This window comes from Spinacia oleracea, chromosome 3 (assembly GCF_020520425.1).
Source record: "Spinacia oleracea cultivar Varoflay chromosome 3, BTI_SOV_V1, whole genome shotgun sequence".
Lineage (NCBI taxonomy): Eukaryota > Viridiplantae > Streptophyta > Magnoliopsida > Caryophyllales > Amaranthaceae > Spinacia > Spinacia oleracea.
The window spans coordinates 116356390-116428478 of NC_079489.1; the positions used below are offsets into that span (position 1 = coordinate 116356390).

A 72089-nucleotide genomic window follows, 5' to 3' on the forward strand; every position below is an offset into this window, starting at 1 on the left:
AAGAGCTAAGTAATTAATGAGCGTAATTAGTCAAAGCGAAGCATGTTTATGACTTGATTAACAATAATTATCATTAAGCACCTCAATCACACACCTTACCATCACCCATCAGGAGCTCCTTGCTTCACCTACTTAGCTTCATTTCCTTCGTTGCTTAATACGAGCACACTAGTACTAATCTTTAGGCCATGGATCTCTCCTTTATTGTGATTAAGATTAGTACTTAGCAACACTTGTTGATTGGCATCTGAATTTACATCGACATTTTGAGCGAATTTTATAAAATTAAAACTTTTAATTTAAAATTAATGACAAAATAATAAATTATATTATCTTCATAATTTTAGGGCGAAAAATCGAAAATTTATTAATCAATTAATTTCCGATTAACATGGATTCAAATTTAGGTCATAAAAATTTAAAATTTATCATAAATTAACAATTTTTATGGTGGTTTTTAATCATGGGTACCTAATTAAATCATTAATTAATTATGAAAATCAAATCAATTCTAAATTATTCGAATTTCAACAAATTAATCACAAATACAAATTAGGTTGTATAATTAACAAGTCTAGGCATTCAAATTTGTTAAACATATACAGTAGGTCAATCAAAAATTCAAGTATCAACAAAAATCGCAAATATTCAATTTAACATCTTAAATCTACAAACTTTTGCGTTCGAAAAACTAAAACCTCCGAAAAGTCATAGTTACGCTTCGAATTTGGGAATTCTGCATTCGGCCGAAAAATGGTAGTTTTGTCAAAATTTTAGAATGCCTTTTACATGCGGAATTAACCCAAAAATCACTCGATTTCGTTGAGTAACGAAGAAACTGCCGAAAAACTGCGTACATATTAATTAAAAAAACGCAATTTCCAATTAATTAACAATTACGAAAATTAATCACCCCTTTTTAATTCTTTGCAAAGTTGTAAAATTTAACCATGTTAAGCAATTTATAGATTATGCAAATAATAATAGGCTCGTGATACCACTGTTAGGTTATGATACATATGAAAAACATAAATCATGCGGAAAACCTAGATGCCATGATACATATTAATTGCACATAATCATATAGCATAATTTAGATGCATACCCTTTGTAGCGTGCCCTCCCTAGCTGCGCCCGAACCGAACAAGAACAAGTCTTTAGGACTCCAAGTGTCGTCCCTCCGTAGATAGTCTACAGCACGTCCGGATCCGCCTTAAGATTGACCAACTAGAATCGCCCTTAAGGTTCTATAAATTTTCGGCTAATAGGGCAAGTAATATGGCTGATTTTTCTGCTTAAAAATCCTAGTTTTGAATACTTGAAAACTTGTATATAAATTTGTGACCCTAGGCACATATTTATAAGATTATGGAAAAGGACTTAGAATCCTATTAGAATACCAATTTAGTTTAATTAGAATCCTGTTAGGACTCTATTAAATAAATTCTATCTACTAGGATTAGGATTTAATCATAGAACGAATTCTAATAGCTTTAGGATTCGTATTGCACACAACCGCACACGAGCACGAGCACGAGCACAGCCCGCGCAAGCCTCGCGGCCCACGCGAGCTGCTCTTGCTCGCAGCCCATGTCCGTCGCAGCCCACTTGTTCCACACGCGCCATGCCTTGCTGGGCCTGGCCTTGAGCTGGGCCTGGCGAGGCTTTGGCGTGTGTGTTGAAGCGTGTGGCTTGCTGGGCGAGGGCCTGGCTTCGTGCTGGGTCTTCGTCTAGCAAGTCTCGTCCGATGCTAATTCGTACGATATGCTTCCGATTAAATTCCCGATTTCGGAATTCATTTCCGATACGAACAATATTTAATATTTCAGATTCCGGAATTAATTTCCGTTTCGAACAAATATTTAATATTTCCGTTTCCGGAATTATTTTCCGATTCCGATAATATTTCCGATTCTGACAATATTTCCGTATCCGGCAATATTTCCGATTCCGGCAATATTTCCATTTCCGATAATATTTTTCGATACGTACCATGCTTCCGTTTCCGGCAACATCTACGACTTGGATAATATTTATATTTCCGATACGATCCATATTTCCGTTTCCGGCAGTATCATCGTTTCCAGAGTATTCATTTCTTGCCTTTGACGATCTCAGCTCCCACTGAAACCAAGATCCGTCGATTCCGAATATCCATAGATGGAGTATTTAATGCCATTAAATACTTGATCCGTTTACGTACTATTTGTGTGACCCTACGGGTTCAGTCAAGAGTAAGCTGTGGATTAATATCATTAATTCCACTTGAACTGAAACGACCTCTAGCTAGGCATTCAGCTCACTTGATCTCACTGAATTATTAACTTGTTAATTAATACCGAACCGCATTTATTAGACTTTAACATTAAATGCATACTTGGACCAAGGGCATTATTTCCTTCACAAACGCACTTGATTAAACGGACCATCGAACGACTCACTCGATCCAAGTCACCATGCACACAAAATGACCCATCGAACCTAAATCAGCTTTGGTTCCAATTGTTAGCATAAGACCGTCACCTTGACCATCACCTTCATCCATGACGGTATCATCCCCTCCCCCTTTAAAAGGAATTGACCTCAATTCAGCAAGGCCATCATCACCAAGATAGGGTGAGAGGTCACCTACATTGAAAGTAGCATGTACACCATAATCTCTCGGAAGCTCGATCTTGTAAGCATTATCATTCACACGTGCAACCACCTTGTAAGGACCTTCAGCCCTAGGCATAAGCTTGTTCTTGCGTTTGCTTGGAAAACGCTCTTTCCTCAAATGAACCCAAACCAAATCACCTTCGAAAAACACCCGAGGCTTGCGATTGTTATTTGATTTCTGTTTATAAGAGGCATTGATAGCTTCAATACGGTCGTGAACTTGTTGGTGCAATTTCATCATAGATTTCAACTTGGCATCGGCATCTTTGTAAACCAACTCATCTTTCGGAAATGGAATCAGATCCAATGGAAAATATGGATTAATCCCATATACCACTTCAAATGGAGAATGACCAGTAGCATAAGTAGGAGAACGATCATAAGCAAATTCAGCGTGAGCAAGCTTGACATCCCAATCCTTTTCCGTCTTACTTACCAACCCTCGTAATAACGCTCCTAAGGTTCGATTTGTAACCTCCGTTTGCCCATCAGTTTGAGGGTGATGTTGATGTAAAATGAGATGCCAATCCACAAGTGTTGCTAAGTACTGATCTTAATCACAATAATGGAGGGATCCATGGCCTAAAGATTAGTACTAGTGTGCTCGTATTAAGCAACGAAGGAAATGAAGCTAAGTAGGTGAAGCAAGGAGCTCCTGATGGGTGTTGGTAAGTACGGAAGCATTTTGGGACGTGTAAAGCAAGGTATAATAAGCTCACAGCTTATTCATAAAGGTTCTTAAGCTAGTTGCAGAATTTGGGCCAATTCTAAGCTTTCCTTCCTAGCTAGGAAAGCTTCCCATTTGCTTAACACAAAAGAAGCCTTCCTTTAATTCTGATTTGGGCAGGAGGCTTTTTGCAGCAAATCAATGATTTCTTTTCTTGGTTGGAGATGTCTTCATGTATAGGAAAGGTTCCTATAGGTTCCCTACTTTACAAATTCGTCCAATGAAGAGAAGGAAGCAAGCAAGTGGAAGGTGGGCTGATTTCAGTCAGTTTTAGGAGATATTTTGTAATTTCTTTGCTTTATTTATTTCCTTAGTGTGTAAGGCTTAGTTTCTGATGAATTAAGTCTTTTAGCTCATGTAATATATATATGTAAGCTTGGGTATCAAAGAAGCGAGATTTTTAAAAGTTGAAAAACATTGTTATAAACCGTTGTGTTTAAAGATTAAAAACTCGGTGTTTTTATTCTAACTTGCACGAATCTCTTGGGAGGTAAAACTACAAGAATTCAATCCAATTAACAAGATTTGAGAGTGATTCACTTATTTTGTTAATTAAACTCTTTTTAGTTTAGGTTGAGAGTGATTCACTTCCTTAACTAAAAACAGAATACTTTGCTTTAAGAGTGATTCTTTAAGCTTGTATTCAAACCTATCTTAAACACTATTCTTCATTGAGTTGTGTTTGTTTCAAGTGGTATCAGAGCTCAGTTCTGAAATGGGAGACGAAGTAAATGATAATGCTAGGAGAGATGCCATGCTAGAAGCATTAGCTAGGCAGAATGAAGCATTGCAAGCTATGATGACTCAAATAACCTTAGAAGTGTTTAAAAAGAAACCTAATGAGGAAGAGAAAAGTTCTAAGGCAGATGATAGAGGATTAAAAATTGAAGTTCCTGAATTTGATGGAGCTAGTGATCTGGAAGTGTACCTTGAATGGGAACGTTCTTTAGAACGTTTCCTTGAATACAAAGATACTCCAGATGAGAAGAAGTACAAGGTAGCCGTTCTGAAGTTAACCAAATATGCATCTATTTGGTTAGAAGGCGTGAAGAGACTAAGGGTGACAAATCCAAGATTGCTACATGGGAGAAATTGAAGAAGCAATTGAGGAAACGTTTTGTTCCAACTAACTACAAGCAAAATCAGTATGTTAGATGGTCCACACTCAAACAAGGTGCCATGTCTATGGAGGAGTACAACAAGGAGTTTGAGAAGCTTTCCATTTTTTGTGACATAGAAGAAATGGAGGAGCAAAAACTAGGCCGATTCTTAGGAGGCAAATGAAGATGTACGTGAGAAAGTAGAGGTGTATCCATACCTTACTTTCGATGAAGCATGCAAGGTGGCTATAAAAATTGATAGCCAAAAGAAGAAATCAGTTGCAAGTAACTCTTATTCAAAGCCATTTAGTACTTCTAAAGCTAATATTAGTACTAGTAACTTTGATAAGAACAAAAAAAACGATTTCATTAAGAAAGATAAGGAGAAAGTTGTAGATGATAAAACCTTAAAAGTGAAGTGTTTTAAGTGTCAAGGTTATGGTCATTACCAATCTGCTTGTCCTACCAAAAGAGTCATGACTATGAGAGATGTAGGGGAAATAGAAGAGTTGGAAAAATAATCTCTTTTAGAGATGGAACATGATAAAAGTGAAAGTGAGGAAGAGGACTTGTGTAATCCAGAAATGGAGGGTGAAACTTTGGTTATGAGGAGATCATTATACTCTAATGTTGTGGCAGAAAATGAGGAACAAAGAGAAACCATTTTTCATTCTAAATGCTTAGTAAATAAGAAGCTATGCACGTTAATCATAGATGGTGGTAGTTGTACTAATGTAGCTTCAACTGAACTTGTAGAGAAGTTAGCATTACCTACTACTAAACATCCACATCCTTATAAACTGAAATGGTTAGATGATGATAGTGAAGTAAGGGTGAAATATAGAGTTTTAATCACTTTTTGAATTGGAAACTATGAAGATGAAATTCTATGTGATGTGATTCCTATGACTGCTTGTCACATTCTACTTGGTAGACCTTGGCAGTTTGATAGAAAAGTTATTCATGATGGTTCTACTAATGTATATAAGGTGAATAAGAATGGAAAAATCAAAACCTTATTACCATTACCTCCTTCAAAAATCCGAGACACAAAACCTAAACCAAAAGAAAACCTAGTGTGTGGGAGTGTGTTTTTGGGGAGAAAAAGATTTGAGAGGGAGTTGGAGACCAACCAGATTGTATATATTTTGGTTGTTAAGGAGGTGAAAGAGGGAGTGGAGATTAAAGATCCAAATTTGAGGGAGTTACTAGAGGAATTTAGGGATGTGTTTCCTAATGACCTACCACCTGGCCTACCCCCTAAACGTGGAATTGAGCATCAAATTGATCTCATTCCAGGAGCACCAATTCCAAATAAGCCTTCCTATAGATGTAACCCAAAAGAAAGTGAGGAGTTACAAAGCCAAATCAGTGAGTTAGTGAAGAAAGGCTGCGTGAGGGAGAGTAAAAGCCCTTGTGCTGTTCCGGCTTTACTTGTGCCAAAAAAAGATGGAACGTGGAGGATGTGTATTGATAGCCGTGCTGTGAATAACATAACCATAAAATACAGATTTCCTATCCCTAGATTGGATGACATGTTAGATGAGTTGAGTGGTTCCAAGGTATTTTCGAAGGTTGATTTGAGGAGTGGGTATCACCAAATATGCATGAGAGAGGGAGATGAGTGGAAGACAGCTTTCAAAACGAAGTATGGGTTGTATGAGTGGCTGGTTATGCCATTTGGTCTCACAAATGCTCCTAGCACGTTCATGAGATTGATGAATGAAGTGCTTAGGCCATTTTTGGGAAAATTCGTGGTTGTCTATTTGGATGATATTCTTGTTTACAGTTCTAACAAGGATGATCACTTAAATCATTTGCAACAACTGTTCGAAGTTTTAAGAGAGCAAAATCTCTATGGCAAGCTTGAAAAGTGCACGTTCATGCAAAGGGAGATTGGCTTTCTTGGCTTCATCATTTCAGATGAAGGTGTGAAGGTGGATCCATCCAAAGTGGAGGCGATTTCCTCTTGGCCGGTTCCAAAAACTATCACTGAGGTGAGATCTTTTCATGGTTTAGCTTCATTTTATAGGAGGTTTATAAATAATTTCAGTACTTTATTAGCTCCTATAACTGAATGCACTAAGCATGAAAATTTTCAATGGAATGAAGCAGCTCAAAAGGCATTTGAACTAGTAAAAGAAAAGATGTATAACACACCTATTCTAGCTTTAGTTGATTTTACTAAACCTTTTGAAGTGGAGTGTGATGCTAGTGGAACAGGTATTGGAGCTGTTTTAATTCAAAGTGGCAAGCCTATTGCTTATAAAGTGAGAAGCTTAACAACGCCAAATTAAACTATTCTACCTATGATAAAAAGTTTTATGCTATGGTTAGAGCTCTTAATCATTGGAGTCACTATTTGAGGCCACAAGCTTTTGTTCTTCATTCTGATCATGAATCGTTAAAATACATTCATGGGCAACACAAGCTTAGTGCTCGTCATGCTAAATGGGTAGAATTCTTACAGTCTTTCAATTTTGTTGCTAAATACAAAGCTGGAAAGGCTAATATTGTAGCAGATGCATTATCTCGGAGGCACTTATTCCTTAATATGGTGGATTCCAAGGTACTTGGGTTTGAATTGATCAAAGAGTTCTATGCTCTTGATGAGGAGATGCGTGACCTGTTCGTGGCTACCAAAGATGGTCCAAAAGACCATTATCATCAAATGGAGGGGTTCTTGTTCAAAGGGAACAAACTTTGTGTTCCTAAGTGTCCAGTTCGTGATTGTTGATTAGAGAAGCTCATGGAGGTGGTTTGGCTGGCCATTTTGGTATTAGCAAAACTATGGTGCTATTACAAGAGCACTTCTCATGGCCTCACATGATCAAAGAAGTTCATGCTGTTCTAGCTCGTTGTGGAGTTTGTCAAAGAGCCAAGAGCACATTTCATAAGGGGTTGTACACTCCTTTACCAGTTCCAGAGAGACCATGGGAGGATGTTAGCATGGATTTCATTGTAGCACTTCCTAGAACACAAAGAGGGAAAGATTCAATCATGGTGGCGGTGGACCGTTTCTCTAAAATGGCACACTTTGTGCCTTGTCATAAAACAGAAGATGCTATTAATGTTTCTTGTTTATATTTCAGGGAAATTGTTCGTTTACATGGAGTACCAAGAACTATTGTCTCGGATAGAGATAGTAAGTTTTTGAGCCACTTTTGGAGATCCCTATGGAGAATGATGGGTACCAAGTTGCTATTTAGTACTTCACATCACCCTCAAACAGATGGTCAAACTGAAGTGACAAATCGAACTCTAGGCACCTTACTAAGGGGCTTAGTGAGCAAAACAGGAAAAGATTGGGATGTCAAGCTATGCCATGCGGAGTTTGCATACAATAGAACTCCAACTTTTGCAACAAAATATTCACCATTCGAAGTAGTATATGGGGTAAATCCTTATGTACCCATTGATCTTATTTCTTTGCCTAAAGATTCTTATATTCATGGAGATGCTAGGCAACAAGCTGAAGATATGGTGAAAGTGCACAAAGAGATACGCACCAACATAGAGAAGGCAAATGAGATGTATAAGAAGAAAGAAAACAAGAACCGAAAACCAAGGGTGTTTTCTCCTGGAGATTTGGTGTGGATTCACTTAAGAAAGGAGAGATTTCCAAGCAAAAGGAAGCACAAACTCATGCCTAGATCTGAAGGGCCTTTCAAAGTCCTTGAGAGGTATTGAGATAATGCTTATAAGATAGATCTTCCTGGAGAATATAGGTGACTTATCCCCTTACTTAGAAGATGAAGATGTGCAAGAATTGAGGACAATTCCTTTTGAAGAAGGGGAGGATGATGTAAAATCAGATGCCAATCCACAAGTGTTGCTAAGTACTGATCTTAATCACAATAAAGGAGAGATCCATGGCCTAAAGATTAGTACTAGTGTGCTCGTATTAAGCAACGAAGGAAATGAAGCTAAGTAGGTGAAGCAAGGAGCTCCTGATGGGTGTTGGTAAGTACGGAAGCATTTTGGGACGTGTAAAGCAAGGTATAATAAGCTCACAACATATTCATAAAGGTGCTTAAGCTAGTTGCAGAATTTGGGCCAATTCTAAGCTTTCCTTCCTAGCTAGGAAAGCTTCCCATTTGCTTAACACAAAAGAAGCCTTCCTTTTATTCTGATTTGGGCAGGAGGCTTTTTGCAGCAAATCAATGATTTCTTTTCTTGGTTGGAGATGTCTTCATGTATAGGAAAGGTCCCTATAGGTTCCCTACTTTACAAATTCGTCCAATGAAGAGAAGGAAGCAAGCAAGTGGAAGGTGGGCTGATTTCAGTCAGTTTTAGGAGATATTTTGTAATTTCTTTGCTTTATTTATTTCCTTAGTGTGTAAGGCTTAGTTTCTGATGAATTAAGTCTTTTAGCTCATGTAATATATATATGTAAGCTTGGGTATCAAAGAAGCGAGATTTTTAAAAGTTGAAAAACATTGTTATAAACCGTTGTGTTTAAAGATTAAAAACTCGGTGTTTTTATTCTAACTTGCACGAATCTCTTGGGAGGTAAAACTACAAGAATTCAATCCAATTAACAAGATTTGAGAGTGATTCACTTATTTTGTTAATTAAACTTTTTTTAGTTTAGGTTGAGAGTTATTCACTTCCTTAACTAAAAACAGAATACTTTGCTTTAAGGGTGAGAGGTCACCTACATTTATTGTAGTTATCATGTCTGGTGCAAACAACTCTACTTTTAACTTGCGCCCTCTAATTGAAAAAGACAAATTGAATGCTACCAACTTCCTACAATGGCAAATGGCTGTGAGAATTGTTCTCAGAGCGGAAGGAAAAGAAAGTGTTCTTGACAATCCTCTCCCTGAACCCCTGCCAGAAAATGCTACTGCAGCTCAAAGGCGAGCTAGACAAACTCTAGAGGATAACTCCCTGCAAGTAACATGCTTGATGCTTGCTTGCATGGAACCAGAGTATCAAAAACGTTTTGATGGTCTGGATGCCTATAGCATAATCCAGCAACTGAAAACTTTGTTTCAGAAAAATGCTAGATTGGAGAGATTTGAAGCAAACTGCAAACTTCTGGATTCCAAGTTGGAAGAAGGGAAGCCCGTTGGTCCGCATGTGTTCGATTTGATTGGACATTTTTCGACCATGGAGAAATTGGGCTTCCCTTATCCTTAGGACCTGGCAACTGACATAGTCCTCAGATCCTTGCCTGAAGATTTTCATAACTTTAAGTTGAACTTCTACATGCAAGGAGGGGAGGCTACCCTGCAAGAGTTGCATGGTTCACTAATTCAGGTTGAGAGAAACTTACCAAGTAAAACTAAACATAAGGATGTTCTAATGGTTAGTAAAGGTAAGTAGTTCAAGAAGAAAGGGGCTCCCATGAAGAAGAACAAGGGCAAGGTAGTTGCCAATGAGAACTCTTCAACCAAGCCAAAGGCCACTCCCAAGGCTAAGGTAGCTGCTCAACATGAGTGCTACCACTGCCACAAGATTGGTCATTGGAAGAGGAACTGCCCCAAGTATCTGGAGGATAAGAAGACTGGTGCTTCAACTTCAGGTATCTATGTCATAGAAGTTAATTTAGCTACAACTGCTTCTTGGGTATTTGATACCGCTTGTGGATCTCACATTATTGGTAATGTGCAGGGACTAAAAAGAAGTAGGATCTTGAGCAAAGGCGAAGTGGATCTCCGAGTAGGCAATGGAGCAAGAGTTTCTGCTTTAGCTGTAGGAGATTATAGTTTACGCTTGCCTTCTGGTTTAATATTAGAACTTTATAATTGTTATTACGTTCAAGTTATTACCAAGAACATAATTTCTATTCCGATTTTGGATTCGGAAGGTTTTCATTTCAAATTATGAATAATTGTTGTTCAGCATATTTGAATGGTATGTTCTATGTCTCTGCTAAATTATCAAATGGTTTATATGTACTAGACTTACAAAACCATATCTATCACATAGAAAACAAGAAACACAAACCAAATGATTTGAACCCTACTTACCTATGGCATTGTCGATTAGGCCATATAAGCTCAAAGCGCATAGAGAAACTTCATAAGGATGGAATTCTCAAATCATTTGATTTTGAATCATTTGAAGTATGTGAGTTTTGCTTAATGGGGAAAATGACAAAGTCTCCTTTCACAGGCTCAAGTGAAAGGGCCAATGATCTTTTAGCCCTCATACATACTGATGTGTTCGGACCTATGAGTACTTTGGCTAGGGGAGGGTACGGGTATTTCATTACTTTTACTGATGATGTGAGCAGATTTGGATATGTTTACCTCATGCGACATAAGTCGGAATCCTTTGAAAAGTTCAAGGAATTCCAAAATGAAGTACAAAACCAACTTGGAAAGAAAATTAAAGCATTGCGATCCGATCGTGGTGGTGAATATTTATCTCAAGAGTTTGGTGATCATTTGAAAGATTGTGGAATACTTTCGCAATTGACTCCACCAGGGACACCACAGTTGAATGGGGTTTCCGAAAGAAGGAATCGAACTCTATTAGAAATGGTTCGGTCCATGATGAGCCTTTCTAACCTTCCTGCCTCATTTTGGGGATTTGCGCTTGAAACAACGACATTCACACTCAACAGAGCTCCGTCCAAAGCAGTAGAAAAGACGCCATATGAGACGTGGACTGGAAAAGTTCCAAAATTGTCTTTTCTAAGGACATGGGGTTGTGAAGTTTATGTAAAACGTTTACTATCTGATAAGCTTTCACCCAAGTCTGATAAATGTCTTTTTGTGGGTTACCCAAAACAGACTAAGGGATACTACTTTTACAACCAAAGCGAAAACAAAGTGTTTGTTGCTCGCGATGGTGTCTTTCTGGAAAAGGGGTTTATTTCCAGAAAAACAAGTGGGAGTAATGTATATCTCGAAGAAATTCGAGATGAGCAACAAATGGATGAGGTTCACACCTCGTCAGAGACGACGCAGCATGAAAATTCTCAGGAGGCGGTGCATTCCATTCACGCGCCTTCTACCGTCCCACTTGGAGATAATCCATGCGAAGTCACTCAACCTAATGAGGTGGAAACTTCTCCTGTTGTTCCCCAACGTAGGTCTAGTAGGACCGTCATTCCGTCAAAGAGATATATTGATTTCCTTTTGACTGAAAGTTCTGAAATAGAGATTTTAGAACATGAGGAACCTACTAGCTACACAAATGCTTTGACGAGTCAAGACTCCGAGAAACAGCTTGAAGCCATGAGATCTGAAATGGATTCAATGTTTGAAAATCAAGTATGGTACTTGGTTGCTTTGCCTGATGGGGTTAAACCCATAGGTTGCAAATGGATTTTTAAACTGAAAAAGGACAAAGAGGGAAACATTGATGTTTTTAAGGCAAGACTAGTGGCAAAAGGTTTTAGACAAATTCATGGTATAGACTATGATGAAACCTTCTCACCAGTAGCCATGCTGAAATCCATTAGGATAATCCTTGCGATTGCCGCCTTTCATGACTATGAGATTTGGCAGATGGACGTCAAAACCGCTTTCTTGAATGGGTTCTTGAAAGAGGATGTGTACATGACACAACCACAAGGTTTTGAAGATCCAAACCGTCCAAGGAAAGTTTGCAAGCTTAAGAAGTCCATCTATGGACTAAAGCAAGCATCCCGGAGTTGGAACCTCAGATTTGATGAGGCAGTCAAACCTTCTGGCTTCCTCAAAAATGAAGAGGAATCTTGTATATACAAGAAATTGAGTGGGAGTAGTATTGCTTTCCTGGTCTTGTATGTGGATGACATACTTCTCATAGGAAACGACAAGACCATGCTTGAGTCAGTCAAGGAATGGCTTAAAAGTTGTTTTTCCATGAAAGACCTAGGAGAAGCTGAGTACATCTTGGGAATAAGGATCCATAGAGATAGATCCAAAAGGCTGATTGGACTTAGCCAAGAGACTTATATTGATAAGGTTCTTGCAAGGTTCAAGCTGGAAAACTCCAAAAGAGGTTTCATTCCCATGCAACATGGCATTTCACTTGGCAAGACTCAGTGTCCTTCGACACCTGATGAGGTCAAGCGCATGAGTAATGTTCCTTATGCCTCTGCAGTAGGGTCCATTATGTATGCCATGGTATGCACTCGACCGGATGTTGCATATGCTTTGAGTATGTGCAGCAGATACCAGTCAAACCTAGGAGAGGCGCACTGGATGGCAGCAAAGAATATCCTTAAGTACTTAAGAAGGACTAAGGATAATTTCTTGGTCTACGGTGGAGATAATGAGTTGGTTGCCACTAGATACACCGATGCATGCTTCCAGAGTGACAAAGATAATTTCCGATCACAATCTGGTTTCATATTTTATCTAAATGGAGGGGCTGTGAGCTGGAAAAGTTCTAAGCAGAGTACCATCGCAGATTCTACAACAGAGGCTGAGTATATTGCAGCAAGTGATGCAGCAAAAGAAGCTGTTTGGATCAAAAAGTTCATTAGTGAACTTGGTGTAGTTCCTAGCATTGAAAATGGCATTGAGTTGTATTGTGACAACAATGGTGCCGTTTCTCAGTCCAAGGAACCCAGATCGCACCAAAAATCCAAACATGTGCTCAGGAGATTCCATCTTATTCGAGAGATCGTTGAAAGAGGGGATGTGAAAGTAAGCAAGGTTCATACTGAGGATAACGTGGCTGATCCTCTGACTAAACCGCTTGCTCAACCTAAGCATGAGAGTCATACTATGACTATGGGGCTTAGGCATATGGGAGAATGTCTTTAGGTTGTTTACTCCATGTTTACAATTGTAAAGACATTTATTATGCTTTGGATGTTTATCAATAAAAGTTCATTCTTATTTGATTGCTTGTTTTAGTATTAAATAAAATGTCCAAAAAACTTGTGTTTTCAAATAGGATTATCGAAAACGTTTTGATAATGGAACCCTATAAAGTGAACTGAAATCACAACTTATTAAGTCCCTAGTCTAAATCACTAAATTGGACATAAGTGATTTATGTGAAGACTAGCATGTAATTAATTGATAGCGCAGTTCCATGGGCTATGGAGACATAGAGATGTCTAATTAATTATATGGATGCATATTTGATGCATTGAGACTTGACCTAACTAGATTATAAAAGTAGAATCAAACTTCTATATTTAGTGGATTCCTTAGACATGAGTATGTCTTAATAACCATGAGACAATTAGTTTAACCTTGACGCTGTTAAACGCCGCGCCGTAAAAGGAGGTTATAAAGGCAGTGATCAGGTGGGCTAAGAATTGAGTGGGAGTTATGGTCATACAAGAGTGGATAAGTCCTCTTATTAGATAGGAATGGTGTCTGGGCCTCTTGATGAGCGAGAACTGAAAAATTGCATGGCCATGCGGAATGGGATTAAAATGTTAATCTTTATTTGAACAGTTCAAACTCGGCGATCAAGAAACTAGAATTTGAGAATAACAGTGTGTTATCAAATTTTGGCATTAAGAGACTTAAGGAATTTAGCATTGCGTTCTTGTCTTCGGACAAGTGGGAGATTGAAGGAATTATGTCCTTAGACATTTCCGGCAATTACAAAATATAAATAGGAATTAATTATGAAGATAATAAGTTAATTATTTTAGTAATCATATTTGCTTGCTAGAGAATAAATGTGATTAGTAGGACAATATTGATTGGACCTACAACTAAAATATATTAATCCTATAAGGTCACACATATATGCACTAATTGGAATGGGCCCAAAAGGCCCGATGGAAACCGGTCTATTAAGGGAAAGAATGTTGGGCTTTGGTTTTGTGTTAACCTAAAACTCTCACATTATAATAGTTATAATGTCAGGGATTTAGAGATCACGTGGATTCAAGATCTGACAAAAAAAACACAAAACCCTAACTCTCATTCTCTGAAACGCCGTTATTCCCAAACAAAGCAAGAGATTGATCGTGATCGTTCTCTTCCGTACTAGCATACGTGGGATTCAATTCGTGCTTGTGGACTGAGTAGAGGAGCAACAAGTGGGGCTCTAAGATCTTCGAAGCTTGCATACGAACGAGAATACGCTACAAAGGTGATTATTCTTTCATCATAATATGATCTATATTATTGTTGTGCATGAGAACCTGTGATAGATGTTAGGAAATTGTTTCCTGAAATTCCGCTTTATGCATCTATATGTTCCTACAGTAGGTTCCCAAGCGAGTATCACTTTTAACACCCAACGTCTTTTGAGAAGTCTAATGAATACGGAGGGCCTGTTGGGGCTAAAAGAATCACACAAGACTTATCAAAGTTTATCATTTCCCCTTACATGTCACAGAACTCGTCAATGCACGCTCTCATGGTTCAGCAAGAAGATGGATTTGCCTTAAAGGAAAATAGAGCATCATCTTTAAAAAATAGATGGGATAACAGTTGTGGGATCTTTTACAGTGATGACATGTCACGCGTTCCTCGGAGGTATCAAGTATGAGCCGGCACGAACTTCTGGCAACCTGCAAAACAAGAATATTCTCGTAGGAATATTCCCTCCGATGCTTAAGTAAGTATAAGCTAGAGAGAGAAGTAATTTGTAGAGAGAAGACAGAGTAAAAATAGTTTGAAGTTGGTGGGAATGAATTCATTGCCCCTTACCTTGGGATCTGAGCCTTTTATAGGGCTAGGGTTTCTCGGGAAGTGATCCCTCAACCCTATCTGTGGGATGCGTGCCCCCCTGGGGATTTGGGACACGTGTCTTTTGGCCGTCAATCTTGGGCCTTTTATAAACTGGGCCAGAGATCATGGGCTTTCCCAATTAGGGTCATGCCTTTATGTTGCTTGAACACCAAGGTCCAAGCCTACTTCCCGGGCTTGAGCCATGGGTCAGTTAAGCTGGCTTGATTGGATATTAGGACCTCTTAGGGCCTTGTGGTGGAAGGAATTAGGCCCACGTCATTTGCCCCTCATGAGGGGTGAAAACGTACGTTAGTTTTCAATGCTCTTGGGTTGTCCAGTAAAGCAACGACGCGTGGCAGGGGTAATCATTTCTTACCCCTCTATAAATAAGTGACAAGTTTGAGTGAATTTCCCCCTCATTTTTAGTGATCATTTGAGAGCTGTAGGAGAAGGCGATTTCCGGCGTCCAGCATCCACCAGGAGACACTGTAGCACCAACGTAATCTTCAAGGTCCTGTTCTTGCAGTTCTTCATTGAATTTCTTTGGAAATCTTCTCTTCGATCTATCAGGTAACATCTATTTTGGATAAACTTGTTTGTTGGTTTCGGTTATTCCTTGTTCCCTTTCCTTGTCAATGTTGTGAGGGCCTCGTCAAAACTGAGGGCGGCGACCTGCTATTTTGACGTCTTTACTCTTCAAGTTATGCCCCTCGTCTTGAGCCAATTCTTCAGCCTGCGCAGGATATCATGGTGCGAATAGAGGACAAGCAACATTTTGAAGGGGAATCTTCTTCCCCCATGGAGGAGGACGCCCCCACAAACGAGCGCCCCGACGGGGCGCCAGCGGGCCCTTCAGGTGGAGAAGAAGGCCGCCTTCACCCTAGTGAGATTTTCCCACTTCAGACGTGGTTGACTTTCCTCACTGCCCAGGGAACAGTGATGGGCAAGGCGTCCAAATGGCATCATTAGAGGAAGAAGTGGGTGGTTATCAGAACCACTAATTTAGAGATGTGTGACAGGATGAGGCGTTGGACGCTTCAGCCCAATTTTGTGGGAAAGAGCAGCTCCTTTCCCCCAATTTCCCCCGCCCTCTGGAAACGGATCTCGTCCTTGTTTAAGGCCAAGCCGCTCATAGTTGGGACCAAGACGGCCTATATACCCGAGGGGTGGTTACCTCATTTGGATCAGCTGGGCGATCCTGTTTTCCTCTCGGCTGTGGGCTTGTGTCCGTATATGCCGAGAGGTATTATATTGTACTTTAGATTTTTCGTTCTTTTATTATTGCCTTGCTTCATACTAACATCTTCCTTGATTTTCAGACGAGGCTATGGAGAAGCTGGATGACGCAGCCAAAGGCCGAGTAGACATGCCGTCTTGGCTGGCAAAGGTGCTTGACGCCAGCACTTTTGAGGCATTACAGCGTCAGAAGGCGGCTAAGCAGGCTGCCCCTAAGCAGGCGGTTCATCATCCCACCCCTCCCGTAGAGGAGAAGAAGGTATTGTGAGCCCTCCAAAACATGTGATTTCCTTCGATGTTTGCAACTGACATGGCCTTGTTTCTTCAGAGTTCGAGGAAGGTTGCCTCGGACGCTGCACCTTCTTCCAAGCGTAGGGCTGGTGGCACAGGGAAACCTGTTTTCAAGTCAACAGCCTCGAAGACGTCCAAGGTGTCCAGTGCGCATCAGACGGCATCCGCTTCTCCTTGTTCTCAAAAAGCTGAGGCGGCGATCGATCCTCTTGCAGGGATTCCTGAAGCCGTCCGCCGGAACATTCCTCTGAGGACGGCGGAGAGGGCTAGGAGTTCTGGGGGTAAGTTTTACTCCAACATCGTAACCACTTGCCGTTCCTCGTCTAGAAGTTCTATAGTCTCTCCCAAAGATTCTAAGGCCGTTGTTTTTCCAATAGAAATACCCGACCCTCAAAAAGCCATTGATGCTGAATTGGATCAGATCGCTTCTTCAGGCGGGTTTACTTCTCAGGATCGGAGGCGGATAATGGGTCTGATGCGCAATGCTATTCCTCCAAAGTACGCTGAGACCCTCCCCGAGGCGGCCGAGAATCAACTTGCCTCCATGCAGTCCTCTGCACTGGATGTAAGTCTTGTTTTTTTTTTATTATTCTTCTTTTTACGTTCTATCTTTGATAATTACTCTTGCTGTTTTGCGCAGATGTTTATTCTGCTGGATTCGCTAAAGAAGTGGCTTACTGCTCTAGTGCATGAAGAGGCTAGACACCGTCTTCTTGGTAGTCAGTGCGGCGATCAGCATTTTGCCGAGCTGGAAGAGCTTCGTCTCAACAGGCAGGGGGAAATCGATGCTGTGACCAAGTCCTTGTCCTCCCAACTTGCTGAGAATAAGCACCGTCTTGAACAGATTGATCAGAACTTCTCTCAGATTGAAGATCTTTCTGGGAAGATTAAGGAGAAAGAGACTGAGTTTTCTCGTCTTGAGACTCGGTTTGAGGAGTTGGAAGCACAGTTGGAGGCGGCTCGCAAGGAGGTGGCCACGTCAAAGGGTGTGCTTAACCAGTCAGCCGTGCTGGGTGAGAAGTCGATCCGAGGGGGCATGGAGCTTGCCTGGAATGCCGAGTTCGGCAGTCAACGCCCCTTCAGCTGGTTTGAGAAGTTCCTCAATTATCAGGTGGAGGTGGAGAAGGCCCAGAAAGAAGGACGCGCTCCTCCTGAGTTTGTTCCCAGCGATGATGACGAATGAGGCATTCTAGGTGCCTTGTATTTATTTTGGGTTAATTTTTGTGACGCCCTGCTTAGTGGCACTATGTGCATAATTTGTAATTATGACTAACTTATTGGAATGACTAGGCGTCTTTTGAACGTTTTTGTTCCTAGATTTTGTCGTTTCTGTTTATTTTCGATTAATTCATCGTTTATGGCTGACGCCCCTAAATAGAGACGGCAAATATTTGCCTTGGTCTTTTTTGCCAAGGTCTTTAGCTACTTTATTTAGCTGCTGAAAAATGTGTCCCCTGTGTTCTAGGTGATCAGCCTAGTGAGGGTGCTAATCTGGGCCACTTCTTAGGCCTTTAAACGATTAGTCTTTAATTCTTAAGAGAATGTCAGTTCGCACTTCTCCATGAGATTTGATAACATATTTGTCATAAAGGTTTCCCAGGAAGGCCGGCTTGCAGGAAAGTTTTTCATTTAAAAGTTCATTGAGCCATGCTACATGATGCGTCTATAGTTTGGACGTCTTTACAAAACATTTAATCAAGATAACATAGATGTTAATTTAGAAAAAGTACTTCTTCAGGTTGTCTGCATTCCAAGTACACAAAATTGGACGTCCCTGCATGTCTTGGATCCGGTAGGTTCCGTCTCGGACTTCCTCGTAAATCTCGTATGGACCTTCCCAAGTCGGAGTGAGTTTCCCATGTTCATTGGCGCGTCCGACGGCTTCCATCTTTCTAAGAACAAAATCTCCAACCTTTAAGATTCTTCTAGAGACCCTTTTGTTGTACTCCCTAGTCATCCGGAGTTTGTATAGTTGCTGGCGCAAAGCCGCGTTCCCTCTAGTTTCTGGCAAGAAATCCAAGGCCGCTTTCATCATTTCCCAATTGGCGTCTTCGTCAAATAACATGACGCGCAGGGTTGGTTCACACATTTCAATGGGTAGGACGGCCTCAGCTCCATAGGCTTATAAGAATGGTGTTTCTCCTGTGGAGTTCTTTGCCGTGGTCCGTATAGACCATAAGACATTGGGTAACTCGTCGGCCCATAAACCTTTTGCTTCATCAAGTTTCTTTTTCATCCCCTCAGAGATGATTTTGTTGAATGCTTCTACCTGTCCGTTAGCTTGGGGACGACCTACTGATGCAAAACATGTTGTGATGCCATGGTCAGCCAACCAACCCTCCAATTTGGGTGTCTTGAATTGGGGTCCATTGTCTTTGACAATGGACTGAGGCACGCCGAATCTTGTGATGATGTTTTTCCAGATGAATGCTCTCACATCTTGGGCCTTAGTGTTTTTCAGAGCTTCAGCTTCTACCCATTTGGTGAAATAGTCGACGGCAACTATCACATATCGCAGTCCTCCTGGTGCCGTCGTATAAGGGCCTAATAGGTCCATCCCCCATTTGGCAAATGGTATTGGGATGGTGATTGGAGTCAGTCTCTATGTTGGGCGTCGAATTAGATGAGCAAACCGTTGACACTTATCACACCGCTTAACCAAGTCTAGAGCGTCCTCCTTGAGAGTGGGCCAATACTATCCAGTTCTTAGAGCCTTTTCTGCCAGGGCCCTCCCCCCTATGTGCGAGCTGCATAATCCCTGATGGAGATCTTCCAATACTTCATGCCCCTTCTCTGGGGTTACGCAGCGAAGAAGAGTCTGTGAGAAAGCCTTTTTGTATAGAGTCCCGTTCCATATTTCGAACCAGGTGCATTTCTTTTGTAACCTTTCTGCCTGCTTGGGATCATCAGGGAGTACTCCATTCATTTTGAAATTGACGATATCATCCATCCAGGTGGCCGTTCGGTCCAAGACGTCTGTTCTTAAGACGTCAATCCTCTTGGACTGTTTTACCTCCCAAAATACATGACGTGGTGTGTCGCAGGATGCTGAGCTTGCCAGCTTGGATAAAGCGTCTGCTTTGTTGTTTTCAGACCGAGGTATGTGTTGTATTTCAAAGTTAGTCAGCTGCTGGACTTCTTGGTGGACGTTTTCCAAATATTTTATCATGGCGTCATCCTTGGCTTCATATTCTCCTTTTACCTGACTGACAATTAGCTGTGAGTCGGATAAAATCAGGACCTCTGCCGCCCCTGCTGCTTTGCTCATTTGGATTCCACATATCAAGGCTTCATATTCAGCTTCATTGTTGGACGCCTGAAAGTTAAAGCGCATTGCATATTCATAGATATCCCCTTCTGGGGATTCGCAGATTATGCCGGCTCCACAACCGTTTTGGGTGGCAGAGCCATCCACGTGAACCACCCACTAAGCTTTTTCATTTTTCAAATAGGGTGGCCTAGTCATTTCTGCAATAAAGTCGGCAAAAGCCTGTCCCTTTATAGCCTTCTGTGGCTCATACGAAATATCAAATGCATTAAGCTCGATTGCCCAGTTGAGCATTCTCCCGGACGCTTCCAGATTAGTAAATGGTCGTTTCAGAGGTTGATTCGTGTATACTATTAGCCGATGGGCCAGGAAGTATGGACGAAGCTTTTTGCTAGCCAAGAACAGAGCGAAGCCGAATTTTTCACTAGTTGGGTATTGAGTTCTGCATTCTGCAACATGTGGCTGGCGAAGTAGACAGGTAGTTGCATCCCATCCCTTTCTGTAAGTCGGACGGCGCTTAGAGCGTAGTCTGAGATGGCAAGGTAGAGACACAGAACCTCTCCTGAGAGGGGGATGACGAGCCGTGGCAGAGTGTGCAGATGTTCTTTCAAACGAAGGAAGGCGGCCTCTTCCTGCGCGTTCAAACTGGGTGCCTTTTTTATGGTACTGAAAAAGTAATGACACTTATCTCCAGCTCTAGACAAAAATCGTCCCAAGGCGGCAAGACAACCAGTTAAGCGTTGCACATCTTTGACCGTCTTTGGCGATGTCATTGTAATGACGGCCTGTACCTTGTCTGGATTGACCTCAATGCCCCTCTCATCGATAAAAAAACCAAGGAACACCTGCTGGAAGTCACTCCGAAAATGCATTTCTTTGGATTGAGTCTCATTTGGTAAGTCCTAAGGGTCTCAAAGGTCTCTCGCAAGTCGTCGAGCTGATCCATTTTCTGCTTGCTTTTTACAATCATATCGTCAATATAGGCTTCTATATTCCTCCCTAGTTGCTTTGCAAAAACCGTGTTCACCAATCGTTGGAAAGTGGCTGGGGCATTTTTTAGGCCGAACGACATTACTTTATAGCAGTACAATCCTTGTTCTGTGATAAATGAGGTCTTCTCCTGGTCTTCAGGCCACAAAGGGGTCTGATGAAATCCGGAGTATGCGTCCATGAAGCTCATCATGGCATGCCCTACCGTTGAGTCGACGAGTCGATCTATCTTTGGCAGCGGGAAACTGTCCTTGGGGCAGGCTTTATTTAGATCAGTGTAATCGACACACATCCTCCACGTCCCATTGAGCTTAGGTACTAGTACTACATTGGCTACCCAGTCTGGGTACTGACATGGACGTATGAACTTTGCGTCCATTAGTTTCTGAACTTCAGTCGCGGCGGCTAAATTTCTTGCTTCCCCATGATTCCTTTTCTTCTGACGTACTGGTTTCATGGCGCTATCTACATTCAGCTTGTGCACGGCTACTGCTGGATCAATGCCTGGCATCTCCTCTACCGTGAAAGCAAATATTTCTTTGTATTCTCGAAGCAGTTGCACCAATGCCGCTGCCATTGGGTCGTCAGGAGGGACTCCAATGGGGGCTGTTCGAGATGGATCCGCTAGGTCAAGAATTATAGCATAATGTGCTCCCACTGGCTCAGGGCGTCTATCTGCATTATGTGCTGTTGGTATCTCTCGTAGTTTACGCTGGTTTGTCAGTGATTTAGCTTGTTGTTTTTCTTTGGAGAGGCTCCCCATGCCGGCGGTTCCAGCGTTGATAGGTAACAATCTCTGGCCAGCTGTTGGTTTCCATACAGGGACCCGATGCGTCCATTGCTTCCTACGAACTTAACCAGTAGTAAATGGGGAACAATCACTACTTTTAGATCATTGAGTGCTGGACGGCCAAGTATGATATTGAATGCGGTGAGGCTTGCTACAATTGTAAATCGGATGACACCTTCCTTGGTCACCGGAGGGTCACCAATGGAGACTGGGAGCAAGATGGAGCCAATTGAGCGGACGATGCCTCCTCCAAATCCTACTAAGGGCCTAAATACTTTCTCGATGGCTCCGCCATCATGCTTCAATTTTTGCAGGAAGTGGAGACTGATTATGTCGGACGAACTCCCCGTGTCCACCAGTACTCTCTTCATCCTGAGGTTAGCCACCTTAATTTCTAAGACCAAAGGGTCATCATCATATGGTGCTGCCGTCTTTCTGTAATCGTCTTTGGAAATTTCTACGGAAGGTAAATTCATTTGTGCGTGCCAGCGATAAGATGGACCTGTTTGCCGTCCTTCCTTACATGGTTCTCCCGCAGCTATCCCCCCTGATATCACCGTAACGACTCCCTTGTCTGAATAGTTTTTGCTATTGGTGGGGTGACTGACAGGCTCAATCGCACTCCTATCAAAGATAAACCTAACGTTCACCAACTTAAAATGTAGCAAGGGAAGCAAGGATCGTATCCACAGGGAAACAATGTTCTTTCCACTATTAATTAACTAATCTAGACTACTGGTAACAAAGAATTGGATTGGTTTGTATATTAAGCTAAGGCAAATAATCAAACTGGAATATAACAATATTAAGGGAATCTAGGGCAGCGGTTCACCATAAATGCAGACCGGGATTGGACAACGGACAATAACAATTAATTAACAATCATAACTAGGAAAACATGCATCTCTCGAATCTTATGAATTCCTTAGGATATAACAACTAGCGGGCTCTCGCTACGTACTAGAAATAATTCCTATCTAATAGCCACAGACCAAAAACATCAGATTTATACCTCTCGGCGCATAATCTAAGGTTAATCAAACTCAAATCAAAATAGTCCGGCCGAACAGAATTGACGAGCAATAATAATAAGCTATAGAAATTATAATCAATCAATCAAATAATCAAGTCCACATATAATCCCAATCATGCATTCATGGATCTCCTAAACCCTAGAAATTAAACTACTCACTAATGATAACTAATAACAAAGCGATTAACATAATGGAAAACATGATCAAAGCAATAGAATAAATTAAAGTAAGAAACAATACCGACTTGAAGAACAATGGAAATTGAAAGCTTGCGTTTTTATATAAATCGAACTAAGTGTTTGAATTGATGTAGAGAGAAAAATAAAACTTAGAGAAATAAACTAAGGGTTTTGTGCTGGAAAATAAGATGTCCCTAAAAAATAAAACAAGTTTGCTTATATAGTTTTGCCAAAATAAGGCCTAAAAACGGAATTAAAAACGCGAAAAACTGCTGGAGGTTGGCGTCGCCCGATCGGGCGACGCTTCGCCCGATCGGGCGAATCACTCGATAGTCGGCCCGATCGGGCCAAAATCCGCCCGATCGGGCGGATTGCGAAATCTCCACAAAGCCTCCAGATTGACCGCCCGATCCGGATCGGGCGAGCTGCGCCCGATCGGGCGCGCGTTGATGAACTTGGCTTGCTTATACTTCCGCCCGATGGTTGCATTTTGCCCTCAGCTTCCAGGGCGATTTGCAATCTTCAATGTATCTCGCCCGTATCACCAAGTCTAACTCCCGGGGCTCAACCATAAGCATCTCAGGCTCCCGAAAGTCGACGATGGAGGTCCCGAACTTCTCGGACTCATATAGTGGCCTTGATCAACAATGAAACGGGTCTAAAACGACCAATTTCTCATAATCAAACCTGAAACTCAAGGCACACTCAATAACACACATTAGTACTAGAAACGGCTCCTAAGAGCACGTTTGATACATAAAAGTACTAAGGGACGGGGGTAAAAATTCTATATAAAACGCATATATCAAACTCCCCAAAGCTAGATCTTTGCTTGCCCCTAAGCAAAGAAATCATCGATGAATACATAAACCAACTTCACCCCAAACACATCTTAAAACAATGGATACGATTCAAGGCAAAATCCAACAAGCATGCATCAATGTCAACCAATCAAATCCATCCAACCGCTAATCCGCCTTAACAATCGTCACGCAAAGCGAACCAAAAATGCACATTGGAATTCAAGACTAGTGCTCACATACTCGTCACTCATTTATGTGGCGGATAAAAGATGTACCCGTTCGCTCTCCTCCCAACATATGAGTGAACAATGCCCTCCAAAACTCACAACACACGTGTGTCTATAAAAACATACACTCAACCTAATAGTCGACTCAAAATATGTCATGTCATAACTTGCATTGATAAACAACTACTTTCACATTAATACAACTCTATGCACAAAGGTCGGAAGGTCTTTCAAGCTTGTAATGTTAGGCTTAGGTAAGGGTGCGGTAAATTTGGGTAAAATGTGAGCTTAAAGCCTTGGCTTTGGGGAGCATAAATCCTAGCAAAACCATGGTCAACCACAAATGAAGACCACAACCACAACTTCCCACTCAACACATGATGAAACAACAAACAAACCACACTATACTTTCTTGCCTTTCTTTCACAATTAAAATCAATCACTCATAAAGATAAGAAATTACAATACTTGAGTGTAACAATGCTTTGAATTTTTCTGAGAGTAATGAATTTTTTTCTTTTTATTTTTTTTTTTCAATTTCCTTTTTTTTTTTTTTTTTTTCTTTGGAAACCTTCATATTTTCTATTCTTCTCATCTCTTTCACTCTTCATTATTTTTTTTCTCTTTTTCAAACAACAAGATAAGAAGAACTCCCTTATTTCCTTTTCAACACTCACTTTGTGCTCAAAACTAAGCACACTACAACTCCCTCACCTCACTTACTATTAGCTCCCCCAAGCTAGGCTTGGGACTAGTAACCAATGGGGCTTTCATGGGCTTGTAATATGGCTAGTCACCGAATAAAGGGGCACAAGCAACAACATGGGTAGAAAAGGAGGGAACAAATGTATCTAGATTCATCTGAAGGCTACCTAAACAGAAAAATGCCTTCGTCCTCCACAATGTGCATGTATATGAGTCATAAAACACTACTAACAGTTGCAAACCAATACTCAAAATCAATGGCACACCAGGAAGCTATCACACATCCTAACCAAGTCAACTAGTCAAGCACCAAGTCCACAAGTAGTTAGTCGGAGTTGACTCATGTTTAGGCATCAAAACAATCGAACATCAAATCATGGCTAACACATCTACATTGCCCATCATCAAACACCAAGAATCAAAACAATTTTCAATCCAAGGGGCACAGGGAAGCATGATTTTTCATTCATCGGAACGTATTTTTGTATATATATTTTTTTTTTTTTTTTTGTTTTTTAAAGCAATAAACTAATCTAGAAAGCATTAAACACACCAAAATAAAGAAATGCGAAAAGAAAAGAAAAATATACCTACAATGTACAAGTAATGTGAAACCCTGCCCGATCCGGATCGGGCGAGCTGCGCCCGATTGGGCGCGCACGGATGATTTTCATAAAGCTTATTTCTGCTCGATCGGGCGCAGCGTGCCCGATCGAGCGGACTGGCGAGTGGAATGCTCGATCGGGCGATTTTATATTGCCCGATAGGGCGGTCTAGCGAGTGGAATGCCCGATCGGGCGAAATTATTTTGCCCGATCGGGCGGTTGAGGAAAATTCGTGGAAAAGTCAAGGAGGAATTCTGGGCAGAAAAAGTCAAGAAAATAGGCAATCGCAAATCGCCCGATCCGGATCGGGCGAGCTGCGCCCGATCGGGCGCGTACGGATCAGAAGAAAAGGATCGCAAATCGCCCGATCGGGCGGAATGTCGCCCGATCAGGCGAGATGCGATTTCAGCGACAAGTACACGGTTTCTTCTTTCTTTCTTCACTTCTTCTTCATCTTCAACCTAACTCTCTCTCTCTTCCTCCATTAAACCCCAACCTCTAAAAAACTTCCAACCACCATATCTCCCTCAATTCTCCACCAAATTCAACAAAATTTTCATCAAAATCATCCCCTCATCATCCTCTACAACCTACACCTAATCGATTTAAGTTTTCACTCATCCCCAAAAAAATCCCCAAATTCACCCAAAAAAAAAAAAAACCAAAAACTCAAAAAAAAAAAAATTCAGATTTTTCAACCATGGCAAATAGACCACAAAGAAAATGCAGGAGGGTACCAAGAAATCAACATGAGGCTTCCACAAGCCGAGCTCGGGAACCGACACCACCACCTCCACCACCGCAATTCGAGCCCGACACGGATTTTCCGGATGTCATCTTTATTACGGAGGAGCAACGAGCACGATTCATGCACCTCAAATTGAGGGAGGTAATCCCTACTCGCTTTATATGTCAAAAATCATTGCATGAAATGGGAATTGAGCGTGATGTAAAACGTGTTTTTGTTGGTGTTGGTATGAGTAGCATGTATGGTATGCTCCGTCTCACATTTAGGCGGTTGACTCTAGAATTTTTGAGTAGTTTTAATATTCGTAGGGATGGTTATCGAACCGTGTCATCGGTTCAATTTCGTGTCATGAACCGAACCTACACCATGAGCTTATCTGATTTTGGTAGGATTTTTGGATTGTCTACCACATATAGTAGGAAACCCAAGGAGACTCACAATAACTGTACCATGTGGGGAAAGCTTACGGGCAATGATAATCCCGGGAGTATGCAACATTTGCATGCTTCCAAGATACAACACCCGGTACCCATTGTCTTTTACAGGTTCCTAGGATTTACTATCTTTGGTAGGGATGAGACCCAGAACATTAGAAGTACGGAGCTAGAGATCCTAGGTGGCTACGTTTCCGAAGGAGAGGAGAGCTACAAAATGAACCTTGCACATCACATGGCCTCTCAATTTTACTCCATAGCCACCTCCACACATACTACCAAGATTACCATTGGTGGGTTGATCACCCACATAGCCATGGCCACGGCCAATTTTACTGAGGCTAACCAGATTCCAGTTCTGGGTAGCAACTTGCTTGATTTGGCTTATTTTGCTGGACTCCGTAGGCTGCAGGGGGAGCATGGGTTATTTAGGCCGGAAGCCATGTACTGGATGTTCGAGGGAAACAGGCTTTTCACCTTGCCTGACCCTCAGGGCCGCACTAGTTTCAGACCCGGTCAGGCTCATTATCTATTTGTTGGATTTGAGCGAGAGCCTCAGCCTGACCCTCGGCCAGAGCCCCATCAGTACCAGCCAGAGCCTCGCACCTACTTCAGGAGGGGGCGTCGAGACACGGGGAGGCCCCAGAGTGGCCCGGTAGTTCATGAGGATCAGGGGTCCATTGACGAGAGGTTGAGCAGACTTGAGCTCGGGTTCCGGGAGTTCGCAGCTGATCACCAGAGGACCATGTTCCCATTTTATGATCAGTATGCCAGGCAGGGCTATATTGCCCCAGATTACGAGCACCCTACCTGGTTTACCTATCCCGCGGAGGGATATGGAGCTCCGGGTTCTATGGGCACCTTCACACCCACCCAGTACGGAGGGTGGGGAGCGGGTCCTAGTGGGCATGGTGGCAGAGATGATGGTGATGATGATGATGATGATGGCGGCAATGGCCGTCAATGATGGAGATGAGATCGAGTTGGTTCGATACCCTTGAGCCAATGAGGACACTGTCTGATTTGGTTTGGGGGGGGTTTCACATTACTTGTACATTGTAGGTATATTTTTCTTTTCTTTTCGCATTTCTTTATTTTGGTGTGTTTAATGCTTTCTAGATTAGTTTATTGCTTTAAAAAACAAAAAAAAAAAAATACAAAAAAAAAAAATACAAAAATAATTTCCGATGAATGAAAAATCATGCTTCCCTGTGCCCCTTGGATTGAAAATTGTTTTGATTCTTGGTGTTTGATGATGGGCAATGTAGATGTGTTAGCCATGATTTGATGTTCGATTGTTTTGATGCCTAAACATGAGTCAACTCCGACTAACTACTTGTGGACTTGGTGCTTGACTAGTTGACTTGGTTAGGATGTGTGATAGCTTCCTGGTGTGCCATTGATTTTGAGTATTGGTTTGCAACTGTTAGTAGTGTTTTATGACTCATATACATGCACATTGTGGAGGACGAAGGCATTTTTCTGTTTAGGTAGCCTTCAGATGAATCTAGATACATTTGTTCCCTCCTTTTCTACCCATGTTGTTGCTTGTGCCCCTTTATTCGGTGACTAGCCATATTACAAGCCCATGAAAGCCCCATTGGTTACTAGTCCCAAGCCTAGCTTGGGGGAGCTAATAGTAAGTGAGGTGAGGGAGTTGTAGTGTGCTTAGTTTTGAGCACAAAGTGAGTGTTGAAAAGGAAATAAGGGAGTTCTTCTTATCTTGTTGTTTGAAAAAGAGAAAAAAAATAATGAAGAGTGAAAGAGATGAGAAGAATAGAAAATATGAAGGTTTCCAAAGAAAAAAAAAAAAAAAAAAGGAAATTGAAAAAAAAAGAAAAAAAGAAAAAAATTCATTACTCTCAGAAAAATTCAAAGCATTGTTACACTCAATTATTGTAATTTCTTATCTTTATGAGTGATTGATTTTAATTGTGAAAGAAAGGCAAGAAAGTATAGTGTGGTTTGTTTGTTGTTTCATCATGTGTTGAGTGGGAAGTTGTGGTTGTGGTCTTCATTTGTGGTTGACCATGGTTTTGCTAGGATTTATGCTCCCCAAAGCCAAGGCTTTAAGCTCACATTTTACCCAAATTTACCGCACCCTTACCTAAGCCTAACATTACAAGCTTGAAAGACCTTCCGACCTTTGTGCATAGAGTTGTATTAATGTGAAAGTAGTTGTTTATCAATGCAAGTTATGACATGACATATTTCGAGTCGACTATTAGGTTGAGTGTATGTTTTTCTAAACACACGAGTGTTGTGAGTTTGGGAGGGCATTGTTCACTCATATGTTGGGAGGAGAGCGAACGGGTACATCTTTTATCCGCCACATAAATGAGTGACGAGTATGTGAGCACTAGTCTTGAATTCCAATGTGCATTTTTGGTTCGCTTTGCGTGACGATTGTTAAGGCGGATTAGCGGTTGGATGGATTTGATTGGTTGACATTGATGCATGCTTGTTGGATTTTGCCTTGAATCGTATCCATTGTTTTAAGATGTGTTTGGGGTGAAGTTGGTTTATGTATTCATCGATGATTTCTTTGCTTAGGGGCAAGCAAAGATCTAGCTTGGGGGAGTTTGATATATGCGTTTTATATAGAATTTTTACCCCCGTCCCTTAGTACTTTTATGTATCAAACGTGCTCTTAGGAGCCGTTTCTAGTACTAATGTGTGTTATTGAGTGTGCCTTGAGTTTCAGGTTTGATTATGAGAAATTGGTCGTTTTAGACCCGTTTCATTGTTGATCAAGGCCACTATATGAGTCCGAGAAGTTCGGGACCTCCATCGTCGACTTTCGGGAGCCTGAGATGCTTATGGTTGAGCCCCGGGAGTTAGACTTGGTTATACGGGCGAGATACATTAAAGATTGCAAATCGCCCTGGAAGCTGAGGGCAAAATGCAACCATCGGGCGGAAGTATAAGCAAGCCAAGTTCATCAACGCGCGCCCGATCGGGCGCAGCTCGCCCGATCCGGATCGGGCGGTCAATCTGGAGGCTTTGTGGAGATTTCGCAATCCGCCCGATCGGGCGGATTTTGGCCCGATCGGGCCGACTATCGAGTGATTCGCCCGATCGGGCGAAGCGTCGCCCGATCGGGCGACGCCAACCTCCAGCAGTTTTTCGCGTTTTTAATTCCGTTTTTAGGCCTTATTTTGGCAAAACTATATAAGCAAACTTGTTTTATTTTTTAGGGACATCTTATTTTCCAGCACAAAACCCTTAGTTTATTTCTCTAAGTTTTATTTTTCTCTCTACATCAATTCAAACACTTAGTTCGATTTATATAAAAACGCAAGCTTTCAATTTCCATTGTTCTTCAAGTCGGTATTGTTTCTTACTTTAATTTATTCTATTGCTTTGATCATGTTTTCCATTATGTTAATCGCTTTGTTATTAGTTATCATGAGTGAGTAGTTTAATTTCTAGGGTTTAGGAGATCCATGAATGCATGATTGGGATTATATGTGGACTTGATTATTTGATTGATTGATTATAATTTCTATAGCTTATTATTATTGCTCGTCAATTCTGTTCGGCCGGACTATTTTGATTTGAGTTTGATTAACCTTAGATTATGCGCCGAGAGGTATAAATCTGATGTTTTTGGTCTGTGGCTATTAGATAGGAATTATTTCTAGTACGTAGCGAGAGCCCGCTAGTTGTTATATCCTAAGGAATTCATAAGATTCGAGAGATGCATGTTTTCCTAGTTATGATTGTTAATTAATTGTTATTGTCCGTTGTCCAATCCCGGTCTGCATTTATGGTGAACCGCTGCCCTAGATTCCCTTAATATTGTTATATTCCAGTTTGATTATTTGCCTTAGCTTAATATACAAACCAATCCAATTCTTTGTTACCAGTAGTCTAGATTAGTTAATTAATAGTGGAAAGAACATTGTTTCCCTGTGGATACGATCCCTGCTTCCCTTGCTACATTTTTAGTTGGTGAACGTTATGTTTATCTTTGATAGGAGTGCGATTGAGCCTGTCAAATTTTGGCGCCGTTGCCGGGGAAACGGTTTTATTTTCCGTTATTAATTGTTTTTCTAGATTATTGTTTGTCACTTCTCAAGGGACTCTCGTTCCTTGAGACCGGATCTCACGACTGTTTTCTAGTTCTTGCTTGTTTATGCCCAGGACTGTCCCTACCAGCGATCTGACTTCGTTCGATCCTGAACCTGAACGGACCTTTCGTAGACGGCGTAGATTCGTTGAACAGTTGAGAGACTATTCTGACTCTGAATCCGACCATCTGATTAGCAATCTATTCCATACAGATTCAGAGATGGGTGACCAAGCACCACCACCCCCACTTGTGCCAAGGCTTACAGACTATTCTAAACCAAGTCTGTCTATGCTTCCCAAGGCAATCATGCCTTCCATTGCGGTCGAGAATTTCAAGATTGAACCCCAGCTGATAAACATGATCGAGAGACACGAATTCGGTGGGGAAAAGGGTGAAGATCCCAATCTCCACATTCAGTCTTTCATTCAGTATTGTGCCACCATTAAGCAGAAGAATTTAACACCGGAGCAGACTATGGAGATACTCTTTCCATTTTCATTGAGTGGGAAGGCCAAGCTATGGATTAACAGTCTCAACCGCGCAGCTATGAAAATCATCGATTGGAATTCTTTGGCCCTTGCATTCTATGTTAAATATTTCCCACCTGAGAAGACAGCTCGTCTGAGGGGTCAGATATTAGGTATCTCTCAACAAGTAGATGAGAGTTTGTTCGAAGTTTGGGAGAGATTCAAGGACTTGCAAAGAGAGTGCCCACACCATGGTTTAGATGACTGGTTCCTGGTTCAGCAGTTCTACAATGGTCTGGGTAATGAATCTAGGTGTCTTTTGGATTCAGGTGCCAGTGGGAGATTTATGCAACTGGAGGTTCCTAGAGCTTTGGAGGTGATTGAGGAGATGGCCATCCATAGTGCCCAATATGGGAATCCTAGAGGTTTTGCCGACCGAGGTGTTAAGCATGAGATGAATTCTATTGAACAGCTTACTGCTCAGCTAACTGCCCTACATCACAAGCTCGACAATATACAGATCGCATCTTCCCAATCCACCCAACATGCTAGTGTCGCTGCAATGAGTGCCCAATCTGCTAATTTCTGTAATAGTTGTGGGATGCAAGGCCATTATGCACAAGTATGCCGGAGCTCCATCGAACAATGCAATGCATTCCAGTCCTACAAGTAGAACAATCCGTATTCCAACTCATACAATGAGGGGTATAAAAACAACCCCCTATTATCATATAGGAGTACTAATGTTCAGAACCCCCACCAGATTCAACACCCTCCACCACCACAACAACCCTACCAACCGCGGAGTAACTACAACTCGCAACCTAGTGGATCACCTGGCTTACCACCACAACCCCAACCCACACAACCTGATCCCATGCTTGTAGAGATGAGGAATATGATGTTGGAATTGCAGAGATCTCTGAGCGAAAAGGATGCCAAAATCGATGCCCTCACTGCTCATAACAAGATCATGGATAAACAGTTGGCACAAATGGCTACCGCTCTTGCAGAGAGACCCAAAGGTCAACTCCCTTCACAGCCTGTGACCAGAGAGTCTGTAAATGCTGTCACTTTGCGAAGTGGATATGAGTATGATGGGCCACCTATGACTATGGAGGAAGGGGTTGAAGTATCTGTTAGTGGTGTTGTGCCAAGAGAAAGTGAGAAGGTGGTCAAGGATAAGGAAGCTGACACAGGGGTTGAGAAGAAAGTTGAGATACAAGTTCCACCTATCAAACTTCCCTTCCCTCATCGTCGGCTAAAGAACAAGCTAGACAAGTAGTTTGGTAAGTTCTTAGAAGTGGTAAAGAATCTGCAGGTAACAGTCCCTTTCACTGAATTAATTACTCAAGTACCTGCATATGCTAAATACATGAAAGACATCTTGACTAGGAAGAGAGCATTTAGTGAGGTGGAGACTGTTGCATTTACTGAGGAGTGCAGTGCCTTACTACAAAATAAGTCTCCACCCAAGTTGAAGGACCCCGGGAGTTTCTCTATCCCGTGTAATATTGGCAACCTTTTTATTGACAAAGCCTTATGTGATTTAGGTGCCAGTGTTAGTGTCATGCCCCTGTCTGTATGTACTAAGTTGAACATGGGTGATTTAAAAGTTACCAACATAACTCTGCAAATGGCCGATAGATCTGTAAAATACCCCCTAGGTGTCTTAGAAGTTGTGCCTGTTAGAGTAGGTAAATTCTTTATTCCTGTTGATTTTGTTGTTTTAGACATGGAAGAGGATAGGAAAATTCCTATTATTTTAGGTCGGCCTTTCCTACACACTGCGGGGGCAATCATAGATGTCAAGAATGGCAAGTTGACGCTAAATGTGGGAGATGATAAGGTTACTTTCAATTTAACCCATGTTGCTAAGAACCCTATGGTAGAGGAGTCATGTTTTGGAGTCAATATTTCTAATGATTATTTTAATACCGAATTGACTCATACTAAATCTAATAACTCCTCGGAAAAAGCACATGTTTCAAATTGTCTTGCAGGTGGAGGTGATCGGAGTATACACTCTTCGGCATGGGTTCGAAAGAAGGGACGGATTGATGATGCCACGACCCAAGGGGCCGAAAGTTCTGTAAACGGTGGACATCGTATTCACGATCGGGGTCGTGATCTGTCACTTCCCGCACCACACAGCTCATCCAAGGTAATCGATGTGACACCAGGTGGCACCATCTTTGGTGCCCCCATTCGATGAGCTGTCGTGGCTCTCATCCCTTTCATGTCTATTGTCTGCGCATAAACGGAGATTGTGTAATGGGGACATTACATCAATCTGATAGGGGATGAGTATTTCATTATCCATTTATTGCCTTAGTAGTATAAGCTTGATTGTTGATTCTAATTTTTGTGTGTTTAGTTAGTATTTTCCATTACCTACGTGTGTTTAAGTATTTCTATTACCTACGTGTGTTTAAGTGTTGTTTTTGGTGTTAGTGAGGCGAGAAGAGGGCATTACGCTGTTTGGGTGTTTCTTAATGTGCAGGCCTAAAGCCCCAAGTTCGAGAAAGTGAAATTAAGCTCAAGGCCAAGCACGCTGCAAATCGCCCGATCCGGATCGGGCGAGCTGCGCCCGATCGGGCGCGCACGGATGATGAACTTGGCTTGCTTATACTTCCGCCCGATGGTTGCATTTCGCCCTCAGCTTCCAGGGCGATTTGCAATCTTCAATGTATCTCGCCCGTATCACCAAGTCTAACTCCCGGGGCTCAACCATAAGCATCTCAGGCTCCCGAAAGTCGACGATGGAGGTCCCGAACTTCTCGGACTCATATAGTGGCCTTGATCAACAATGAAACGGGTCTAAAATGACCAATTTCTCATAATCAAACCTGAAACTCAAGGCACACTCAATAACACACATTAGTACTAGAAACGGCTCCTAAGAGCACGTTTGATACATAAAAGTACTAAGGGACGGGGGTAAAAATTCTATATAAAACGCATATATCAGTGACTCGCATCTTCGCCTGCGCCTATTGAACGGATGTACTGTCGTAGGCGTCCTTTAGCCGCGTGGTCGCTCAGTATCTTCCTTAACATCTGACAATTTTGTGTGTCGTGCCCCTCTTCTTTGTGAAAAGCACAGAATGGGGCCTGTTGGTTTGAGGTAGCCGGTCGTCGGGGGGATTGTTGCTCTATTCCTAGGTTATGTCCCTCTGCCAAGAGAATGTCTTCAAGAGTCGTGTTAAACATAAGGGAGCTTCCTGTCGTTGACTTCCTTTGTTTTCTTTTTACTTCAGTGTCGCAACCACTTTTTCTCATAGTGATGTTCTCATGCCAACTTCCAGAAATCCTGAGAGAGTGATGACCTTGAGATTCATAATTTTTCTGCCGTGAGGCTAGACTCGTCTGCCTCCCCGGACGCCGTTGTCTTACATGCTGACTTTCTTTTTCCAGGGTGCGTCCTTCCAGGGGTGGATCCAGATCATCTGATAAGGGTTCCATCATTCTGCCGTTATCCTACTCAGGGTTGGATTTGTGGGGAGACCTGGTGATTTCTTTTTGGAGGACGTGCTGAGACCTTTCTTGCCATTCGTCCGAAATATTCTGATGGAGATCGTTCAACAAGTACTGCAGGGACCTTGCAGAGGCAGGCCGGCTAGGTGCTACGTCACGGTGATTGTTGGTCTTATTTTTAAGCATCCCTTCATTGGTAGGAAATCCGGCTCTTTCCCCTAATCCGTCTTTGTGCTTTTCGCGCCCAGATTGCAGTTCAGCCATGACACTGTACCACCCCACAAACGGCGCCAAATGTTGTGGGATCTTTTACGGTAATGACGTGTCACGCGTTCCTCGGAGGTATCATGTATGAGCTGGCACGAACTTCTGGCAACCTGCAAAGCAAGAATATTCCCATAGGAATATTCCCTCCGATGCTTAAGTAAGTATAAGCTAGAGAGAGAAGTAATTTGTAGAGAGAAGGCAAAGTAAATATAGTTTGAAGTTGGTGGGAATGAATTCATTGCCCCTTACCTTGGGATCTGAGCCTTTTATAGGGCTAGGGTTTCTCGGGAAATGATCCCTCAACCCTATCTGTGGGATGCGTGCCCCCCCTGGGGATTTGGGACACGTGTCTTTTGGCCGTCAATCTTGGGCCTTTTATAAACTGGGCCAGAGATCACGGGCTTTCCCAATTAGGGTCGTGCCTTTATGTTGCTTGAACACCAAGGTCCAAGCCTACTTCCCGGGCTTGAGCCATGGGTCAGTTAAGCTGACTTGATTGGAATTAGGACCTCTTTGGGCCTTGTGGTTGAAGCAATTAGGCCCACATCAATAACGCTGGCGAATAATGTCCAATCTTCAAACCTGAGATTTTCTTCAACCTTTGAAGTTTTCTTAACCTCTTTGATAATACTTTCATACAAAGAATAAACATATAAGATGAAAGAGGGTCGCCCTGGCGTAGTCCTGAAATAGGGACATAAGAATCTGAAGGTTCCCCATTCACAAAGACTGAATAAGACATAGTTGAAACACATTGCATAATTCGGTAAATCAATACTTACGGAAACTTCAAAGCCACCAAAACACTTTCCACAAAATCCCAACGAACTCTATCGTATGCCTTGCTTAGGTCGACTTTCAAGATTGCTGCAAACTGCTTCCCCTTTTTCTTTCTACGGACATAACTCATTAACTCTGACGCCATAAAGCAATAATCCACCGTGAATCTGCCTGGGATGAAGGCATTCTGATAGTCATCAACAATATCAGGCATTATCACCTTCAACCTGTTCACCATTCATTTCGAAATGAACTTGTACGTCGAATTACCCAGGCTTATTGGCCTGAACTTGCTCACCTCTTCCGGTCTCGCCTCCTTACGAATAAGAGTTATGAAGGTTTGATAGATATCCGGCCCCACGAGGGTCCAATATTGTTGAATAAGAGCCGGTGGTACACCATCCGGGCCAGGAGTTCTTGCAAACAAAAATTGAGTCCAAGGCATGCTAAATGGGTTGAGTTCTTGCAATCCTTTCATTTTTCTTCGAAGTACAAAGATGGTAAGAGCAATGTGGTGGCCGATGCATTATCACGTAGATATACTCTGCTTGCTACACTTGAAGTTCGTCTATATATTGGGGTTTGAGACCTTGAAAGACTGATGGTGACTTTGGAGTTGCATGTGAAAAAATGTGCAGTTGGTGCCTATGTAGAGTACATGTTGCAAGATGGGTTTCTTTTCAAAGGCAACCGTCTTTGTATTCCCAAGCACTCAATTCGTGAGCTACTAGTTCGTGAGGCTCATGGTGGAGGGTTGGCTGGTCATTTTGGCATAGCTAAGACCTTGGAGATATTGAGGGAGCATTTCTTTTGGCCTAAAATGTTGGGCGACGTAACGAACACTTTGGGTAAGTGCGTGACTTGTCATATGGCCAAGAGTTCTTTCAAGCCCGGTTTGTACTCACCATTACCAGTTCCAGTTCGTCCTTGGGAAGATGTTTCTATGGATTTTATAGTGGCTTTGCCTCGTACTCAAAGAGGTAAGGATGCTATCATGGTCATTGTTGATAGATTTTCCAAGATGGCTCACTTTGTTGCTTGTCACAAAACAGATGATGCTTGTAATGTGGCTGATTTGTATTATAAAGAGATTGTCCGTTTGCATGGAATTCCCAAGACTATTCTTCCGGATCGTGATTCCAAGTTTTTGAGTTACTTTTGGAATACATTGTGGAGAAAGGTGGGAACCAAATTGTTGTATAGCACTTCACATCACCCTCAAACTGATGGGCAAATGGAGGTTACAAATCGAACCTTAAGAACGTTGTTACGAGGGTTGGTAAGTAAGACGCAAAAGGATTGGGATGTCAAGCTTGCTCATGCTGAATTTGCTTATAATCGTTCTCCTACTTATGCTACTGGTCATTCTCCATTTGAAGTGGTATATGGGATTAATCCATATTTTCCATTGGATCTGATTCAATTGCCGAAAGATTAGTTGGTTCACAAAGATGCCGATGCCACGTTGAAATCTATGATGAAATTGCACCAACAAGTTCATGACCGTATTGAAGCCATCAATGCCTCTTATAAACAGAAATCAAATAACAATCGCAAGCCTCGGGTGTTTGTCGAAGGTGATTTGGTTTTGGTTCATTTGAGGAAAGAGCGTTTTCCAAGCAAACGCAAGAACAAGATTATGCCTAGGGCTGAAGGTCCTTACAAGGTGGTTGCACGTGTGAATGATAATGCTTACAAGATCGAGCTTCCGGGAGATTATGGTGTACATGCTTCTTTCAATGTAGGTGACTTCTCACCCTATCTTGATGATGATGGCCTTGCTGAATTGAGGTCAATTCCTTTTCAAGGGGGAGGGGATGATACGGTCATGGATGAAGGTGATGATCAAGGTGACAGTCTTATGCTAACAATTGCAACCAAAGCTGATATAGGTTCAATGGCTCATTTTGTGTGCATGGTGACTTGTGATGTGGCCTAAAAGAATGCCACCTGAATGTACTATCAAAGCCCAGAAAAAAGGCCCAAAAGCCTACCTGCGGGCTTTTCTCAACTTCACAGGGCCAAGGCCCAAACGATTAAGAGGCCCACTTGGTCCAAACCAAGCCTCCAAAAACTGAGCAGGACATGTGTCCTGATCTTGCATAACACCCAATCATGCAGGACCAGTTCCCGAGAAACCCTAACACTATAAATAGTGCAGATCCCTAGGTAAAAGGGATTCAATTCATTCCCACCAACCAAAACTTACCTTTGCGCTGCCTTCTCTCTACAAATTACTTATCTCTCTAGCTTATACTTACTTAAGCATCGGAGGGAATATTCCTACGGGAATATTCTTGTTTTGCAGGTTGCCAGAAGTTCATGCCAGGTCATACTTGATACCTCCGAGGAACGCGTGCCACGTCAGCACCGTAAAAGATCCCACAGCATTTGGCGCCGTCTTTGGGGAGGTACAGTGTCATGGCCGAACTACACTCTGACAGAGAGTACGCTGGTGGAGAAGAAGAGAGACGACACATTGAAGAAGCCAATCGAATCGCAAATGCAGGGAACACACCGCGACGGATGCAGGCTGAGGTGGTTGTAGAAGAAGAACCAATAACCGAGGCATCTCCGCCAGGCCGCCATCTAAGCCCCAGCGTTCGAGACGCCGTGTTAGACGAGAATCTAGATTTGCCAGTCTCGGTGGGCTCCCTACGCGAGATCTTAACAGGATTCCAACAGCAAATGAATCAGACCTTTCGACAACAGATGAGCACTACACTGCAAGATGAAATTCGGAAAAATATGCTAATCTACTGCGCGGAGAGGACGGCTCCGCAGAGGCCTCTCAGTCTAGGCGTCAATCGGATAAGCAGAATGCCACTCAAATCCAACGTTTGGAGGGCTGGAGAAGGTTCTCATCCACAAGAAAGCAGGGGAGTCAGCCCTGTGCCTGAGCACTCGGGAAACGGCCGTGACCCCCCCACCTTCTTACCATAGGGTAAGCATGCGCCCCCGCCTGCTATCCAACCGCCGTGAACCAACCTATCATATTCAGCAAGGGCTCAACAACCTGACGTTAAGGCACATGAGTACCCCTTTCTCTGACGAGATCATGAACACCCCGAAAGAACCCAAGGTAAAAACTCCTACAACTGAAGCTTATGACGGGACCACCGATCCCGATATGCACCTTGTCGCATACCGCCATCACATGTACGTTCAGGGAACCAATGAAGCCACTTGGTGCAAATACTTCCCAGCCACGCTCAAAGGAGTAGCGTCTAAATGGTTTGAACGGCTTCCCCCAGGATCAATTGCCTCTTTTAACGAACTACAAACTTTGTTCTCTACGAGGTTCATGGCACACAAGGAAGAAAGGAAAACAAGCATGCATTTGGGACGGATCCAACAAGGGAAAGACGAGTCTCTAAGAAGCTACGTGAAGCGTTTCAATCTAGAGGCTGGACAGATCCCAGACTTGCCTGATGGCGTCTCTTTTGATAATTTTATCAGAGGATTGAAGAAGGGATCCTTCAAGTTTGACCTGGTTAAGAAGAGTGTAAGGACTATGGCCGAGGTCCTGGACGAGGCTGAAGCATTTATCCATGCAACAGAAATATGCAGCGCGTCAAAGGAAGGAGGGATTGGAGAAACAACAGACTCCTCCGGGAAGAAGGATAAAGTGGACCGAAAATCCCCACGAGTGAATGGCACATGGACTCTCTCAAAAGAGCATGATACCAACTTTCCTGGGCACAAGAGAGAACGACCGCAAGAAAGGGAATATTTTGAGTACAACACATATCTTCTCACCATACTAAAAGACGTGGGGACAACGTACGACCTTGATCGACCTTTCCCCATGAAGTCTCCTGCTGAGACTCGAGATCCCAAATTATATTGCCAGTTCCATGAAGATATAGGACATGAAACCAAGAATTGTAGAAACTTGAAGAGGGCTTTAGATGGCCTAGCTTCCAAAGGACACCTCAAGAACTACTTACGGAAAAATGCTCATGGCTTTGGAAAAAACCAATACAAAAAGAACACGTCACCTGCCTCACCGACTAAGGGACAACACAGCGACGGAGGATTTGTAGCCGTCATATCTGGAGGACCGGCCGCTGGAGGACCCACCATGAGAGGACATAAAGATTATGCTCGCCGCTTAGGACAAGTGCTGCTGTCAGCCAAAGCGCCCATGGATCCATTCCCAAAGATAGAAATATGTGAGTCAGATGGCGGACGGATAGCCACGCCGCATGATGATCCCCTTGTGGTTGAATTCAAGATATCTAACATGAGAGTTAAACGCATACTAATAGACACGGGAAGCTCGTCCGACATAATGAGTCTAGAATGCCTCAATCGCCTAGCGCACGACCCCAAAACCATCGAAAGAATTCACTATCCCATCATTGATTTCGGAGGGAGTATCATTCACCCTGTTGGCGTCATCACTCTGCCGGTTCGAATTGGGGATAGGAAGAATGGGCGAAAGATGGAGGTGGACTTCCTAATTGTTAAAGACTTGACTGCATACAATGTCATCTTGGGACGACCCACCTTACACAAGATTAAGGCTGTAGTCGTCACCCATCTGATGCTTCTGAAGTTTGTGTGCGATGATGGAGTTATAGGCACCATACATGGAGATCAACAACAGGCTAGGGACTGTTACCTGACGACCCTCAACCCGTCGGCATGGAAGCAAGATTCTGCCGAAGTCAGAGGAAAACGAAAGCATGAAGATGAACCTCAAGTCGCCAAAGAAACTAGACCCGTCCAAATAGAAGCGGTCAAAATTGAAGAAAGTGGCTGAAAGTAGAACATCATTAGGGTAACTATTGTACTCAGAGCCTACAAAACGGCCTAACTATTGTACTAGAGCCCACAAAACGGCCTGTAAATGCCCGCCTAAGACGCGGTGAATGTAGCAAGCAATTTAGTAAATGAACACTTATCTGACGAATACAAGTCTCAGTTGAACCTTTAAAAAGGAACACTAAGGGGTGAAGAAACTCACCAGAAAACAATCCCTAAAATAGTGGCGTCAATATCTGCTAAATAAACAATACCCAGTGCTAATAAACACGAAGGGTTTGGACATACCCAGTGCTAATAAACACAAAGGGTTTAGACATCTAACATGACGCCTTTTCTTCGAAAGGCGCCCAAAAAAGAAAAGACTCAAACAAGAGCAAACATTCAGACATAAGACCTCCTCCTTGGATGGCGTCTAAAAAGACTAATCGTTTGACGGCCTGAGAAGTGGCCTAGATTAGCGCCTCAAATTAGGCTGATCACCTAAAACACTGAGGTTTTCGTCCAACAAATGGACCCAAAGAAAGAATTCCCAAGAAATCAGTAACGAATTGGTGGAATTAAAATAAAATAAAGTGCACAACGGCACGAATTGTTTATACATAGCGCCCAAGGCGCAAACAAACCAAATCAAATAAATGCCAAAAGACACCAAAGTTATTATAAACGCCCACGGCGTCATTCAAACCAACTACGAGAAAAGCCGCTCAAGGATGAGGGGCAATAGAACTCCCGTCCTGGACATCTTGGCCTTCAGGGGAGTTCACCTCGTCTTCCTCTATGTCCTCCTCCCCGTCACTGACGAACTCAGGGGGATCTAAGCCTAGGCGTCTAGCCGCGAGACGGCTATCTGGTGGGAGATACGGCGTTTGAACCAGGAAAAGTCCTTCCCGTCCATAGACTGATCCCACGCCTTTTGGGCACTCTCCAAGATGGACTCCTCGCCCAACTTGAAAGAGCTTGCAGCCTCCTTGCGCACGGCCTCAATCTTTCCCTGCATGGCCTTGAGCTGACCTTCAAGAACGTTCACCTTGGAAGAGAAATTAGTCACCCGCTCCGAGACGGAAGAGTACTCCTTTTTCAGCACGGCAAGCCGCCCCTCATGCTCCAGCAACTTCTCTTCATACTTCTCGGCGTCCTCCTCGGCCTTCTTCAGAGCTTCCGTCTTGGATTTGATCTTCTTGTCCGCGTCCAAGTTGATCAATCTGGCAGTCTTCTCAGCATATTGCTCATGATTCTCGATCTGGTCCTTGTGCTTGAGCATCTCATTATGCATATCAAAGCGATAGTTCCTACTCTCGGAACAGGGAATGAAAAGCTGCCAAAGACAACATAGAATTAAAAATAACGTACATATATAATCATAACTGCAGAGATTCAGGAGTAAGTATCTCACATCAAGGACGAGGGACTGAATGGACCCAAAGAATCCCAAGTCAATCCCGGGGAGTGACCTCACATATTCCTCAGGGATGGCCGCATACACGTCCGCAAGGATCTTATCCTTTGCCTCTGAGCTAAAACCGGAAGAAGGGGGGATGCTCGCCACCTCGCCCCGCCGCATCCGCTTGAACATCTCAACTGAACCAAACGCCAAGATTATCAAACATCGTGCAAATCCCAACTTGACACGACAGATTTAAAGTACAGAAACACTAACCAATTGGCGACGCTGCAGGAGAAGTAGAGGCATTATCAGTAAAAGGAGCCTTAGCTTCCTTGCCTTTACCCTTTTCCTCCTTGGACGAGGTGTTGGCGTCAGCTGCCTCAGTCTGTTCGACTGCTACTTCGTCAGCAGCTGCTCCGGCAGCACAATCCCTTTCGGTGTCCACCTGGGAAGGAACCTCCTTTTGCTCAGGAGGAGGAATGAACGTCTGGGTAGGAAGAACCTCCCCCTCAGCTAGGGGAACGGACGGTTTTGGTACCGACGGCTTTGTGGCAGCATCGGCCGTACCCATCTTCTTAAAGAAGGGCCGTTTTGGCTTAGGAGCCTCCGTCAAAGATTGGTGAACTGGCCGACATGGGGAAGCCAAGCATTAGGCACCCAAGGCATGGCTCTTTGACGACAGCCGATACATCTCAGCCTGGAACAAGGGCTTCACTAGTCCCCACTCTCTGGACGAGAGGCGAGGGTAGGCGTCAGCTTTAGACAAATAGCGGGGCCGACGGTTCTACCTAGAAAGACGTCTAGAAAGAGAGAGGTCTTCCATTCGAACAATAGACCACTTCTTCCTCCACCAAACCCAACTAGAACTCTTACCCACCACCGTCTTATATCCCCGACGGCTGTAAAGGGTGAACCACCCGTGGGGAGAACGAGAAGAAGGGGCAATGACTACGAGACGAAGGAAAGCAGGAAAGGAAGGGGTGACGCCGCTCAAAGCACACTTGGCAATAAAACCAAAAACGTTTGCCCAGGAGTTAGGCGTCAATTGAGCAAGGCCAGTGTCATACCCCTTCAAAACGTCCATCACAAAGGGGTGCAAAGGAAATCTAAGACCCAACCTAAAGGCAGCAGTATAAACAGCTACCTCTCCCTGGGAGAGTTGGTCCACGGAGTCATGGGGTCGAGGGATCCTAAGACTAAAACCTGGGGGCAGAAGCAGAAAACGCTCAAAGTCACGTCCCTGCTCCCTCAGGTACCTCAGCCATTTCATGCTGGGAAAGATATCTGACGGAAATAGATTGACGTCCTCCTTCCCCCGGACCATAGGAGGAAGGTTTTTTGCAAACTCCTCGTCTGAAGAGCTAGAGTAGTCATCTTCAAAATCCTCGCGTGGAACGCGGGGACGGCAAGCCACATTCTTCCTTCTTCTAGGACAATGTGTCGTTCTTATGGCCCCGTCTCCTGTATTACGGGAGGAACGGACTCCACTCCTACTTCCTTGGGACGGGTTCGAAAAAGGAACCCTATCGTCCCCCTCTCGCGGTGCAGCCCATGCACGTACGTTGGCTGTTTGTCTAATTCGAGCCATGTCGTCCCGCATAAGGGACAGGACATCTGACTTTAGCAAAAGAATGAAAGAGATGGGCGTCATAACCCCCAAGATGCCTCCACAGAACACTTATAAACAATAAACAAGAGAGGTCCCACAAGCATACAAAAAACAAAGTTTTGATAGAGAACTTACCAGAAAATGATCAAACCGATGAGAAGTCTTGACAAATCCTCTAAACCCTCAAGAACCCTGGACAACGAATCCAAGAACACTCAAGCGCAAGCACAAGCAGATCTTTGGCAGGACGAAATTCGCTTTCTCTCTCTAAGAAAATTGCTCTGAAGTAACAAAAGAAAAATGAAAGAGGAACTAAAGCTTTTAAAGGAAAATCTAAGCTTTGAAAAGCCCTCACACGTGGCGCTCCCTCCGATCAAGCAGCCTACCCCACAGGGACAAGGGGCATCCTCCTTGAGGGGCAAATGATGTGGCCTAAAAGAATGCCACGTGACTGTACTATCAAAGCCCAGAAAAAAGGCCCAAAAGCCTGCCTGCGGGCTTTTCTCAACTTCACAGGGCCAAGGCCCAAACGTTTAAGAGGCCCACTTGGTCCAAACCAAGCCTCCAAAAACTTAGCAGGACACGTGTCTACATCTTGCATAACACCCAATCATGCAGGACCAGTTCCCGAGAAACCCTAGCACTATAAATAGTGCAGATCCCTAGGTAAAAGGGATTCAATTCATTCCCACCAACCAAAACTTACCTTTGCTCTGCCTTCTCTCTACAAATTACTTATCTCTCTAGCTTATACTTACTTAAGCATCGGAGGGAATATTCCTACGGGAATATTCTTGTTTTGCAGGTTGCCAGAAGTTCGTGCCAGGTCATACTTGATACCTCCGAGGAACGCGTGCCACTTCAGCACCGTAAAAGATCCCACGACAACTTGGATTGAGTGAGTCGTTTGATGGTCCGTTTAATCAAGTGCGTTTGATGGTCCGTTTATGCTTATCTTTATTTGTTTTCGTTTAATTCAGTTTAATAAGGGGACAATTGTTTTAATCCCATTTAAATCCAGTCTTGTACTTAGCTTTAAATATTGCTGTTTGTAAGGAGGGGTTTAGCCCTTTGTAACCTCCAATTTGGTGACTGAATTAGGAGGCTTTTAGAGCTTTGTAACAACCGGTTTTAAAGGCACTTAAATGGCTTTTAAATGGCTGTTTAAAGCTCTTGTAACCACCGGTTTTTAGCTTATTGTGTAGGCTATTTATAGCCAGCTTATTGAATGGAATAAAACAACCAATTTTGAAGAATAAACACTTGTTTTCAGTTTACTTTGAATTATTGATTATAATTCAACCTTTTCTTTGTTTTGGACGTGTTTCCTACTCAAAGAGCCGATCGTGAGTCAATAGGTCTTGCCTTTCAATCACGTTTGACGAGCTATAGGTCTAGCTTGTTAATCAACTATCCTTACTCATACAACGAGTTTTTAAACTTGTATCATTTGTGGTATCAGAGCTGCTGTTCGTGATTCTTACGAGCTAAAATGGATTTTGATGATCCTGACTTTCTACAACATCTCCAAGAAGCCTTAAAGAACGTTCGAGATGGGGGATTTTGAAGGCATCCTAGACGTGATCCACTACGGGTTGTGGATGAATTCAAAGTCACGGAACTTCCTGAAATTGTTGGTGGAACAGATCCGGAAGCTTATTTGGAATGGGAACGCAAGATAGAGCGAATTTTCGATTTCAAGGACATTGATGATGAGAAGCGTTGTAAGTATGCCATATTGAAGCTAGGACGAGGAGCTTCATTGTGGTTCGAAGGACTAAATCCAAGAGAATTCGTGATGGGAAGGAGAAAATCACCTCTTGGGAGTATTTGAAATGTAAGCTTCGTAAAAGGTATGTGCCAACAACTCATAGAATAACGACTTATCGTAAAATTGCTGAATTGAGGCAAGGGAAAATGAGTGTGGCTGAATATATTGATGAGTTTGAAAAGTTGTCCTTAGTGGGGGAAAATGAGGAGATAGAGGAACAAAAACTGTCTAGATTTTTAAGGGGTTTAAACTACAATATTGCCAATACCGCAGACCTTTATCCATATTCTGATTTTGAAACTCTTTGTGGACTTTGTTTAAAATTGGAAAACCAAGGGAAAGCAAAATATGGGGGGAGGGTCAAGTATGGATGGTAAGGCCAAGTCTTGGTCTAAATCCGAACCTATCATGAAACCAAACACATCACCTAGTACCGTAGGTTCAAGTAATTCTACGGCTGCCCCGAAATTAGTTAACTCAACCAAAGAAACAAGTCTATCCAAGGTGCGTTGTTTTAAGTGTCAAGGGTTTGGGCATTATCAAAATGCGTGTCAAAATTAACGGGTAGTGACCTTGAGAGAAGCTGTTGAATGCCGTGAGGAGTTGTTTGAAGAGGAGAAGAGGTTGGGGGACGTATTTGTGTTTGATGAGAGTGGCAATGAAGAGGAGGAGGAGGGGTATGAGGCTCCAGTTTATGACACAAATCTGGTTCTTAGAGCTCTATAAACCCAAATTGCATCTACTGATTCGGACCAACGAGATCAGTTGTTTCATACTAAATGTCTAGTGAAAGATAAGTGGTGTAGTGTGATTGTTGATGGGGGGAGTTGCACCAATGTTGCTTCTAGTGAGATGGTTTTGAAATTAGGATTAATCACTACAGCCCATCCTAGGCCATACGCACTCCATTGGCTCGATGATGGTAATAGTGTGAAGGTGTCGAAACAAGTAAGGGTAGGTTTGACTATGGGTTCGTATGTGGATGAGATTCTTTGTGATGTTATTCCTATGGATGCTTGTCATATTTTGTTGGGTCATCCTTGGCAGTTTGATAGGGACGTGGTTCACAAGGGGAGAAGCAACGAGTATGAAATTGAGAGACAAAGGCAAGAAGATTGTGCTAAAGCCTATGTCATCACAAGCAAAAAAAGAAGCCGAATCTCACCATGTTGGCTAGTGAACGAGAGATTGAGCAAGCTCTAGATCATGGAGAGTTGGTGTATTTGCTCGTGGCTAAGGAAAGTTCGATCGAAGGCCAAAATTGGAAAGAAGGCAGTCCCATTGCCGAGTTGCTTTTTGAGTTCAAGGATGTATTTCCCGACGAATTACCACCAGGTTTGCCTCCTATTCGTGGTATTGAACATCAAATTGATCTTGTTCCAGGAACTTATTTGCCTAATAAGGCTGCTTATAGTTGCAATCCGGAGGAAACAAATGAGTTGCAAAAACAAATTGATGAACTTGTGAGTCGAGGCTATGTTAGAGAAAGCTTGAGTCCATGTCTTCTCTCTACAAATTACTTCTCTCTCTAGCTTATACTTACTTAAGCGTCGGAGGGAATATTCCTGCGGGAATATTCTTGTTTTGCAGGTTGCCAGAGGTTTGTGCCAGCTGATACTTGATACCTCCGAGGAACGCGTGACACGTCATCACCGTAAAAGATCCCACAACAATTGTCACTCTCAGTGAGGTGTTAATGAGGATATTTGTAATATACAAATTCTGGTTGAAAAAGCAATTACTAAGACTATGCACAATTATGTCTAGGTGATTCAATTTTAAATGTAACTAGGGGCATGCATGTGATGAGTTTCCGTTTTCTAAATGCATTCTACTGAATTCTATTTTACAGTGGCTACTGAATGCATTTGCAGTAGCTTTTATAATAAAAGCATAATGTTCATTAGAAATGTATAGTGTTTTCAGGTGTTAGTTTCTCTTTCTAACTGATTGTTGTGGCTTGAAATGAATTCATGATTCTTGTTGTTACAGTTTAAATAAAGCATTGTTAGGTAAATCAATTTTGATGTTCATACCATTTAAGAATTCAGTTATGAACAAAGTTTGAATATCGGCTTAGGAATTAAAAAAGTTGCTGACATGTTCATTTTCCAGACTCGTGTAATATTGGAGTCATGTATTTAGATGCAGCACCTAACTATAATTATATATTCTATTCTCATTTAAGTGACCCGAAATTTTAAGAATGTCCAATTTCTTAATTTTTATGCATTCACTTAAATCTTGAGAATAGTGACTAACTTTTTAAGTTTTTACTTTTCAGGTGAATGAGTGGTGGCACACCTAATCCTAAACTCAAGCGAATCAGGAAGTATATCGATTTTGTGAACAGCATAAGTCAAGAGAGATTAATCTACGCGTTTCAAATAGATCAACCAGAAGAGGTGAAACTAGAGGAAGTTAAACCAACAGAAGATAGTCTAAAAGGAGCAAAAAATGGGTGAAAGAACCTTGAAGGAGATGGCAGCCCCAAATACGAGAGATGATCCTCTCTACATTGTGTTTCCAGAGCTGGACAAACCCCTCAAACTGAATTCAGGTTTCCTTAATCTTCTTCCCAAATATTATGGGAAATCAGGTGAGAATCCTCATCGACATTTAAAAGAGTTTAAGGTTGTTTGTTCTTCTATGAATCTTGAAGGAGTCGAACAGGATCATATTAGATTGCATGCTTTTCCTTTTTCTTTGCAAGATTTGGCTAAAGATTGGTTGTATGATCTTCTTGCTGGATCAATTACGACTTGGAATGTTATGGCATCAACTTTTCTAGGACAGTACTTTCCAGCAAGTCTAATTGGATCCATTAGGACGGAGATATGTGGCATTAGGCAGCATGATAATGAGTCCTTGTATGAGTATTGGGAACGTTTTAAGAGATTGTGTTCCTCATGTCCCCAACATCAGATTAGTGACCAACTATTAATTCAGTACTTTTATGAAGACCTATTGCCTACTGATAGGGGTATGATAGATGCTTCGAGTGGGGGGGCATTACTAGACAAAACACCAACCCAAGCTAGGGCTTTAATTTCTAATATGGCTCAAAACACCCAACAACATGGTACTAGAAATGATGTTAAAAGAGTAAATGGAGTTGATTTAAGTGGTATTCAGAATCAATTACAAGAAAATGCTCAACAAATTTCTACCTTAACTACTCTCGTGTCTAAAATTGTTGCTAGTAACGAGTCTAAAGCTAGAGTTTGTGGGATTTGCTATAATGAGTCTCATCCTACTGATAAATGTCCTGACTTGCAATCTGAAGATGTGAATGCTATAGGTGGTTATTCTGGTCAAAGAAAATATGATCCTTACTCACAAACTTATAATGAAGGTTGGAAAGACCACCCTAATATAAGGTATGGAAATAGACCACAACTTCCACAATCTAATCAACCAAGGCAATATGGTCAACCAAATCACCCACCCCAATCTGATCCTTCACTAGAAGACTTAGTTAAGCAACTAACTAATCAAATAGGGCAAGTCCATAATCAGCGTATTGAGTATCAAAAGAAAACTGACACGCGCCTTCATCACATAGACACTCAAATAGGTCAGATTTGCACTTCTTTAAGTAATCTTGAAACTCAACTATCAGGTAAACTTCCATCACAAACAATCCCTAATCCCAATGGTCATGTTAAAGCTATCACACTTAGGAGTGGTAAAGTGTTAACTGAACCTAAAATGAAAAGTCGTGAAGTTGAAAAAGAGATAGAAGTCAATCCTGAAGTTGGGTCAGGGGAAAGAGTGGAAAGTGAGGGTATTGTGAAGGACAATGAAAAAGAAAATGAAGGGAAGAGTAAAACTGAATCTGATTCTGTTGTTTCTCGTCTTAAAGAATTGCCTCCTTTCCCTTCTCGATTTTCTAAAGCTAAGAAAGAGAGTCTTGACAATGAAATGCTAGAAACTTTTAGGAAAATTGAAGTCAATATCCCCTTCTTGATGCAATTAAACAAGTACCTCGTTATGCAAAGTTTCTTAAGGAACTATGTACTAACAAAAGACAGTTTCGTCCTTCTGAAAAGGTAAGTATGGGGGAAAATATTTCAGCTATTATTCAAAAGAAGCTTCCCCCTAAGTGTAAGGACCCTGGCATGTTTTGTATTCCTTGCAAAATTGGAGATTCTAAGTTTGAGAGGTGTATGCTAGATTTAGGAGCCTCCATAAATGTTATGCCGAAATCTATTTATGATACTTTAAATGTGGGTTCTTTGTCTAAAACTGATATTGTTATTCAGTTAGCTGATAGATCTAACGCATTCCCAATAGGAGTCTTAGAAGATGTACTTGTCCAAGTGAATGAATTGGTTTTTCCTGCTGACTTTTATGTTCTGGATATGGGTGATAGATGTGATAGTGTTCCCTTGTTGTTAGGTAGACCATTTCCGAAAACTTCTAAGACAAAAATTGATGTTCATGAGGGTAACTTAACTATGGAATTTAATGGAGAAATTATTAAGTTTAATATTTTTGATGCTATGAGATACCCAAGTGATATCAATAATGTTAGTTCAACAGATACTTTTGATGCTTTTGATTGGATGGCTCAGGATGTATTTTATAAGTGGTGTGATAAACTATTTAAAATTGATGTTCTTAATTATACTAAAGAGAATGAAATGCCTGATTTTTCTATTGTAGCTGCGTCTGATGTGGCTGGTGATGTTGAAAATATAAATTCTGATTTTTCTTTGCCTTTATCTGTGCCTAAATTGATTCCTTCTATTGTTGAAGCACCAATTTTAGAGTTAAAACCCCTACCCTCTAATTTGAAATATGTTTATTTGGGTGCTAATGAAACTTTGCCAGTAATTATTTCAAGTTCTTTAAATGAATATCAAGAAGCAAAGCTGATGAATGTGCTTAAAAATTATCAAGAGGCAATAGGATGGACTTTAGCAGACATAAAAGGCATTAGTCCCACCTTGTGCATGCATAGAATATTTCTTGAACAAAATGCTAAACCCACTAGAGAAACTCAACGAAGGTTAAACCCTTCGATGAGGGAAGTTGTTCAAAAGGAAATTATTAAATGGATAAATGCGGATGTAATCTACCCTATTTCTGATTCTCAATGGGTAAGTCCTATTCATGTGGTCCCTAAGAAAAGCGGAATAACAGTTGTTGAAAATAATAAAGGCGAGCTTGTCCCCACTAGAGTTCCTAATGGTTGGAGAGTATGCATAGATTATAGGAAGCTTAATCAAGCTACTAGGAAAGACCATTTCCCTTTGCCTTTTATTGACCAAATGCTAGAAAAGCTTGCTGGACAATCTTATTTTTGTTTTCTAGATGGTTATTCTGGTTATACTCAAGTTCCAATAGCTCCTGAAGATCAAGATAAAACCACTTTTACTTGTCCTTTTGGTACATTTGCATTTAGGAGAATGCCTTTTGGATTGTGCAATGCCCCTGGAACTTTTCAAATATGCATGATGAGTATTTTTTCTGATTTAATTGAAAAATATATGGAAGTGTTTATGGATGATTTTACTGTATTTGGTGATTCATTTGATAGATGCCTTCATAGTCTGTCTCGAGTTCTGAAAAGATGTGTTGAAACTAACCTTGTGTTGAATTTCAAAAAGTGTCATTTTATGGTTGAACAAGGTGTAGTTCTTGGACATATTGTAAGTGCTAAATGTTTAGACGTTGACAAGGCTAAAATTGATGTCATTAGTTCATTGCCTTATCCTACTTGTGTTCGTGAAATTAGGTCGTTTAGGGCATGCTGGCTTTTACAGACGTTTTATTAAAAATTTCTCCAAAATTGCATACCCTTTGTGTGTTTTACTTGGTAAGGATGTTGTTTTTTACTTTAATGATAAATTCAAGAAAGCTTTTGATGATCTGAAAGATAAACTGACCTCTGCTCCTATTATTAGACCACCTGATTGGTCATTGCCTTTCGAAATCATGTGTGATGCTAGTGATAAGACAATAGGTGTTGTTTTAGGTCAAAAGAAAGATAAAGAGTCTTACGTGATCCATTATGCTTCTAAATCACTTGATCCTGCCCAATGCAATTACAGTGTGACTAAAAAAGAAATGTATGGTGTTGTTTTTGCTTTGGAAAAGTTTAGACCTTATTTGCTTGGCACTCATGTGATTATATATTCTGATCACGCAGCTCTTAAATTTTTGTTGAAAAAGAAAGAGTCAAAACCGAGATTGCTTAGATGGATGCTTTTGTTGCAAGAATTTGACCTTGAAATTAGGGATGAAAAGGATGTAGAGAATCTGGTTGCTGACCACTTAAGTAGGATTGTTCCTAGAGATGATTGGCCGTTAATGACCGAGTTCTTTCCTGATGAACAATTACTTTCTTTATGTCGTATTGATACTCCTTGGTATGCTGATATGGTGAATTACTTAGTCACTAGAACATTTCCTCCTACATTGTCTAGAGCTCAAAAGGAAAAGATTAAATCTGAATCAAAGTATTATTTTTGGGATGACCCATACCTTTGGAAATGTTGTGCAGATCAACTCATGCGCGGGTGTGTTGATAAATCTGAGTTCACTTCTATTCTCAATTTTCGTCATTCTTTGGAAGCTGAGGGACATTTTGGTCCTCAAAGGACTGCATATAAAGTCCTTAAGTGTGGTTTTTATTGGCCTACGTTGTTTAAAGATGCTTATATTTTTGTTAAGTCTTGTGAACCATGTCAGAAAACAGGTAATATCTCTAAGAGAAATGAAATGCCACAACATGGAATTATAGTTTGTGAAATATTTGATGTATGGGGCATTGATTTTATGGATCCCTTCCCCTCATCCTTTGGTAATCTTTACATTGTTCTTGCTGTGGACTATGTGTCTAAATGGGTGGAGGCTATTGCCACCATAACTGATGATGCTAAGACCGTTGTCAAATTTGTTAAGAGTTACATTTTTAATAGGTTCGGCATGCCAAAGGCCATAATTAGTGATAGAGGAACTCATTTTTGCAATAAAACTTTTGGTGCTCTTCTTGAGAAATTTCATGTGACACATAGAGTAGCAACTTCTTATCACCCTCAAACAAACGGTCAAACTGAGGTGTCTAATCGGGAAATCAAATCAATATTAGAAAAAATGGTGAGCCCTAATAGGAAGGACTGGAGCCTTAGGCTGACGCATTATGGGCCTATATGACAGCTTACAAAACGCCTTTAGGGATGTTAGCATATCGACTTGTTTTTGGGAAAGGTTGTCATTTACCTGTGGAAATCGAGCATAAGTCTTATTGGGCTGTTAAGCAATGTAAAATGGATTATGATTTGGCTGGGCAGCAGAGAAAACTTAGTTTGCAAGAGCTTGAAGAAATCAGATTAGAGGCTTATGAAAATGCTCAGATGTACAAAGACAAAACTAAGGCATTTCATGATAAAAGGATAGTCAAAACTACTTTTTCTGTAGGAAAAAAAGTTCTTTTATACAATGCTCGTTTGAAATTATTCCCTGGCAAACTTCGATCTAGATGGCTTGGTCCCTTTGTTATTACTAATATATTTGATCATGGTGCAGTTGAGATTAAATGTGTGGATTCTGGTAAAGTATTCAAGGTCAATGGTCACGGATTAAAAGCATTCTATGAGTATGAACAAGCAGGGATGATTGAAGAAATAAATCTTTCAAAAGACTGAAGAATGTTATACGTCGAGCCAACGACGGGAAATAGAGGCGCTGCTTGGGAGGCAACCCAAGGCTTAGAGCTATTTATTTTCATTTTCCTATAATTTCAATTTTTTGTTTTTGTTTTCTTTTTCTTAGCTTTAGTTAATAACTTAGTTTTTAATTTTAGCTAAAAAAAAAAAAAGGTGGACAGGTTATTTTTTGTGCTTTTCTAGTACAGGCAGACCGGAACAAGAGGGACATGATTCCGCTTGCACCTGATGCTATTTTGTTTATTCTTTCCACAGATTTGTTCAGGTCGTTTTAAACTCTCACACAAAGCAACCACCTAACTTCTGAAATCTGTGATCCCATTATCGTGCGGCGTGCTACGTTTTGCTGAACAACACAGTTCTCATCAGATCTCTAAAACAACTTCACACCAAATATGCAGATCTTGTTTTCTTCTGGCACCTCCCATAACCAGCTAAGTCTCCATTCGGATAACAGACCACTTCTTCCTCCACAAACCCAGCTAGAGGTCTTACACACTACCGTCTTATATCCCCGACGACTATAGAGGGTAAACCACCCCTGGGGAGAACGAGAAGAAGGGGAAATATCTACAAGCCTGATGAAAGCAGGAAAAGAAGGAGTGACGCCGCTCAAAGCACACTTGGCAATAAACCCAAAGACGTTTTCTCAAGAGTTAGGGGTCAGCTGAGCTGGGCCAATGTCATACCCCTCCAGGACGCCATCACAAAAGGATGCAATGGAAACCTAAGACCCAATCTAAAAGCAGCCGTGTAGACATCAACCTCACCCAGAGAGAGTTGGTCTACAGAATTACGGGGACGAGGGCACCTAAACTAAAGCCTCTAGGCAGGAGTAAGAAGCGCTCGAAGTCACGTCCCTGCTCCCTCAGATACCTCAGCCATTTCATGCTGGGAAAGATGTCAGAAGGAAGCAAATCGACATCATCTTTCCCCCGAATCATAGGAGGAAGGTTTTTTGCGAACTCCTCGTCAGAAGAACTAGAGGAGTCATCCTCAAAATCCTCACGCGGAACGCGAGGACGGCAAGCCACGCTTTTTCTTCTCCTTGAAGAACGTGCTGCCCTTACCGCCCCGTCTCCTGAATGATGGGAGGAGCTGACTCCACCCCTATTTCCCTGGGACGGGCTCGAAAAAGGAACCATGTTGTCCCTCTCTCGCGGCGCTGCCCATGCACCCACATTGGTTGTTTGCCTAATTCGAGCCATGCCGTCTTGCATAGGGAACAGGACGTCTGACTTTAGCAAAAAGAGAGAAAAAGAGCGTCGCAACTAACAGGACGCCTCCCCAAGAAAACATAACATCAAGAAAGGAAAATCCATAAACATGCAGAAACAAGAGGTTGATAATAAACTTACCTAGGAATGATCAAACTGATGGAAAGCCTAGGCAAAATCGTCCATGCTCCAAGAACACTGAACGAAGAATCCAAGAACACCCAATGCAAGCGCAAACAAATCTTTGACAAAGAATTCACTTTCTCTCTGTACAAAATCACTTTAAAATAACAAAAGGGGAAATTAAGGGGAAATAGGGGTGGAGTCAGCTCCTCCCATGAGAGATTTCTGAAGGTTTTAAAGGGGAAATTAAGCTCTGGAAAGCAACCACACGTGGCACTCCATCTGGTCAAGCAGCCTACCCTACATGGGCGAGGGGCACCCTCCTTGAGGGGCAAATGATGTGGCCTAAAGGGCGCCACCTGGCTGTACCATAAAAGCCCAGAAAGAAGGCCCAAAGGCCCATCAACAGGCATACCACGAATTGTCTTATAAACTCGCATACACACGCAGGACCAAGACTCATCAGTAGGTCATGAGACCCATTTTCTCAGGAAGAGCCTGTCCCGCTATTCTCTAAGAAGCCCAAACGCTTAAGAGGCCCACCAGGTCTTAAACAAGTCCCCAATATATCAGGACACGTGTCCTGATCTTGCAAAACATCCAATCATGCAGCTATGAGGGACCAATTCCCAAGAAACCCTAGCACTATAAATAGGGCAGATCCCTAGGTAAAAGGGCATTCAATTCATTCCCACCAACCTAAAACTATATTTGCTCTGCCTTCTCTACAAATTACTTCTCTCTCTAGCTTATACTTACTTAAGCATCGGAGGGAATATTCCTGCGGGAATATTCTTGTTTTGCAGGTTGCCAAAGGTTCGTGCCAGCTCATACTTGATACCTCCGAGGAACGCGTGACACGTCATCACCGTAAAAGATCCCACAACATAGGTGACCTCTCACCCTATCTTGATGATGATGGCCTTGCTGAATTGAGGTCAATTCCTTTTAAAGGGGGAGGGGATGATACCGTCATGGATGAAGGTGATGGTCAAGGTGACGGTCTTATGCTAACAATTGGAACCAAAGCTGATTTAGGTTCGATGGCTCATTTTGTGTGCATGGTGACTTGGATTGAGTGAGTCGTTTGATGGTCCGTTTAATCAAGTGCATTTGATGGTCCGTTTAATCAAGTGTGTTTGATGGTCCGTTTAATCAAGTGCGTTTGATGGTCCATTTAAGCTTATCTTTATTTGTTTTCGTTTAATTCAATTTAATTTATTTGAGGAAAGAGCGTTTTCCAAGCAAACGCAAGAACAAGCTTATGCCTAGGGCTAAAGGTCCTTACAAGGTGGTTGCACGTGTGAATGATATTGCTTACAAGATCGAGCTTCCGGGAGATTATTGTGTCCATGCTACTTTCAATGTAGGTGACCTCTCACCCTATGTTGATGATGATGGCCTTGCAGAATTGAGGTCATTCCTTTTAAAGGGGGAGGGGATGATACCGTCATGGATGAAGGTGATGGTCAAGGTGACGGTCTTATGCTATCAATTGGAACCAAGCTGATTTAGGTTCGATGGCTCATTTATGTGCATGGTGACTTGGATTGAGTGAGTCGTTTGATGGTCCGTTTAATCAAGTGCGTTTGATGGTCCGTTTAAATCAAGTGCGTTTGATGGTCCGTTTAATCAAGTGCGTTTGATGGTCCGCTTAAGCTTAGCTTTATTTGTTTTCGTTTAATTCAGTTTAATAAGGGGACAATTGTTTTAATCCCATTTAAATTCAGTCTTGTACTTAGCTTTAAATATTGCTGTTTGTAAGGAGGGTTTTAAGCCTTTGTAACCTCCAAATTGGTGACTGAATTAGGAGGGTTTTAGAGCTTTGTAACCACCGGTTTTAAAGGCTCTCAAATGGCTTTTAAATGGCTGTTTAAAGCTCTTGTAACCACCGGTTGTTAACTGAGTGTTTAGGCTATTTATAACCAGCTTGTTGAATCAACCAATTTTGAAGAATAAACACTTGTTTTTAGTTTACTTTGAATTATTGATTATAATTCAACATTTTCTTTGTTTTGGACGTGTTTCCTACTTAAAGAGCCAATTGTGAGTTAATAGGTCTTGCCTTTCAATCACGTTTGACGAGCTATAGGTCTAGCTTGTTAATCAACTATCCTTACTCATATAAAGAGTTTTTAAACTCGTATCATTTATGGTATCAGAGCTGCTCTTCGTGATTCTTACGAGCTAAAATGGATTTTACGATCCTGACTTTCTACAACATCTCCAAGAAGCCTTGAAGAACGTTCGAGATGGGGGATTTTGAAGGCATCCTAGACGTGATCCACTACGGGTTGTGGATGAATTCAAAGTCACTGAACTTCCTGAATTTGTTGGTGGAACAGATCCGGGAGCTTACTTGAATGGGAGTGCAAGATAGAGCGAATGTTCGATTTCAAGGACATTGATGATGAGAAGCGTTGTAAGTATGCCATATTGAAGCTAGGACGAGGAGCTTCATTGTGGTTTGAAGGACTGAAATCCGAGAGAATTCGTGATGGGAAGGAGAAAATCACCTCTTGGGCTTCTTTGAAACGTAAGCTACGTAAAAGGTATGTGCCAACAACTCATAGAATAACGACTTATCGTAAAATTGCTAAATTGAGGCAAGGGAAAATGAGTGTGGCTGAATATATTGATGAGTTTGAGAAGTTGTCCTTAGTGGGGGAAATTGAGGAACAAAAACTGTCTAGATTTTTAAGGGGTTTAAACTACAATATTACCAATATCGTAGACCTTTATCCATATTCTGATTTTTATACTCTTTGTGGACTTTGTTTAAAATTGGAAAACCAAGGGAAAGAAAAATATGGGGGAGGGTCAAGTATGGATGGTAAGTCCAAGTCTTGGTCTAAATCCGAACCTATCTTGAAACCAAACACATCGCCTAGTATCGTAGGTTCAAGTAATTCTACGGCTGCCCCAAAATTAGTTAACTCAACCAAAGAAACAAGTCTGTCCAAGGTGCGTTGTTTTAAGTGTCAAGGGTTTGGGCATTATCAAAATGCGTGTCCAAATAAACGGGTAGTGACATTGAGAGAAGCTGTTGAATGCCGTGAGGAGTTGTTTGAAGAGGAGAAGAGCGGGGGACGTATTTGTGTTTGATGAGAGTGGCGATGAAGAGGAGGAGGAGGGGTATGACGCTCCAGTTTATGACACAAATCTGGTTCTTAGAGCTTTACAAACCCAAATTGCATCTACTGATTTGGACCAACGAGATCAGTTGTTTCATACTAAATGTCTAGTGAAAGATAAGTGGTGTAGTGTGATTGTTGATGGGGGGAGTTGCACCAATATTGCTTCTAGTGAGATGGTTTCGAAATTAGGCTTAATCACTACAGCCCATCCTAGGCCATACGCACTCCATTGGCTCGATGATGGTAATAGTGTGAAGGTGTCGAAACAAGTAAGGGTTGGTTTGACTATGGGTTCGTATGTGGATGAGATTCTTTGTGATGTTATTCCTATGGATGCTTGTCATATTTTGTTGGGTCGACCTTGGCAGTTTGATAGGGACGTGGTTCACAAGGGGAGAAGCAACGAGTATGAATTGAGAGACAAAGGCAAGAAGATTGTGCTAAAGCCTATGTCATCACAAGCGGTTCGATCCATGTGTGCAGCAAAAAAAGAAGCCGAATCTCACCATGTTGGCTAGTGAACGAGAGATTGAGCAAGCTCTAGATCGTGGAGAGTTGGTGTATTTGCTCTTGGCTAAGGAAAGTACGATCGAAGGCCTTATCTCCAGCTCTGGACAGAAATCCTAAGGCGGCTAGACAACCAGTCAGACGTTGCACATCTTTAACTGTCTTTGGGAACGTCATAGTGATGACTGCTTGTACTTTGTCGGGATTGGCCTCAATTCCCCTTTCTTTAATTAGAAAACCGAGAAACTTGCCGGAAGTGACTCCAAAAATGCATTTCTTGGGATTGAGTCTCATTTGGTATGCTCTAAGAGTCTCGAAGGTCTCCCGCAAGTCCCCGAGGTGGTCTTCCAGCTGTTTGCTTTTTACAATCATGTCATCAATATAGGCTTTTATATTCCTTCCAAGCTATTTTGCAAAAACTGTGTTCACTAAGCGTTGGAAAGTGGCTGGTGCATTCTTTAGGCCGAACGGCATCACCTTGTAACAATACAAACCCTGCTCTGTGACAAACAATTTCTTCTCCTGATCTTCAGGCCACAAGGGGATTTGATGAAATCCAGAATAGGCGTCCATAAAGCTCATCATGGCATGTCCTGCCGTCGAGTCGAGAAGGCGATCTATCTTTGGTAATGGGAAGCTGTCCTTGGGGTAGGCCTTGTTTAGGTTTGTATAATCGACGCACATTCTCCACGTCCCATTGGGATTGGGCACTAGCACTACATTGGCCACCAAGTCCGGGTACTGGCATGGGCGTATAAAGCCAGCGTCCATCAATTTTCGCACCTCAGCGGCGGCGGCTAAATTTCTTGCCTCCTCATGATTTATTTTCTTCTGCCGTACTGGTTTCATGGTACTATGTACGTTCAATTTATGCACTGCTACTATTGGATCAATGCCTGGCATTTCTTCCACCGTGAAAGCAAATATTTCTCGGTATTCTCGCAGCAGTTGTACCAGTGTCGCTGCCATAGGATCGTCAGGTGGGATTCCAATAGGAAAAATTCGAGATGGATCTTTTAGGTCCAAGACTATATCATAGTGTGCTCCCACTGGCTCGGGTCGTCTATCCGCACTATGGGCCATGGGAATTTCTTTGATTCTACGTTCTTTTCTCTGAGGTTTCAACTTTTCATTCTTTTTCGGAGACGCTCCCTAAGCTGCCGGTTCCAACGTAGACAGGTAGCAATCTCTGGCCAATTGTTGGTTTCCGTAGAGGGCTCCAATGCCACCATTACTTCCCACAACTTTAACCAACAGTAAGTGAGGGACGATCACTGCCTTCAGATCATTGAGGGCTGGGCGGCCTAGTATGATGTAAAAGGAGGTGAGACTTGCCACGATTGTGAATCGGACGACACCTTCTTTAGTTACTGGAGGTGTGCCAATGGAGACGGGAAACAGGATGGAGCCGATAGTGTTCTGGGATCTTTTACGGTGATGACGTGTCACGCGTTCCTTGGAGGTATCAAGTGTGAGTTGGCACGAACCTCTGGCAACCTGCAAAACAAGAATATTCCCGTAGGAATATTCCCTCCGATGCTTAAGTAAGTATGAGATAGAGAGAGAAGTAATTTGTAGAGAGAAGGCAGAGCAAAGATAGTTTTAGGTTGGTGGGAATGAATTGATTTCCCTCTTACCTTGGGATTCGAGCCTTTTATAGGGCTAGGGTTTCTTGGGAAATGATTCCTCATCCCTATCTGTGGGATGTGTGCTCCGTAGGATTAAGGACATGTGTCCTTCTGTCAAACGACCTTTTAGCAAGTTGGGCCAGAGATCATGGGCTTCCTTAAATAAGGTTGCGCCCTTATTTTACCTGAACACTAAGGTCCAGGCCTGCTTCTTGGGCTTGAGCCATGGATTCGTTTGGCTAGTTATCATGACCTATTTGGGCCTTAAGGTTGCAACTATTAGGCCCACATCATTTGCCCCTCATGAGGGGTGAAAACGGACGTTAGTTTTCACTGCTCTTGGATTGTTCAATAAGGTGACGACGCGTGGCAGGGGTAATCATTTCTTATGAAGGAAATAATGCCCTTGGTCCAAGTATGCATATAATGTTAAGTCTAATAAATGCGGTTCAGTATTAATTAACAAGTTAATAATTCAGTGAGATCAAGTGAGCTGAATGCCTAGCTAGAGGCCGCTTCAGTTCAAGTGGAATTAATTATATTAATCCACAGCTTACTCTTGACTGAACCCGTAGGGTCACAAAAATAGTACGTAAACGGATCAAGTATTTAATAGCATTAAATACTCTATCTATGGATATTCGGAATTGACGGATCTTGGTTTTAATGGGAGCTGAGATCGTCACAAGCAAGAAATGAATACTCCGGAAACGATGATATTGCCGGAAACGGAAATATGGATCGTATTGGAAATATAAATATTATCCAAGTCGTAGATGTTGCCGGAAACGGAAACATGGTACGTATCGGAAAATATTACCGGAAATGGAAATATTGCCGGAATCGGAAATATTGCCGGAAACGGAAATATTGTCAGAATCAGAAATATTATCGGAATCGGAAAATAATTCTGGAAACGGAAATATTAAATATTTGTTCGAAATGGAAATTAATTCCGGAATCGGAAATATTAAATATTGTTCGTGCCGGAAATGAATTCCGGAACCGGGAATTTAATCGGAAGCGCATAGTACGAATTAGCATCGGATGAGGCTTGCTAGTCGAAGGCCCAACACGAAGCCAGGCCCACGCCCAACAAGCCAAGCGCCCAAACACGGAGCTGCCACAGCCTCGCCTGGCCCAGCATAAGGCCAGGCCCAGCAAGGCCATAGGCGCGCGCGGGCTTATGCTCGTGGGCTGCGAGGCAGCGCCTGCTCGTGTGGGCCGCAAGGCCTGCGCGGGTGCGTGCGTTCCTCGTGGTCGTGCAACACTCGTGCGTTCCTCGTGGTCGTGCAACACTCGTGTTCGGCTAATAGGATTCTAATTAATAAATCCATATCCTAGTAGGATTATAATTCCTTTCCATAAACTCTATAAATATAGGCCTAGGGTCACATATTTAATAGACGATATTTGAAGTATTCAAAGGTAAGATTTTTAAGCAAAAATCAGCCAAACACTTGCAACCCAAATAGCCGAAAATCTAAGTAACCTTAAGGGCGATTCTAGTTGGTCAAGCTTAAGGCGGATCCGGACGTGCTGTGGACTATCTACGAAGGGACGACACTTGGAGTCCTAAAGACTTGTTCTTGTTCGGTTCGGGCGCAGCTAGGGAGGGCACGCTACAAAGTGTATGCATCTGAATTATGCTAAATGATTATGTGCAAATAATATGTTTCCTGGCTTTATGGTTTTTCCGCATGATTTATGTTTATTCGTATGTATCATAACCTAACAGTGGTATCACGAGCCTCTTATTATTTTCATAATCTAAATTGCATGAACATGGTTAAATTTTACAAATTTTCAAAGAATTAAAAGCGGTGATTAATTTTCGTAATTGTTAATTAATTGCAAATTGCGTTTATTTAATTATATGTACGCAGTTTTTCAGCAGTTTCTTCGTTACTCATCCAAATCGAGTGAGTTTTGTGTCAATTCCGCATGTAAAAGGCGTTCTAAAATTTTGACAAAAAGAGTATTTTTCGGCCGAACCCAGAATTCCAAAATTCGAAGCCTAACTATGACTTTTCGGAGGTTTTAGTTTTTCAAACGCAAAAGTTTGTAAATTTAAGATGTTAAATTAAGTATTTGCGATTCTTGTTGATAAATCTTGAGTTTTTGATTGACCAACTGTATATGTTTAACAATTATGAATGCCTAGACTTGTTAATTATACAACCTAATTTGTAATTATGATTAATTTGTTGAAATTCGAATAATTTAGAATTGATTTATTTTTCATAATTAATTAATAATTTAATTAGGTATCCATGATTAAACTCCACCATAAAAATTGTTAATATAAGTTAAATTTTAATTTTTATGACCTAGATTTGAATCCATGTTAATCAGAAATTAATTGATTAATAAATTTTTGATTTTTCGCCCTAAAATTATGAAATTAATATGATTTATTAATTTGTCATTAATTTTGAATTAAAAATTTTAAATTTTTATATAACACGCCCATAAATCTTGCACGCACAAAGCAATGAACGCTACGTGTTACCCTTAAGGGGTGTTGTATAGTGCGGGCACGCGACGATGAGCAAGGGAGCTCGTCGCCCGTGCGGTACAATGCAGCGAGCAAGAGCCATGGCGCACGAGCACAAGGCAGCACGCTGCCTTGTGTCGAGTGCCGTGTGCAGCGTGGGCGAGCAGGCAAGGGCGATGGGCCAACGCGCAAGCCAGCGGGCAGACGCGTGTGGGCAGCAAGCGTGCTGCGCCACAGCGCGCGCTGCCGCGCCCAGCGAAGCGAGCAGACGCGAAGCAACATGCACGACGAGCGAGCGGGCTGCGCGCAGCGTGGCCTGTGCTTGCTGTGTTGCGTGTGGCCTGCTTGCGTGGTGTTATACGATCGGTCAAGGGGCGTTAAGCCTCGTGCACTCGACGGGGCTTGGGCGCAAGCCCAAGTGCTCGTCATGTTATGATTGAGTCGTTGAGAATTTTAATTTGAAATTTTCAGTTCGGAAATAATTTTAATTAATTTTAAAATTAATAATTTAAATTCTTTTCTCGGATTTTAATTTTGAATATTATAATTATTATAAATTTTATTTATACTAATTATTTTACTAAAATTAAACCTTGAATTAATTTAAATTCGTTTAATTCAACTGAAAAATAAATTAAATAAATGGATTCAATTATAAATTTATATGAGCTTTAAATTTTAATTAAATTTGTATGTTTCCGGTTAGACTAGAAATACATTTTTATGTTTAAAATTAGTAAAGCATATGAATTTATTGGTTTAAGTGGGAGTAATTTTAGTCATAAACTCTTGATTAGGTCTACAAATCCTTTAAGGTTAAACAACTTGATTAGAATTAATAAGGATTGAATAATTGGTAGATTATTGGTGCCCTCAATTAATTGCTGCAAATATTTATATGATGCATACAATGTGTGTTAACTAACCAATTATGTGGGCCATTCATGATAATGAATGGATGAATGGTATATATTGTATGTGTACTGTTTTGCAGGTTATGAAGTGACTAGTATGGCCTAAATAGGATAGAAAATAAGGTCTGCGTACCATTAATTTGAATGTAATTGGTCTAAAGCACCAAATTTGTTTTTCAATTCAAATATGGTCTGCGTACCATCAAATAGTTGTAATTAGTTTAATTATAGCTTATCCTATTTGAAGAAAATGGCGCCTCCCACGGTGAAATTCAAGACGAAGTTTCCAATCCATTTTCAAGACGGACTTTGAAGTTGAAGCTTCAAGATGAAGTCGGGCCATACTAGATCACATTTATCTTATGAATGCTTTAAGTTATTTATTGCTTTTAAATATGTCTTAAATATGCATGAGATCGAAGCTTGATTATGTTGCATGATTAAGGATTTTAGTTCACTTAAAATCTAACCAACATAGTAAGAGCCTTAAGTTCCAAACTTAAAAATTGAGTTAAAAGGTGCCATGCCAAAATAACACTTACTTGGATATCCTTTACATCGATCTTAGTAATAGTTTTCCGCCATAGCGAGGTGTTACTTATCGATACTAAAGGGGTAAGGTACACAAATAATTGTGAGTACATGTTAGTTTTGGTGAAACTCAACGATATAAGTAAGGAGCCCTTTTATGTCGTGGCAAAATCGACAGGTTTACCTAATAAGTTCTTAGACGTACCTATCAACCAAGAGTAGTTTCTAGACTATTAGCAAAAGGCTTTTTCTTACCTAAAATGTTTTAGAATTGAGTCAAAATACATAATGTGCTTAATTCTTCAATGGTTTTAGGGTCTTGGAATCATTTTATTCACACCTGCCGGAACACATAACTTGAATAAAATGCTAATAACTTGTTTGAATTGCATGATTGCTTTAATTTCAAGTTATTATTCATGATAAATGTTTAGACTTTGCATGCTTCAATGTATGTTTTAATTATTGTTTATAATTAAATATCTTGCACTGCAATGAATCCTTTTAGAAAGGTAACAGTAAATTTCCTCGATTGGTTGTGAATCCAAGAACGATTCACGAAAATGAGAGAATAAGCGATTTAAAATGTACGTTTCTTATAGCGACTTTTATGGTTGTTTTCGAGTATCAAAGTCGAATGGCAAACCGATTGGTGCTTGTGAATTCAAAATACAATGTAGTTTTGAGATCATAAAGCATTGAGTTTAAACACTCAGCTTTACCAATGGTTAACAACCTAATATCTTTGTCCATTTAATTCTCGGATGAGTCTAGTCCCTAGACATTCGAATAGATCGATGCTTAGAGAACTTTAGAAGTTTCTGGTAAGATCATCTAGTTGAAAAGAATATTCAACATAAATAAAATGGTAAAAACTTTGGAATGACATTGGACATGTCTAAACAAAGTATAAAAGTCAACACTAGAGAATTCAATTCTTAAGGCTATTAAGAAAGGTACAAGAAATAGGAAAACAAAGGAACAAATGAAAGGAATTTACGATTCCGTTTCTACTTACAAGTTAATGTGTAAAGAGAAGTGAGCTAGAAATCAAACTTCCTTGGTATCATATATCGCTTGAGGTTCTTACTTCGGTAATAACTCAAACAATGGAAGCTAGGCTACAATAATGACCTACAAGTGGGAAATGAAGCATGGCATTGCTACATTAGTTGTAGGGTCATCTAGTTTGTTTTAAGTCCTTTCAAAAGCTGGAACTTAATGGCTATTTTGTTCCATAATCAGCATACCTAAATTTCTGTTTTCAAACACAGAAAGACTCACATTCAAGAAAAACAAAAACAATGAAATGGTCAATTACGGGTTGAGTCAATATGCTTGATTAAAACAAACAACTCTTTAACAATAAGAACTTTACTAGTTTCAAATCAACCCCTTGATGTGAGTTCCACTAATCTTTGGCATTGTTGCTTAGACCATATCAACAAGTTTACATTCAAAAGCTCTATTTTGATGGACTTTTGAAAGTTCATTGATTTCTAGATCAATTTAAGACAACTAGTCTTACTTGTTGAAAGTAACAAAAGATATGAACTATTGTTAGAACGCCTAGACAATAGAGTTCAAAGCTAAAGAAAGGTTTTATGACTTTATTATTTCACTAAGATTTGAGTGAATATAGGTTTATTTACTCAATGTGATATAAGTTTGAATCTGTTTGGCTAGTTCAAAGATTCAGAAGTATAAATCCCACTTGGTAAGAAATCATAAAGATCTAGGATAGATCATGTTAATGATTGCTTGAGACAAAAAATGATCATCAATGATTGTGTGTTGTAATTTCACAATCTAGCTCCATGAGATATGGCATATCTAAGTGGAATGATCGAAGTCAATTAGTGCTTGATTCGATCAATGATGAATCATAAAGACTTTTCCTATAATTTCCAAAACAAAATGCTCAACTACCACCAAACTAAAACAAATTCGTCAAAGCTATTGAAAAGTAATTTCAGAATATCTTTTCATAATATATCTACAGAGTTCCTAAACTCAGTGGGAGCTTAGTGTTTGTTATTCAACAAACTAAGGCCCAAGTATAGATATATGTTTCATTGTGATTTATTCAAATGAGACACAAGGGTATTGTTTCTACCACGAATTTTTGAGAACATAATGTTTGTTTGCTCGAAATAATGTCCTTTAGGAGATTCATTTCCAAAATGCCAAGTGGGAGAAAATAGACCTCGAAAGTCTTCGAGGCGAACAACAAACATAAACGGACATTCCGGAGGCTTTTTGAAGTTCTTCAGAAAATCCGAACACTTATTCTTAAGGACTTTAGAAGTGGCTTTAAAGAATAGACATCTCTTAGAAGACTTTACAAGTGCTTCAAGGAGAACAGAATATTCAAAGGACTTTCAAGTGGCTATTGATATTCTATTGTTTGATGTTCTATACCCAAGTAGGCATAGAATTCAAGTCACTGAAACTATGAGATTCTTCTATTAGATGGTGAAGAAACATGGAGTTCAGGTCACTGAGGCTATGCGATTCTTCTATTAGATAGTAAAGAAACCTATAACTTGCAGTCAAACTATTATCATATATATTAATGAGTTTGTGACCTGTAAGAAAGCTATGACGAAACCCAGATTCCCTAAAATGGTTAGAGGCCATATATAGACTCAAATTTTTTAAATGGTTAGAGGCCATAAAACATAACCAATGTTTTGAGGACAAAATTGAAATTTTGTTGATTTGCAAGAATAGATTAAACATCTATTGGTTGCAAATTGGTTTTAAGGATAAAAACCATCAAACATGAAATTGTGTTCACACACAAAGCTAGATTAGTTGCTAAAGGTTACAAGCAAATTCACGGTGTGGATTGTGTTGAAACCTCATGCAAAATCGTAATGCTTAAGTCTATAATTCAAGCAATGATTGCATATTGGTACATATGGCAATTGGATGACAAAACGTATTGCTCAATCAAATGTTGGAATAAAGTATGTACATGGTATGTCATAGGATTTGTGGATCCAAATAAATGCTTGAAAAAGAAAGCTAGCTTATGAAGTCTAAGTACAGATTTAAGCAAGCAATTGGGATTGGAACTATATTTTAGTGTAACTAATAAGTATTTTAGTTTCATAAAATGTACATGATTCTTATAGATATATAAGAAGTTTAGTGGGAGTACATAAAAACTTAATTGGTCCTATGTGTATCACACACATATCTCTCTATTGTGAAATAACATTCAAATTCTAATGACTTAGATTTGAAATTATTCATCAATGATGGACCATGGAGAAACTTAGTACATACTGGGTATTAAGATCTATTTACAAAGATCTTATAATATTGTTTTGGATTAAGTAATGGCATTTACTAAATGAAACACGAAAGACTCCTTAGGAGATATTCGACCCATGTGAATAAATCTAAGTAAAGAATGTTTGAACTATGTATAAGCATTTACTAAGTTAAACATCAAAGGATCTAAGTGAGATTCTTAACCTATATTATATGTCAAAGAATTTAGCTGGATTTAGTATCTACTGAAACTAGAATGAGCTAAAGTTACATGAATAGAATTCAATTGGGAATAAAAGAATTTATCATGTATGATATAATATGAGGATCGCTAAAAACGTATCGTATGAATTTAGGCATGACGAACATATACCAATCTCTATTGATCTAAGTGAAGATCAACTAGATTGAGATCAAGAATACTTATGGTACTTGAAAAAGTACATAGGAATAGTTCTTGATTCAAGGAAATAAAGATATGCTAAATATTGATGCTACACTCATAAACACTGGTAAAGGATCAAGCAAGATCCCTTTGGAGTTAACCATTGGCAAGGTAGAGCTATAGAGCATCGTGTTTTGAAATGGCAACATGGATTGGAGACCATGAGTTGTTGCGTGGGAAATTAAAATATTAATTTCTATGTTCTAAGATACAACTGGAAAGTATTCCACATATCTGTGAACTGCTTGGATAAGTAATTCCAAACAAAGCATCACTAGCGACCTATAAAGTTGAAGTAAAAGTACTTATTGCCTAAGAAGTAATAAAACAGGGTTGTTTATGTTAAAGAGTTCTTCACTGAACTTGGGTAGATCACACGTCTGCTGGCTTGATGGTTCTTCATTGAAAAATGCGTAGAACCACTCTTGAAGCAAGAAAAGACTAGATCACAAAATAAACATACTCAAAAGATCTTATCATCTATCTCGAAGAATATTCGATGAAAAGGATATTAAGATTGGCAAAGCATGATAACTAAACCTATGCAACAAGTGAGAAGCAACACTCACATTGTAGCACTGGAAATCAAGCATAGCTTTGAATTCCATGAACTGTTTTAAAAATGGGTTCGAGGCCCATGGTTGTAAAACATCGGGGTTGAACATTTATCATATATGAAATGTATTTTCATATTCCATTTAATCTTGGTTTAGTATTAAATGATGAGTCCCTTCAAATTTGACGATATATTCAAGATAGACGGTAAGGACCAGTCGTGTGACTAAGAAATGTCTATCAAGTGAACTTGAATGTCAAAAGTTGAAAATGGTCCCTGGTCGGAGTTTTCTATAAAGATGGACACATAGAAAACGTTAGACGACTAGAATGCAAGATGACTAGTAGTTCTGTTTCTTGAACTATGTGGGCATGGCAATGTCGTAATCATTTGCATAGATACTTACTTTGGGAAGACTAGTATCGGACAGACCTATGAAACTTTACTGTAAAAGATGAAAATCTGTCATAAGTAAATTTCATTAAAATTATTAGACACTAAATCCTCAATACCTGAGTGATTTGAGATTACTTGTTTGAGAACTGGTTACTTTGACGTTGACCAACCGTCGCACCGTAAAAGGAGGCTATAAAGGCAACACTCAGGTAATCACCTATCAAACGAAGTCTAATCTCAAGATCGCAAGATTGGGATTGTCCTCCCATAAATTGGGATGAGATGCTAAAAAGTTGTACAAGGCCACTCGGAGAGCTAGAAACTGTAAAATGCATGGCCGTGCTCAGATGAATCATAGGCTATGATTATCTGTTTATTTGATCAGTTGAACTCTTAAACCGAGAAACACCTCTGGACGTAATAAGGATGACAACTCTTACCTTATGTTCAAGAGAAAGCATCGAGCGACAAAGGAATTAGGAAATGCACACTTGTCCCTAAGGACAAGTGGGAGACTGAAGGAAATAATGCCCTTGGTCCAAGTATGTATATAATGTTAAGTCTAATAAATGCGGTTCAGTATTAATTAACAAGTTAATAATTCAGTGAGATCAAGTGAGTTGAATGCCTAGCTAGAGGCCGCTTCAGTTCAAGTGGAATTAATTATATTAATCCACAGCTTACTATTGACTGAACCCGTAGGGTCACACAAATAGTACGTAAACGGATCAAGTATTTAATAGCATTAAATACTCTATCTATGGATATTCGGAATCGACGGATCTTGGTTTCAGTGGGAGCTGAGATCGTCACAAGCAAGAAATGAATACTCCGGAAACGATGATATTGCCGGAAACGGAAATATGGATCGTATCGGAAATATAAATATTATCCAAGTCGTAGATGTTGCCGGAAACGGAAACATGGTACGTATCGGAAAATATTATCGGAAATGGAAATATTGCCGGAATCGGAAATATTGCCGGAAACGGAAATATTATCAGAATCGGAAATATTATCGGAATCGGAAAATAATTCCGGAAATGGAAATATTAAATATTTGTTCGAAACGGAAATTAATTCCGGTATCGGAAATATTAAATATTGTTCGTACCGGAAATGAATTCCGGAACCGGGAATTTAATCGGAAGCGCATCGTACGAATTAGCATCTGACGAGGCTTGCTAGACGAAGGCCCAGCACGAAGCCAGGCCCACGCCCAGCAAGCCAAGCGCCCAAACACGGAGCTGCCACAGCCTGGCCAAGCCCAGCGCAAGGCCAGGCCCAGCAAGGCCATAGGCGCGCGCGGGCTTATGCTCGTGTGGGCCGCAAGGCCTGCGCGGGTGCGTGCGTTCCTCGTGGTCGTGCAACACTCGTGTTCGTAACGAATCCTAATCCTATTGGAATTCGTGCATTGATTAAATCCTAATCCTAATCCTAAAAGATAAAATTTATTATTTAGAGTTCTAATAGGATTCTAATTAATAAATCCATATCCTAGTAGGATTATAATTCCTTTCCATAAACTCTATAAATATAGGCCTAGGGTCACATATTTAATAGACGATATTTGAAGTAATCAAAGGTAAGATTTTTAAGCAAAAATCAGCCAAACACTTGCAACCCAAATAGCCGAAAATCTAAGTAACCTTAAGGGCAATTCTAGTTGGTCAAGCTTAAGGCGGATCCGGACGTGCTGTGGACTATCTACGGAGGGACGACACTTGGAGTCCTAAAGACTTGTTCTTGTTCGGTTCGGGCACAGCTAGGGAGGGCACGCTACAAAGTGTATGCATCTGAATTATGCTAAATGATTATGTGCAAATAATATGTTTCCTGGCTTTATGGTTTTTCCGCATGATTTATGTTTATTCATATGTATCATAACCTAACATCTTACCCCTCTATAAATAAGTGACCATTTCGAGTGAATTTCCCCCTCATTTCTAGTGATCATTTGAGAGCAATAGGAGAAGGCGATTTCCGGCGTCTAACATCCACCAGGAGCCACTGTAGCGCCGCCACAATCCTCAAGGTCCTGTTCTTGCAGTTCTTCATCAAATTTCTTTGAAAGCTTTCTCTTCGATCCATCAGGTAACTCTCACCTTCGGAAAAATTTGTTTGTTGATTTTGGTCCTTCCTAGTTTCCTTTTCTTATTAATGATATGAGGACCACGTCAAAACTGAGGGCGGCGATCTGCCCTTTGGACGTCTTCACTTTCCAAGTAATGCGCCTCGTCTTGAGCTAAATCTTCAGCCTGTGCAGGGTATCATGGTGCGAATAGAAGATGATCCACAACTCGAAGGGGAATCTTCTTCTCCCATGGAGGAGGACGTCCCCTCAAACGAGCGCGTCGATGGTGCACCGGCGGGCCCTTCAGGTGGAGAAGAAGGTCACCTCCACCCTAGTGAGATCTTCCCACTTCAGCCGTGGCTGACTTTTCTCACTGCCAAGGGAGCGGATTATGGGGGGTCTCTAAATCTGGGTTCCGAGTACAAGTTCCGTATGCCGACTAGCATGGACTGCACCAGCTTTGACTAGTGGAAGGGGAGTTTGCCGTGTATAGCTCTTTTTTGAAGCTCGGCATGAGATTTCCTCCTCACCCTTTTGTGGTGGAGTTGTTGGACGGCTTCAACATTGGTCTGAACCAGATGTCTCCCAACTCCTGGGCTGGCGTTTTTGGCTATATTGCCCGATGTGAGCTTGAGGGTATTACTCCCTCCTTCCCAGCATTCATGAGGATAGCCTCCATGTCTCAGGTTCACAAGTCCACCGAGGGTTGGCTGATTCTCACTTACAAGGGCGCTTATCGGACGGTGATGGGCAAGGCGTCCAAGTGGCATCACTGGAGGAAGAAGTGGGTGGTTATCAAAACCACCAACTTGGAGATGTGCGAGCGGATGAGACGTTGGACGCTTAGAACCAATTTTGTTGGAAAAAGCGGCTCCTTTCCTCCAGTTTCCCCCGCCCTCTGGAAACGGATCTCGTCCTTGTTCAAGGCCAAGCCGCTCATAGTTAAGGCCAAGACGACTTATATACCCGAGGGGTGGTTGCCTCATTTGGATCAACTGGCCGATCCCGTTTTCCTCTCGGCCGTGGGCTTGTGTCCGTATATGCCGAGAGGTAATGTATATGTACCTTCAGATCTTTCGTTGTTTTATCAATGCTTTACTCTGCACTAACGTCTTTCTTTGTTTTTCAGACGAGGCTATGGAGAAACTGGATGATGCATCCAAAGGCCGGGTGGATATGCCGTCCTGGCTGGAAAAAGTACTTGACGCAAACACTTTTGAGGCTTTGCAGCGTTAGAAGGTGACTGAGCAAGCTGTCCCAGAGCAGGTGGTTCATCAACCTCCTACTGAGGAGAAGAAGGTATTGTTCAAGCCTTCCCAAACATGTGATTTCCTTCAATGTTTGCGACTTACGTGTCGTTGTTTCTTCAGAGTTCAAGGAAGGCGGCCTCGGACGCGGCACCTTCTTCCAAGCGCAGGGCTGGCGGCACAGGGAAACTCGTCTTCAAGTCAACAGCCTCGAAGGCGTCCAAGTTGTGCGCTGCGCCTCAGACTCCATCCGCTTTTCCTAGCTCTCAGAAAGCTGGAGCGGCGGTTGATCCTCTTGGGGGAATCGCTGAAGCCGTCCGCCAGAATATTCCTCTGAGGGCGGCGGAGAGGGCTAGGAATTCTGGTGGTAAGTTTTACTCCAACATCGTAACCACTTGCCGTTCCTCGTCTAGCAGTTCTATAGTCTCTCCCAGAGATTTTAAGGTCCTTGTTTTTCCAATAGAAATACCCGACCCTCAGAAAGACATTGATGCTGAATTAGATCAGATCCCTTCTTCAGGCGGGTTTAACTCTTATGACCGGAGGTGGATAATGAGTCTGATGCGCAATGCTATTCCTCCCAAGTATGCTGAGACCCTTCCTTAGGCGGCCGAAAATCAGCTTGCCTCCATGCAGTCCTCGGCGCTGGATGTAAGCTTCATTATGCATTTATTATTTATATATTATCATTTTCTTCTCTTTTTTTTAATACTCTTGCGGATTTGTACAGATGTTTATCCTGCTGGACTCGCTAAAGAAGTGGCGCACTGCTTTGGTGCATGAAGAGGATCGACACCGTCTTCTGGCTAGTCAGTGCGGCGATCAGCATTTTGCCGAGCTGGAGAGACTTTGTTTTGACAGGCGGGAGG

At 41.5% G+C, this 72089-nt stretch overlaps 1 protein-coding gene, 2 non-coding genes and 1 pseudogene across 3 annotated transcripts; 2 read left to right on the top strand and 2 right to left on the bottom strand.

Annotated features, from left to right (window-relative positions):
* Window positions 1-31080: 31080 nt before the first annotated feature.
* On the bottom strand, window positions 31081-31187 carry LOC130470955 (small nucleolar RNA R71). Its single transcript, XR_008931667.1, has one exon. It is a non-coding gene; the product is annotated as a small nucleolar RNA R71 (small nucleolar RNA).
* Window positions 31188-47447: 16260 nt separating this feature from the next.
* On the top strand, window positions 47448-52154 carry LOC130470005 (uncharacterized; annotated as a pseudogene).
* LOC130471094 (small nucleolar RNA R71) lies at window positions 47810-47918 on the bottom strand. The gene has a single exon (XR_008931773.1). It is a non-coding gene; the product is annotated as a small nucleolar RNA R71 (small nucleolar RNA).
* On the top strand, window positions 52151-52795 carry LOC130470006 (uncharacterized). The gene has a single exon (XM_056839559.1). It carries the CDS (start codon window positions 52151-52153, stop codon window positions 52643-52645), a length of 495 nt encoding a protein of 164 aa, XP_056695537.1. The 3' UTR covers window positions 52646-52795.
* Window positions 52796-72089: the final 19294 nt, after the last annotated feature.

Excerpts from the sequence above, each read along its gene's own strand:
- LOC130470006 (XM_056839559.1), top strand. The coding sequence starts at position 52,151 with ATGACAGCTTACAAAACGCCTTTAGGGATGTTAGCATATCGACTTGTT.